Source organism: Oryzias latipes, chromosome 24 (assembly GCF_053564925.1).
Source record: "Oryzias latipes strain Hd-rR chromosome 24, Olatipes_Hd-rR_3.1".
Classification (NCBI taxonomy): domain Eukaryota; kingdom Metazoa; phylum Chordata; class Actinopteri; order Beloniformes; family Adrianichthyidae; genus Oryzias; species Oryzias latipes.
In genome coordinates this window covers 9991832-10062731 of record NC_136260.1, presented here as the reverse complement: position 1 = coordinate 10062731, position 70900 = coordinate 9991832, and the positions used below count along the sequence as shown (strand labels likewise).

The following is a 70900-nucleotide window of genomic DNA, read 5'->3' as shown; positions in this document are numbered from 1 at the left end:
ATTTGTTAATTTTACCTCAAACGTTTCAATTTAGCTTTTTTAGAAAGTAGCAAATGTATTTTAGATACGGGACTGAGCGACTAGACATGCATCAAGAATGTATCGAATGTGGTGGAGAATCCAGTAGTTTTCCAAAATAAAACTTCCTTTGAGGTCAGATTATTAATGAAATGGAAAAAAAAATTTGTTGTGTTTTTTTTTCTCTGTGGCCCGGTATCAACTGTCCCATGGACCGACACTAGTCCGCAGCCTGTAGGGGTTGATACCACTTCTATAGTGTATTAGACATGTCAAAAACTGTCACAAGACTGTAAAAAGGATTTATAAACTAAGGTTATGGCTGGAATCAGTGGAAAAAAAAGATCTGACTCAGTTGCAAGTTTCACATATGATCCTCAATAGCTTTGTTGCAAGATGAAGTAACGTTTCTGTTGTCTGGGCCACAGAGTTCATTCATTGGTTTCACAAAGCATCTCGACTTCATTTACTGCAACACACAACTTCTACAACTAACTTCTCCCAGATGTGTAAGTCAGCAAACGCTGGGTGTGAATCAAGTAGGTGCAGCAATGATCTGAGAGAGCTCTGACGGAGGAGGGCAGACCAATGGGAGATGTAGAAAATGGCTGGGTGAGAAAGGATGTGAGAGGGGTTGTGACTGTCTTAAGGGAGATCCAGAGGTTAAAAAAACGGGGGGTGTCTATAGTGGGTGGTGCAGGACCCCAGGGAATGTCAAAATTATTAGAGCCAGCATATGACAGGAAATAGATGCAGCGTGGGCAGGATAGCCACGAGGCAGCTGGCCAGACATTGTTAAAAACTACAATGAACTGTGTTGTATGTGGGTTAAAAAAAACTCTGTGTACTTCTCCAGAAAATGTACAGCCTTTACTGCTTCTACTAAGAGTTAAGCTGTCTTTTCCAGACAAAAATTCATTATATATTTTACTCGCATGTATTTTCAGAATTATAAAGATCTGAGGAAAAGAAATTCTTAGCCTATTCAAAACAGTCTAAATAACTAAACACATAGTTAATAACACTGATTGGATATCTTCTCTGTTTGATTTGGAATGCTTGAAATCCAGAATATTGCAAAGACTTTAGATTCCATCTTGTTGCGTTTGGACCACAGAGCTCACTGGATACTTCAGTCTGTGCTGGTCACCTGTTATCCATCCTTTCTGTTACTTTTCAGGAAATTTGAAAGGACAAGAAGGAAAAACACAGAGACCTCCAACCCCCCAAAATGGGAAAATACCCCTTTTTTGTTGTGAGATATAGAAAACAAAACTCTTGTAAATTTGGTATATTGGTTGTGGAAGGCATTTGAAACTAAAAGGAAGTCATCTGGAACACAAACAATAACAGAGTTGGAAGTCAAGCTAAGATGTCATATAGAGACATCCAGACCACCAGGGCGCACTATTGTGATTGATGCACTGCCAGAATTAGTCCTTTTGGAAGATTTATGAAGCAGTTTAGCCATTCTCAATACCACAGGAAAAACAGAGAATGTCACCAAGTTTTTGGGTGACTTGAAACTTAATAGTTGGGAATATATTCAATGAAATGTGTGCTTCAAGTACCAGCCGCTGTTTTGTTGTTGTTGTTTTGTGTTATTAGATATAAAGATGGATGAAAGTGCAAAATATCAATAGTGCCGAGGTTTGGAGAAGGAATGTCGCTACCCGACTCGGCTGTGATATCTAGTGGTTACAAGTGGGAATAACATTTATTAACCATTTGTGTAGGTGCGTTTGTTGGGCATAGAGCAGGGGTGCTCATTACGTCAAATCGCGATCGACCAGTCGATCTTTCTATCAACAAATTAAAATCCTCACCAAGAAGAACATGACTTGATTGACATGCAGAACGGCCAATCGAACATCCCCCTAATACATTTGTGTTTGCGTGTTTAGATACACTGATTGCAAATTCTGTCTGTCATCACAAAGTCGCTACTTGCCCCACGGCACGTCAAGTCCCCGGCAGAAGACCACTTCGGCCCACTGGAGTGTTTATTGTTTATTGATCGCCCCTTGTGCCTCCTCAATCTGGAGTCGCCGCTTCTGACCCAGCTATCCTGCTGCCGGCTAGCAGCTCCTGTAGCAAGCACTTCTCGAGCGCTGCCCAGGGAGCCAGCAGACAATTTCTCTCCCATCAATCTAAAAATTTGGCAGGAGACATTCATATAGTTATTTTGAATTTGATTTATGTCAGTTACTACTTTGGGCTTAAAAAACGTCTTTGTCCAAAATAGAATAGTTTATTACGGGCATCTTATTGTAAACTAGTATTCTGCTTAATATAGTTTTATTGAGGAACTTTTTTTTCCTGAAAACAAGTGAAATACAACTTTTTTCTTTTCTTAATGATCTTTTATCAAATCTAACTCTTTAAACCCAAGACTTGATGAGTCCCAGACATTTCACAAAGTGAAGCTGGAGTAAACTTGGCTGCAGAACTACTGCTTAAAAGATTGTCAAGCGTCAAAAAGTTTTGCATGTGTGAATGATCTTTGTAATTCCAGAAGGATTGATTTTAAATAGTTTAGAAATAGCCTTACAATCATTCTCATTTTTATAGGGTTTAACGACTGTTTCTCTTTGGCCATTGTTAATGTTTTCCCTTTTAGCAGTTTGCTAACACAAGGCTGAATGTTCCACATCAACAAACTGCCAATCCTTCTTTTTTTTAGAGTAAACTTGGATAGTCACGCAAAGCTTCTGCAGTGCATTTTCATTTTTCATTTGAGCTCTTTCGATTTCATATATATGTGTAGCTACAACGTGATGAACCACCTGAAAGTCTCTTTGAAACTGTGAACGAAGCATTGAGGGCAATTCCTACCACAACAATCACAGAAACCAATGAACTGGTTTACACTTCAGCAGCAGTGATCCTCAAGATGCTTGGATATAAGAGCAACCACGGGAGAAAACAAAACCCACCATGGAAGCAAAGGTTGGAGGCTAAAATCAAGGCAGCTCGCTGGGATGTGAGTCAGCTGACAGGCTCAAAGAGGAGCACTGAAAAAACAAGTACCTAAGAGATACAGACAAATCCCCATTACTGAAGCAAGGCTCCTGGCCGTGAGCAGCTACCTAAAGAGGTACACAAGAGACATTGAAGCAAGGCAGATAAAAAGGCTGTTTGCAACTAAACATGTGAAAGTGTACGCTCAGTGGCAGGGTCAAAACAGCAGAGCAGACTCACCAAGGCTGGAAACTGAATAGTACTGGAAAATTATAAGGGACAAAGAGACAGCATGTAACAGCAATGCCCAACAGCTGGTCTATCAGAGAAAAGAACATAGCAACCTCCCTGAATAGAATCCAGTAGCCATCACAGTGGCAGACATCCAAGAAAGAATCTCAGGTATGAAGAACTGGAGAAAGCATGGAATGTAAAGGTGACAGTGGTGCCTGTGGTAATTGAAGCACTCTTGGCGAGAGGGGCTTTTTTTATATACCGGGTATATATATATATATACTATTTCATTTATCAATAACTCTTTATAAAGTGTCTAAAATCCTTGGACAACTTGGACAGAACGTGCTACAGCATGACTCCTGTGGAAAACACAAACATGACTTAACAGTTTTCTGATTTATCAGACTCTTGTAGCTGATTCCTGCAGACATTACTTGCGTCTTTTCAATCAGCTCTCAATGTAACCATTGCCCACAAAAAACAAAGAAGAAAGAGGAGAATTATTGCCAACATGCACAGGAACAATAGCAAGAAATATTTGCAGATTCACCGTTTTGATGTGGTTAGACCATTCCTCCATGTCTCTTTCATGATGAGAGTAAATGAATGGGCAAATGACTCTGGGCTTGGCTCTGGATCATTGTATCACTCAGGAAATGTGTAATGCCTCTTAACTGCTGAACACAAACAGCAGAGTTCCGTAAATTAAGTCAATTACATAAACTGATCTAAAGAATAATTATTTTACACTCAAGGCACAATTAAATCCCAGCCAATATCATTAATTGCATTTATTAAATATATTAATTTTACTCTATTTTTTGGTTTGTCTTACAACATATTTTTTACACAAAAAGCTATATCTGCATCTGGTTTAAATGCCTGAAGAAACCTGAATATAAATCCCTGTGATATGGTGCCTCTGTCAGACTCCTCCCCCCTTCCTCTCCGCTTGGTTCCTGATTCAGCCCAGCTGCGACCACTTACCTCATCGTCTCTTCTGCCTTCATAAGGAACTCCAGGATCATCACTCCTCGCCAGTCCGTTGCCCCTGATGGAATCCATTGCCGCAAGTGGTCGCCTGAAGCTGTCTCAGCTGAAGAACCTTCCTCCTGACTTCACTCCTTGGTTACACCTCGAGCCTCTGCCGTTTCCTCTCTCCCCCCGGAACCTCCGCCGACGACAACTCACTCTGTAAGCCTGCGAAGGGATCCACCAGTGATGCCACCGAAGACTACCTTCCGTATTCTGGAAGCCACGTATCCTGCTCTCCCTCCATTGCAGACCTCCTTATCAAATCCTCTTACCTGCCACTCTCGTCCTCCTCTGTTTCTTCCGGGTTTCAGCGTTTGGGTCGAAAAGTGTTCTGTAGCCATGACACCCTGTTTGTAGATATGATTGAAGGGATTTAGATGTTTATTCAAAAGGAAGCAGACACTCACATTTATCCACAATATGTCTTTTTTCTCCTTGATTTTAACCCATTTTTTTCTTCACTCACTGGGCTTTGAAGCAAGTTTATAAAGAACATTATAAATGTTTTTGTTGAACAAGCCAACAAAATGAAGACTGGAATTGTTCTTGCTATACCACAAAACAGAAAAATGTATTTTTACATGGACCTTTCCTCTGCATAAAAACCAGGTTTAGAGCATTGTAGTTTTGAAAGGCACTTTGTGTGGTCAACAAGAATGAAGTTTATTCTCCCTTTTTGCATGGTTAAAAAGCACTTTTATACTTTCTAGATAGCCTCATCCAAGAAGAAAGCTGCAACAACACATCAGTAATGGCTGGTTTTCATAACCTCCTTGAAGAAGGCTGGACAGAAATGATCCACCACTTATTATTTATTTAGTTTCTGCCTAGAGGGAGCTAACACGGACCATTTCTTCACACCAGGATGACGAAAACGAAACAATGCCTAACAAACATGAAAGATATGTACAAAGGAAATATTTGACGGGTGAGAAAAAAATTCCACAGTGCTTGGGATGACTTCACAAAGCACAGCGAGGCCATTCTGAAAAGTCAGTGCTCCACCAAGTGTAAACACATTTTTAATAAAATATTTATACATTTTATGCAAGTTCATAAAATATTGACTTAGAGGAGACCTATTAAGCATTTTGTGTTTTTCAGTCAAATATTTTGTGTAATGTATTTATTATGAACATGGTTTAAAGGAATAAAGCAGAATAAAATCAGGCCTTTTTGGATTTTCAAGATATTTGTAAAGACAAGAATACCTTGTCTTTACGAAGAATACCTTAAAGGTATTCTTGTTTATATACATTTGACCAAAAAACAAGAATATTTTTAAGGGACATTTGTGTTTTTTGACAAAGCTAAATGCTGTGGTCAAAAAAAGGCTCATAAATTAAGTAAAAATATTTACCATTTTTTACTTACTTCACTTCTTTGAACTGAAAAACTGCTCCTCCACAGCCAGTGGCTACATATTTTCTTTTATAACACAAATGTCCTACAAAATAAATTCCCCCTATAGTTTGTGTTTATGTGCACATACTGTAGATGATGCCATATGAAGGTAAGCCAATTGAAAGACAGTCACACATTGATAAGTCGAAAGAAATTAAAACACACTGGGGGGGAAAGTGAAAAGATAAAAAAAAGATTGGCTCATGGTTAAGATGACTTTTTTTAAAGTAACACAGTATTAATGCTGATAGAAGTTATATTGTATTAACACCAGATTGCTTTAACAGCATGATATGGCTTTATTATTAGTTGTTTCCTAGGAGCAGTCAGGGTCACTCTATCATCCCAGAAAGAAAATTAAAGCCAGTCCAAGGAAATATTATTGAGCAAAAGTAAAAGCCTTTGCGTATTGATTATGTATTAAATCCCCGGTAAAACCCCTCAAATGGCAACAAAATCATTAACTAACGGTAATCTTTAACGTTTTCTCTGCCTCCAACAACAGTGAAACCACAAACCCGTCCATACATTTAGAACATTCCAGAGCAGCATAGTAGTTTTTGGCTTCCCCTCAGCCATCAGCTACACACAAAAGCCTCCAAATTAGTTTTGACAAAGCAAATTGTTGTAGAGAACACAAATTTGGCGCATGATTACACATTTATTATCCATTGCATGTTTTGTGGGAAACAAACAGACTTCTGTCATTTAAGAGAGCCAAATAGTCAATGGTGTGCTGTGAAATTTGAGCAGCACTGGTTAAATGCACATTTCCCTTCTGCTAAGGTATGTGTTTGTTGTGTTTCAACTATACCCTATAATGGAAACCAGTTTCAATGTCTATAGGGAACATGTATCTAATTATCAAGATTATCTCCAACTGTCAAACAAGTAATATTATTCTTAGTTTTTAAGTAACTACCATACCTCTTTAAAAGGATGTAATTTAATTTCCAGCAGGGCCCCATTCCTCTGAGGAACACTCTGTTCGGAGCGGATTCACCACAATCCCACCTCTGCACGAAGAGATAGACCATTTTCCCAACCCTAAATGCTACATGGGAAGCCCAGGGCCCCCAGACATGAAACTTTTACTATGTCCCAAACCCTCCGATTAATGCAGACTATATACAACATAAATATTCTTGAGTGCATTTTTTAAGCAGTCAGTTGGGATTTGGCTGAAAGCTGTCATGATTTTCATTAACCTTCAGGTTACTGTTGGGATTCAACCATATCATGAAAATGAAGTAAGAACTTTAAACCCCTGCATGGGACAAAAGATAACTGTGCTTTTAATTTCACATTACATGAGCTGGATCAACACAAAACAGGGGTTTTAGATTATGTAAAACTTAAACTGATAAAGAAAGAGGTTAAAATGTCATATTTCTGGAGAAAATCTATTTTACTTCATGATTATTGGTCAATTGGACACCTCCCAGAGGACAGCTCCTGGGGTCTTTGATTTGATCAGCACTCATGGTGATTGCAGTCTGGCAGAGGTCCCACGAAAATGTTTTCAGGACCAACTTCACGTTTGGTACATGCTCAGGTTCTGTGGTTTTAGTGGAATTAACACCTGGGCTGACACCTTTCTCTGGAGAATTGAACAAACTGCAGTTAGTTAGTTGTTGTCTCATCAGATCCATAGAAACTAAATGCAGTTGTTTTCTTTTACAGCTCTTTTTCAAAAACAATGTTGATTTTAGCAGGACGGCTTTAGCACGCTCTAGTACAGTCAGATTTTTCAAGACTTCATTTAATTTTATTTATTTCATATAGCAAAGTTGCTGATTTACTTTACTCTTTACTTTATCGTAAAAGCATTCCTGATGGTCTTTAATTATGGCCATTGAAACCTTCCAGAAAGTTTTTGCTGCTGTACAGCATTCACTTATTCAGCTAAAATTGGTTCTCAATGCTGACAAGACAAAACTAATGTTGTTTTCAAACTCAAAGAAGGTCCCTAAAACCATTCCAATGGTGTCCAACTTGGATGGAAATGTCATAGAGTTGGTTCATGAGTACAAGTACCTTGGTGTCTGGATTGATGACTCCCTCACCTTTAAACCTCACACAGAAAAACTTGTAAAAAAAAAAACAAAAAAAAACTCAAACTTAAACTTGGCTTTTTCTTCCTTAATAATTTGTGTTTTTCTTTTGAAGTACAAAAGAGTCTTGTTTTAATTTTAAGTTACTGTAAAATGTTGTGAAACATCAAGACTTTACATTTTTGTTTTTTCATGCTGCTGGCCATTAAAACAGTAAAAAACAAAAAAAAAGCTATTGTTTTGGATGCAAAGCTGGTTTGTGGCTAATCCGGAACCCTCTCTTTTTCTTCGGCAAAGCATGGCTCTTCAGCGAACATTGACAATCATTTTGTCAGTGAAGTCAGATGTGATTCAGGCTGTGCATGTTTCTAATTCTAACTTCTCAAAGAAGCAGCTCTGGGATTTGGATGTCTTTTTGTTTCACTGTCAAATTTAGACTACACAAATCAATAAAAAAAAGTCTCTGTTTTAACATTTGATGTTTTCTCTTATCTGTTTTCAAAAAAACACAAAGCTAAAATGATTTAAGGTTTTTTTGTTTGTTTAGTTCCCACCGAATTCAGTTTTTTCCACTGAGATTGTAGCCTTAGTATTGCTCATAAAAGCCGCCACACAGAAGTCTACAACCACCTCTTTGGTCTTTTTGATGTTTGGCATCAGGTTGTGGCTTCTCCATCAGACCGCCAGCCCTTTTGCTTCCTTCCTACGTGCCGAGTCATCGCTGTAAGAGATTAAGCCAAGCACTTTGGCGTCGCCTGCAAATTTAATGATGTGATTACCGGAGTAAGACGGGATGCAGTCATGTGTGTAAAGGTTGTACAGAAGTAGACGGAGTGCACATCCTTGAGGAGCACTGATGCAAAGAATTAAAATAGGTGAGATGCATTTGCAGAGTCTGACAAACTGTGCAGTTGTTCAGGAAGTTAGATCCAGTTGCATATGGTGAGACTAAGAGCTAAAGCCCCTGCATTCTCTGAATAGGTTCATTTGACAGGATTATGTAGTAATAAGCTTAAAACTGAAACTCTTTTTGTATTTTAAAAAAAGTGAAACAGTTTCATATGGAATAAAAAATCTCAATTACCTGTGAAAAACCTTCAAATTGTTCAGATCCTCACATGAACCTCCCATTTTCTTCTTTCCTTTTTAGTGTATCATCTCTGGACTTTCCCATTTCTTGGCATGCAAGCTGTCAGAAAGCCTTTCCATGCTTTTCTGTAAGTAGACATCACTGTAAAGGGAAGACAAGTGCAAACGTCTTCAGAACTGCAGCCTTTTCTAACTTCCTGCAGCATGTGAACTAACTCTTCTTCTGGATGATAGCAGAATGGACTCTTAAAAATGTGGCCCATTGTGTTTGAAATACCGTATATCTGTTTCACATTACACTGCACCTCCCAAGGTTTACCCTCGCAACTTGTTGAGGTTACAGATCCAATAATCCGAGCCAGATCTTTGCTGAGGAAGCTTCTTGAGAGGTAGGATTGAAAGATCAAGTTAGTGATAAAAAAAAACAATATTGCCGATTATTGACATGCAACAATGAACCAAGCTGTGTACTCTGAAATTACCTAAGAGTCCAAATGATTTGTTTTAATGTGTTTGATCCATAATTTTTTTATTATTTGGGTTTGATGCAGGAATTCTTCACTTTCAGCTTTAGAAGATCTACCACGAGGCCTCCCTTTGGTGGAACATCCCTGTAATACTCCACCAGGTAGATGTAGTCTTCCCAAAAGTTATCTCTGCTACCTCTGATTCCCCAAAGACCATGCAGGCTTTCATCTGAGTTCCTCCCTGATGACTAAACCTTGCACTGTGTTTCTAAAGGGACCCCCAGCTGTTCTGGGAAAAATGTACATTTTCTCTGCCTGTATCCCTGACCTGAACCGTTCTTTCACAGCCAATACCCCCCAAGGATGGTTTTGAAAGAGAAGCAAGTCCCATTCACTTTTTTTCCAACTTTCCTCAAAAATGAACTCATGTCAAAGACAAATTTAATCTTTATGTCGTGAGTTCCCATTCATGACAACTGAAAAAGAAGATTTTTTTTGTTTAAAAAGCTGTTCAGATTTTATTAGAGCCGTAACTTCTGCTTGATAGTGGGGTGTTTGCTGTTTTGATTGGCAGGTGGGTGGACCAGTGGGTAAACTTAAAATTTTTTTTTTTATTCTTTCCTATTTAGTCACTCATTTTCCAATCTGTGGGGAGATGGGTGGAGTAACCTCCAGTCCATCTGGTCACACCAGTTGGCACTTCACTTTTTAATCCATTTACAATCCTGTGGGCGACGTTAGAGTCCTTTTGTGCAATTATTATTTGTTCCTTGTTAATATAAAAGTAGGAATATAGACTGAAAGACAAATTGAGGATTTTTCTTTCTTTCAAATTCAGCACTTCTGAAGACACTGCACTGATCTATTGGCCATTCTCATGCAACAGATTTTTAAGCTCCTCCACCCAGGAAGGTGAGTTACTTCTGACCTGTCCTGTAATACCCAAAGTAAATTGATCAACCAACTTGAAAAAACAAGAACCAGGAAGTAATCTGAGTTTTGGTTTGGCTGTAACAAGCAGGATATCGTCTGCAAAAGAAACAACAGAACTAACCTTTACTTTATAATCAGTTGTGAATTTGAAAACGAAAGTTTATCTTCCTAAACTTCAAGATGACCCTTTTAGCAGGAGCAATAGAATTCTATGTCAAGGCACCAAGGCTGAGTGAGTGAAAAATCTCTCTGACAGGTAACCCTTTACACCCTTAACACTCTTTCTTTACACTCTTGAGTAACTCTTTAAGCTTTTACACAATTAACATAATTCCAGAGGATTCTAAAATGGAGAAAAGTAACCTTGCATTTCGATTTAACAATTTGTAGTAGTGATTCAAAGTAGTGTATTTATATATCAGTGTATATCAGTTGATTCTGTCATGAAGAAAAGCGACTGTGCTTCAGTACAAAGCCAATATGCAAAGCCGCTTTTTTAGAAATGGCTAATTTACAGTTGATCGCGTAAACAGTCGAAGAGCTACAGTATGTCAAAGGCCTGTGGTATTTAGGTGTAGCCAGCGACATCTCAGATTTTTAAGGGTTAACTAACTAAAACAGACAAGAAACGTCTGTGCAAAGCACTGCAATTGATTACTGCGAGAGAATCTGCCATAAAAAAAGAATCTGACCAACACAGATGGAAAAACAGAAGATGAAGGTGTCAACATGTATTTCCAGCACCAAACCACCCTCTGCCAACCTCACCTCAGAGCAGAAACATCTGTAAAAAACAGACCATTTTATCTCCATCCTACCTGCAGATATAGAAAGATGTACAGTTGTCTTGAACATTTCTTTGCTGCACAAAGATTTCCATAATTTTGCGCAACATAACCAAAACACTTAAAAAAGGGAGCCCGGGTACCCCAGGAGAAAACATCCCATGTTTGGATAAATTCTCAAAAATCCACAAGGGAGGAGCACTCCTAGGACCAATTGTGAGCAGCCTAAACTTGGTCCTCTACAATGAGGCCAAACACCACATGATCTTTTTATCTTTGTTGGTAAGAAACACAATAAACCACATCCACAACACCCGGGACACAGAAATGTAACTTTTTTTTGCCACCCCTCTGAGGCCGTCTGCACAATAATAATCTGAAGGAGAGGTTACTCGGATGAGCAGCGAGATGTCTTCCACATCAGTGTTTCCCAAACGGGGTCCTCGAGGCACAAACTCCTGCAATTTTTCAATGCAGCCTCCCTCAAACACACCTGCCTTTCATAACTATCATTGTCAGGATACTGTAGAACCTGACGATGAGCTATATCAGGGCACCTGTTCTTGATCAAACTTTAAAGTCCAGTTGACCTGAAGGACAGAATCCAGAGATGACACAACATGGGTGACTGTGTGTCTCCTTAGACATTCATTCGCTTTTTGTGAATACCTTTGCGTGACACAGATGTGCTAACTCTTTTCAAAGTTGCTATAAATTTGTGATTGATTGAAAATTGTCCCAATTTTGGGGATGAGTGGTAAAGGAGCTCTGTTGGTGACCAAGACACTAAAAGCCCATAAAAAAGGCAAGACAGCTCTCCTTAACGTATAGCAGATGGAGCAATCGCTGCAAATCGAATTCCTCACTCATCATGGAAAACTCACGATACACATAGCATTTAATCCAGACCATAATGATTTCCGCTGTGAATTGTTTTTCGCACTTTTTTAAGCAAACTTGAAACAGCATTTAAAACTACAGTTTCAAGTTACACAAAAATTGGCCTAAGATAGTTCTTTATACTGATAAAGCCCCTTGGATGAGTAGCAAACGGTTTTAGGAAGGTAGATTTTTAGACTCAACTTCAAGACAACTGGATGAATGAGAACCGTCACCGAGATAAAAGAGAATGCATGCAAAAATATGAACAGGTTACATTACATAAATCACAGTTTCTCCCATTTTTTTGCTTGGGGTCTTACGTTCACTAGAATGCTGTTTGGTGTAGTTTTGCTGAAAAGTCTGAAAAGCCTTACACAGGATTTTTGTTTATATGTATTTGACATATGCTATCGGTAAAACGTACAGAGAATTCTTGTGAAAAACCGTCAAGACTGAATCCCATCACTCAGCAGCTGTGGAGTCGAAACCATGAAATTGCACATGGGTAGGAAGCATGAGGGACTGAGCTCTTTTATGTTTTGTTTTTTTCTTTCGTGCGACCATGTAGGGACGCTCTTACAAGCGGGTGTTTATCGAACATAAAAAGGCTCCGATTAGCTGAGTGCTTGTGTTTGTTCTCATGGCCTGTCTCAGGTTTTTGTTGCTGTTCGCTCTCGTCTTTCATCTGGTTCTTTCTCTCCATCATCACACCCATAAAGGTCCCCCGTGAAGACATCATTGTGCTCACCACAACAGAGAAAACATCCCACATTTGTAAATGGGCTGCTGCCAGTTGGACAGGTTTTTCTTAAACTGGGAGTTCAGCAGGGAAGGGGGAGAAAGTCTTCCTTTTTGAGTTCAAAATGACAGCACATAGGGGATGAAGACAAAAATGACTGTGTTTATTTGTATGCTTCTTTCTAACTGATGTAGTCCCTAAACGCAAATTATGAAAGAGTTTACAGTTCACCACAGGATCATGCAGGGACAAACTAAAAGGAACATGTGCAATCTGCTTGCTACATCGTAATTTGATTTGTAAATTGCGCAAATATAAGATATGAAAACATCCCGACACCCTAAGGACCTCTGTTATCATCAACATGGCTCCCGTAAACCGTAAGGGATTTTTCTAAATCAAAACACTAATGTTTTCCAGGTATCTTTCTTGGATAGTACTCTGTGGTCAGATTTTTTGTTATGGTAGCCAACTCCTTTTTGTTTTTTTAACCAAACCTGTTTGAGATTAGGATTTACAAGGCTACAGATGCTTTCACACCTGTTTATTGAGAGTTTGTTTTCACAGATAATCTGTTGTATTTTGGGCAGAAAATAAAAGTCCACTGAACTGTGGACCAAAGGATGGTCCCTCTGGAGACAAGAGTATACTCTGGTACAGTTCAGCAAAAATGTAAATGTTGATTTGTTCTTTAACAGACTTAAGACAAGAAGAATGTGCATTTTTAGTACACAACAGAACGCCATTTATCTCTTCGTGTTTTCCTTCTTCCTGGTTGTTTTTGGCTAAAGCAATACCACCCTAAAGCAAGGTTCACACCAAACACCAGTTTTAACGATAAAACACAATCAGTGGTCATGTGGTGTGTTTTGGTGGTTTGGCAGCAGTGCATTTCAAGCATTGCGACGTAATGTTTCCAGAGTTCAAATATCTGAACTCTGTCAAAGAGTTTGTGTCATGTCAACCAAACGGCTTTTGCGGCATGTGTCGTGTTGGTGATGTCATCAGCTAGTGGAGTCCAAAACCAACATGGAGGAGAATCTGGTTATTGCTGTTTGTTCACCTCTTGAACGTAATGATATTTTTCTTATTTGCATGGAGACAATAATAAAAATGATCCTCTTCTTTTATTCAGATTTTGTGGAACTTCAAAATAAATAAATCTGATCTCTCAACATCATCCGTGTCTGCCATACTTTGACTGAGATACACAGACATTCAGTGCTTCCATGAGTGATGAGGCCACACACTTAGTTTAGACAGTTGCTCCTCGCACATCCATCAAGAACATCAAGTTTTTAATACATCTTTGGATAAGTGTCAAGCAGCAAATTTGTCTAAAGAGAGGCGACAGACATGAATTGTACATGTGAATCGTGTTTAGTGTGAACGCCGCACAAGACCGATACGACTGTAATCTAACCAAATCTTCAACTCTATTGTGAAAGCTTCCTAAATATTTTAAACTACTCTTACAAGGTTTGAACAAAAAATGTTTTCTGTCTAATTTTGCAGTTGGACTGCCCTGCACATGACTGAAAATGCTTCACACATTTTTTTTCTGTTCGGCTCACCCTTAAACAGATCAAACCGTGTGAAAACATCACACAGCTACAACAGCTTCTTTTTTAAGCGATTTTTCCTCAAACAAGACACTGTATCAAGACCAAGAAGAAAAAACAGCTACAGTCCTGCTGCTGGTCCCCTAACTATCATATGCAGGTAAGTGCCGTCATTCCATGAAATGTACCGACAACCTTTTTATTATTCCCATTTTCCAGAGCCTTGTTTTGTGTCACTTACCCCCGATTATCTTCACTTCCCCTCTTTGATCTGCTTACATGGTCTATTTGCATCTACACTGGAGCTGAACAACAGCAGAGTTAATATTGAACTGTACCAAGACCCCTTTTATGTCACACATAGTTCAAGTGAGTTATCTAACATGACAAAGAAAGCAGACAATCTTAGAAAATAAACTCTGGTGTAGAGCAAAGATGTTTGCAAATACATCATAAGCTGGTTAGTTGTGGTTTTGATTGCTTTCTCTCCAATGAGATCCAAACACTAGGGATCATCAATCATATTACGTAATATTTTCTTTAAAAGCAATTATTGTAAAACTCGTGTAAGAACCAGAACCCTTTGTTGTACCTTTCCAATTTTTCACACAGACTATCTTCTAATTTTGTTGGTGTGGAGGGCTCACTCGCCTTGCAGCAGGGAGGTCTTGGTTTGAGTCCTTTCTGTACATTTTCCCAGCCTCTTCTCTAAGTGAAAACTTAACAAGACTGGAGATACGAAATAGATCATTGGAAGTAAATCTGATGGATGGGTGGTGACAAAGAACCAATTGCACGCATGTCAATTTTGTCTTTTGAACCAGAAGTGGATCCCCGTGAACAATCCGACCCTTAAACATGTGGTATAAAAGCTTGATCCGTTTAATAAATCCAAACCATCTGGTGAACAGTTTGGAAATTTTCAATGTCTAGATGCCAAGCTTGTCCACAACATTTGGAAGTGTTATGATCAAAAGTAAAACATGAGCATACAAAGCTGGAGTTAGCAACAAACAATCCCCTAATGATCATCTATTGAAGGCTATCCAACGTATACAAGCTCTGTCTCCAATTTAGGCGAAAATTGAGCAATATGAGTTTACTCCACGCAGTGTTAGGGGAAAAACAGTTTGTTACATTTGGTTCATGGTTTGGCAGAAAAGTGCACATCCCAGCCCCCTCTTTTATAAACCATATTGCACTGTCATGCTAAACTGGGAGTCTGAAAAGGAGAAAACACACATAAACTTTGGATTTTATTTTTGTTCTCCAGATTTAAACGTTTTTTTTTTTTTTAAGAGATTGAGGTATGCCATAATAATAAACTTAACTTTTTTAATTGTCTGAGTGTTCCCCCCTCCGGCAGAACTGACTAGTCCCCACAATCTGGTCATGTAAACATCATAGGCACCTATGATTCACATTGAAAGTACAACAAATTCCAAAAGATTACAGGGTGGAAGAAATCTTGCAAACAGCAATGTAAGTTGAATCTCTGCTGTCCAGAAGCCACCTAAGATCTCATACAGCTGCAGCATAAACATTTATGCACCCATGCTGCTTTCAGTCAAAAATGATTCAATACATTACGGAAAAGCTACAAAAAATATTTTAAAAAAAAAGATAAGAGAGAGAAGAGATCAGATAAAAAGTTTGAAAAAATGAAGGAAACACTTAGCTTTTTGTACTGTCTTCCAAAAGCTCTTCCACAGAACCATCTGAAAGCAGCTCCACCTCCAATTATCTCATGGATACTTGTGATCAAATATATAATCATAACCTTCCCACATACATTGATTGGACATTCTGTAGAGTCCAAACACATACCTCTGAAATTTTACTTTGAAATAACTTGTTTTTTAATTTTTTTACTTACAGATGAATGAAGAATAAAACCAATCCCAATGTGTGCAAAGCAAAAAAGACTGCCCCCGAAATGGTAAGAAACTCCATTTTAAAAATTGGGATTCTTTTTTAAATTTACTTTTATGAGGAGGAAATTCCAATTGTGAACCTTTAGACGTGTAGAGCACTTCCATTCATTTACTTTTTTACACTTTTATCACTTGCATTATTTCTTCAACTGTCTTGCTGTCAGTCTTTTTGAAGAGTAATAGCTACATTGCAGTGAATTTTTTTAAAAATTGTATTCAACGTTGATTTATCATAATGTAAATATAAGTTGTGAGATGGCTGAGACTCAGGGTCTCTTTCCCACATGTGTTATTGTCACACCGTTTTACCACAGAACTGAATCATATCATTTTTTATATTACAAGACTAAAAAAAGAAGTTGCAAACGCCGCAACAGACAAAACTTGTTGCCCTTTTGCATCCGTCAGACTGCAGATTAGTGTTACCTGAATGCAGATAAATACAGACTCCAGATAATCATTTTTCTAGGGAAACTATCATGTGTTCAAAATCCAGCCAGACTATGATAAAACATATTAACGTGTGACAACGTTAAAACCAGGACTATTTCACCAGCTAAAAAAAACACAGATTCTCTTTTAAATGTGTTTATTTAATGTGAGCGGAAAGAATTAAACACGAGTGTCCTTCCACTCAATGACAAAACAGCACTTGGAAAGAGGAGCTCTTCCTCCCAACCGTTCCCCGTCCTGTGTTTGCCAGGCCTGGAATGTTACTGGAGAGTTTGTCTTGTGTTTGACTGCCCAGTCCTTACACATACAAGTGAATGGGATATGGAAGGACTTCAGATTTGCCTCCTTTCAGCGTCCAGTCTTTTGTAGGATCATGTCTCTTTGTTGGACTGAATGTTTCCTCATTAAGCCTTATGTAAAAAGACTGGAGAAACTCTTGAATGAACGCAGTTGAGGTAAACTGGATTCAGAAAGCTGCATTAAAAAAAGCCAATGTGAAGTTGTTTTCATAAAAGACCCCCAACTGGGATAGAGAGACAGAGTAAGGGTCTCAAGTCATGTTCCCTGACTTGTCTCTAAAAGAGGCTAAGGGAGTGAAATTAGAAAGTGCATGGAGCATTTGCTGTTCTCTTGTTGATCTTTTGTTGTTTTCCTCAGTGCTAAATGGTTTGCAGGTCAGCAGTGCAGAAAAGGTGAGAAAGCAGAGTGTCAGTAAACCACACCTTCACCTAATAATCACCAGTGCCCCCTGCTGGGCTTCTCCTGTCTACAGTTTATCCTAATTTTATGCATAAAAAAAAGAAAAAATGTATGCCAATGAAAGAGAAAAACTGGCCTGATCTAGTGTCACAGTGAGCTGCACCCCAGGTGTGTTTCATATCAATAAAAGAACAAACTTTTTTTTATTTAAAAAAATATATATATCAGCTCTTAAAATGCAACACGTGCCATTATGCGTTGCAGTTTCTAGTGCATCATCTGAGGTTTTCTTGAAATGAATTGTGATGTCACATGGTTTGATAGAGGCATGCTTTTTGATGATAAGAAACAGATCCTTACAATGTGCCGTCTGATTTCAAAATGGAGTTTGATCTGAATTTCGTGCCCATGCTAAGAGTGAAAGGCAGATGCTTAAAAACCCCACTGAGATAAGAATGCATGTGAGGAAATGTGCAGTGGTGAAAAAGGAGGCTGTGCACACCAGACTTTGTAGACTAGAGTTTTGCAAACCGTGAGCATTTAATAACTCACATGCACATGGTGGACAAAACGCTTGTCAGACAGGGAATAGGCCAAAAGCCAGGAAGTTTAGGCAAGAAATTTCAAGTTATGACAGGAAATGTACTCAGAAATCGGATGTTTTACAAGAGAAATAAAGAAGCCAGAATTGAGATAAGTTTTAGAGACCTATTTTTGTTGCTCCTTTGGGGTCTTCTGTCAGTTTTAAGACCTTCATTTTGGTTGTTTTGCAGTTTTGTTTCTCCTTTTGTTTTTTAGATGGGAAAACTCCACTTTGAAAAGCAAAATTCCGTTTTTGTTGAGAGAATAAAACTTAGTAACTCAATTTTATGAATGAGTAGAGTTCTTAAGTTTTTGCTGTAATTAATCTAATAACCCAAGATGTGAGGAGTAGTGAAAAGCATAAATTACTGCTGGACTTTTATACCCTTAAGAAAGTGTAAAAGGTTGACCCTCCATGACACACTAATTCGGGTCTCCCTGTGATGGAGAGGCACACCGTCCAGAGTGTGCTCCGCTTTTTCTACACCGTGGTTGGGATAGGCTCCAGTAACTCTGTTACTCCAAAAAGGGATTGAGCAGATATAGAAGATGGATGAATGGATGGATCAATTCAGGCTTGCCTTAGAATAACCAGGGCAGGGCTGCCTATCCCCCCTGCTTAGATTGATACATCATTTTCTATTATTGTCATTATTATTTCCACCATATGTGCCATGGATACAACATTCTATTAACATATTTGAATTAAACTTAATAACAATAAAAATTAGTTGTTCATAGCCTGCTATAAGTTAGAACCTGGGGAAAGTATGGTGCACTGGGGTTCTTTCATCTACTTCTCCTCTCTTGGTACAGTGCGATTCATGTGATGTCCCTCTTTTCCACTCCCCTCCAGGGGAGCGGGAGTAAGTCAAGATTCCATTTGGCTCGTCTGTGCTCCTGTACTTGACCGTGGACCTCACCTCTGGCTCGTCTCGTGCCCCAGCTGTCTCCAGGTTCCATCCGGAAGAAGCCCATTTGCTACACCATTCAAACATGTAGTTGTAGAGTTAGATGGGGTAAATCTTCTTTAACAGTCCTTGTACATCGCCTGTCCATCCTGGAAAATGATGCCTCCATCATGTGGACATACCTGAGGTTTCTTCTTTGTGTTTCCTTACCGAGAAGGAAGCTCTAAGGGCAGGGATGCCCAGTTTAGCTTAGTCTGTTTAGTTAAGCAATCAGCTGCTGTGCTTTATAACTGATTTTATGTTTTGTACAATTTGTTAAGCCAGTTGAGACAACTGTGTTGTAATATTAGGCTACATAAATGAAATAAAATTGAACTGTTTTGAAAAAAAACACAAAAAGGGAGATACAGTAGAAATGTCAGCAATGCTTTTCTTGAAACTGTCTTTACTAATCGTGTTATTTTTTTAAAGAGACACATTTGGTGTGAAACGAACCATGTTTGACCTACATGCCAATACTTTAAACATTAGACTTAAAAAGAAAGCTGAAGTATGAAAAAAATACAAGTTTTCTTTGCCTAAAAACTAAAATCTGATGTTTCCAAACAACCTCTTGCCAAAATGTCCCGGTAATCCAGTATTTTTTCTGTCTGTAGAGGGTTCAACTTCTTTGTCATATTCGACCATTCTTTATTGATTGTTTTTGTTTTGGTAACATTGGAAACAGAACTTAATTAGACAACAATCAAAAACCTGTAAATGTAACAATGCTGCTCAAGTGCATCTGAAGGATGTTAAACAGTAATATGAAAAATAGGGAGGTCTTTGAAGAGCACCTAGAAATCTAAACTAGTGGTTTAAAAACTGACATTTTTGGCCTTTTTAGGTTTGAATCATTTTTTTAAAAGGGGAGTTTTCTTCATGTCAAAAACTTTCACAATGTTGACTCTCCACAGTGAAAAATGATCCTAAAGGACTGCAAGTGTGTCAGAATCCCAGACCGAAGGGGCCTGGAGCATCTGCACATGTTTAGTGGCGGATCAAACCAAGCTGGTGAACGAAAGAAGCAGAGAACATACAGTGGCTTAACGCATCAGGTATTTATTTGGGTCAGTGGAGGCTATGAAGTGTAAAACAGTGTGATTTATGTTTGTCAGGTGAGCACCACCAACATAAGCAGACGGTACATAGCTTCATCTCTGTGTGATGGAAAGCATTTTTAGTACAGTTTTAGTTTGATTATGTGGTTGTTTTGTAAAATGAACAAGATGTGTTGTTTCTCATGACACGCAGTGGTCACCTGGAAAGTGTCTGCCCACTTGTAGATGGCCTCATGTAAAAAGCAACCTCGGTTAACTGGAAACCATCTGTTCCATGTGAAAATGCAATTAGAGGTTTCATGGCAACATGCACAAAGGAGAAGTTATGAGGCAGTGAGAAGACTCATCTGAGCAGAAATGGCATCAATAAAATCTGCTCAGTTTGAGACAGCTCAGAGTTTCTTTAAACAATGAGAAATTTGTTTTTATCTAGACTTTTTATGGTTTGCGTGGGTCTGATCATGCGGTAATATTGTGACATAATTTTAAACCTACACTATATAGAACTGCAGGCACATTGGATTATTATTATTTTTTTTAATTGGCCAGTTGTGTCTTCGTTTCCCTCTTGTCTTTCTTGTCTCAACCAATCTCTGTGCTGTTGGCTGCGGGGTCCCGCTCAGAAGGTCGGACAAACACAACCCCTTTTGTCAGGACCTGGGGGTGCAGCATCCCTTTCAAACTGAAAAGTAAAAAAGACAGAGAAAAAAAGACGAAGATTGTTTTCCAGCAAGAGTCAATGAGCTGTTGTGAAATCGGCAATGCAACTTGCATTAAAACTGTAACATATATTCATTTGTATGGGAAAGGCAGATGCAGAGCCGCATATGCGTGAGAGAGAAGATGGAAGCCAGCTCTCTCAGCAGGCTAAGAGGAGAAAAAAATGGGGGATAAGTCTCTTCAAACACTAGTGAATTTGCTGAAGAAGCCAGTGCTGTTAAGCACGTACGCTCCAGAGAAGTACGGAAAAGGTAGCGTGTGAAAAGGCTGAGTAACAGATGAAGCGAGAGGTCTGGGCAACTTGATACTTGGATGCATAAAGTTTCATATCAGTTGCAGAAACCAACATCTGTTGGAGAGTCCATTTAGACCTACATCCCCATTTCAAGGTCCCTTGGTTTCTGTTTTCAAACATTTCCTTTGACGTTTCTCTTTTTTTCTTGTCTCGTTTGTCAGTGAAAAAGTGTCTTAAACCCAACTCCTTGAAGCCGGATGATTGTGTTCAGTTGACTTCCTTGGATGGAACAGGCCTCACAAGTTAATCACCCAAGAAAAGCCTCTTAGTGACAGCTATGCCTTAATTGCATACCAGAAAGCACCCATCAGTTTGAATGCAGCAAATCCACAGATTGCTCCTACATGGGAATGAAGCTTCTTTCAAACTTTAGAATTTCTCTGAAAAACAAGAACACAACTAAACACGAGGCATATTTTCTTTGATACATTTGGCATTTGAGAAATTTTGATTCGAGGAACCGAGTTAAATTTTGCTGTTTTGATCCCACGGCCCTCTCACGGTCCCTCCAGGGGCCCTTCAGCACCCACCAAAACACTAAAAGCAAAACAAACGGACCAGTGTGACAGCATAAAGGGAATGCCGCAGGGTGGGTTTGATTTGTTTTTGTGTGATGTGACCATGCCCACTCATCTTCACCAGGCTCTCATCTCATCTGCTTGTTCCACGCTGCGTTTTAGCAGTTTATCCAGAAAAGTAGGGGTGAAAAACGCTAACCTTTTCCACACAGCAGTAACTTCCCACCATGACATCAAACCAACATTGCTTCAGGGTCCCTCATTGTGAAAATGTCAGACATGCTCTTTTCATCTGAGGGAAATCCTATCTGATTTACTCTCCCCCATCTTCCTCGGCTGAGGCGCCTGTTTGTACAAGGCCATGTTTCATTTGAATATCAAAGAGTGTGAGGAGGTGGCCAGACGCTTTAAGTGACATTTTTTGGGCTTCTTTTGAGGAATGTGACTGCTTAAGTGTCCTAGACTGACGAATCTGATCACTGCTTCAATACAGTCTTTGTGATGGCAGCCCAACAATAATCTCTATTTACCTATTCTGTGCTCTGCGGAAAGAGTGGACACAGATTTGCATCACAGCATGCTAGCCTTGGGTTCCGCAGCGTTGATGGCACTTTAGAAATTGCTCACATTTTTGGCCTATGAAACCAAAGAACTTAAATGAGCCTTCTGCTCGCAACAACCCCTAAAAAAAATCCAGCTTTAAACCAGCCTCAAATATGTTACTTTCAAGTAAAAGTTACTTTAATTTTCTTTGCTACTAATCAAAATGCACGATATCTTCTTCTGAAGCTTTACACACATGCTGAACACTTTAACTTCCTCATAAAAACTTTAAAGGCAGATTTTTTTGAAGTTTTGTTGGCACATTGTTGTTTGGCTTGGCACAACTTGGAATGACTGCACCTGCTAGCAATGTGCAAAAGAAAGGGGAAGCAATTTAAAAACATACACTCTTGAGAATTTTTGGCTCAAGCAGCATTTTCTTAAAGCCAATAGAAAATCGTGCCTCTGTATATTAAATAACATTTCCCCCATTGTTAACAAAAGCCAAAATTAATTCTGTTGTCACCAGAACAACTGGAGGATTTCATTCTTGTGTTCTTAAAGTTAGATGTCATTGTGAAAACTTTGCAGGTAAGCTTCTTTGAAAGGATTCAGGCATTGAGCAGTCTTATAGTGACATCATGAGATTCCTACATGGTCTAAATTTGCAAATGACTTTCTAACAATTCATAACAATGTTTTGGTTCTTACCCAATGAAAGCCTGGCGCCAACATTTGGACGTGAGATCCAATCAGACCTGTTTAGATGATGTGCAGTAAAACTCTGAATGTTTTATGTGAGTTTTAAAGACAATAGGTTTGGGAATTTTGGTTGTTTTTCATAATTATTGAATAAAGAAAAAAAAATATACACAGATACATGTGAAAAACAAAGAAAGACATTATCAAAAGGTGTAAAAACACAAAAATAAATATAAAAAAAGAGGTCAACCAAAAGTTTTCATTGCTGATGTGAAAGAACACATTTTTGTGTTGGGAGACTTCCTGTTCCCATCATTCATTATTACAATCACTGCTGGATTTAAAATTAGGTTAAGGTTAAGTTTCTTTTTTTCTTAAAATGAACTGAGCATAATTATATAAAGAGAAAGGGTCACTTTTGAGGTTTACTTTCAAATACCGATGTTTAAATGTAAGCAACTAATTTTTGAATTTCTTAGTTTCCAAAGTTACTTCAAGGAAGGTTTCAGGTTCAAATCCAGAATGGTGTATTTCTGCCTTGTTGTTATAGCATTCAGAACTATGCCACTAGGTTCAATATCTGAAAATATTAAAACAATTCGGAGTTGAAGTTGAAATGGTAAGTTAATTTAAATATTTTTTACTATAGATATACATTCTTACTGACTTAATACTGCTCTGTGTATAATTGGCTTCACACACACTTAAAGAACACAAGCTGTCTTGAACAGATACTTAGTTGGATGGTTTTGTACAGAGCTGCAGTGATTGAGTTCAGGATCATTACCTACGTCTGCCTCTTTTATTCTTCTCGCACTTTTTTACTGGATACACTTGAGAATAACAGAGAAAGTGGGGTTATTCATTGAAACTGTGCTGAGTCTTCCCGTCTGCAGAGACATGAGGACTTGAGTCGCCGTCTTAGATTTAAGTCACATACAATGTGACACAAGTACAGAATTGAAAATTGAGGTTTTGGGCTTTTGAATTTAAAAGTATCTTGCTGACCAAATTTTTGCAAATTTTAAAAGAAATTTACAAGTTTTGTGATCATGTGACTGAATAAGGAACTATGAGACTTAAATTTGACCCCTGATTATAAGACTTTGGACTTATTTTCAACTCTAGATCAGAGACTAAAAGTTAAGTTTCTTTTTTCTTTAACTTGAAAGTCCAGTTCACACACAGAATTGTTTGCATTAGCATTACTAATTGTTTTACATCTAAGTTGATACATTTTTTGACACAATAATTGTGTTTGTGCATTTGGTAAAAAAAGTCAATATCTGTTGTAACTCTTTGTTGTTTAACCTGACTTATTTAATCACAACCACAAAGTACATATCTGTAATTTAGGTTAAACTTTACTTATATTGATTATATTTGTAATCATTTTTTGTTGGACCAGACAGAAAAGAAGAGGAGGGAGGAAGAGAGAGGGATGTTATTGGGGGGGGGGGGGGGGGGGGGGGGGTAAAGGGCACAAAAGTAAGGGGTAGAATCATAAAGCAACAAGTTGCTGGAAGTTTATAATCAAGTGTAAATGTTAGTCAAAAGGGGCAGGGCCTGTCCACTCACACTCACATATGTTACCAACATGCCTGATGGCTCCAAAAACCTCCAGTTATATTGTGCACATGTTTTCACTTTCTACACAAATCCACTCAGAAAGTAAAAGCTATTTGTTTGAGTTTCTAGAAAAATATTTCAGTGATGGCTCGAAGCAAATATCAAGGGTTGAGAAAAAAATAAAAATGTCAAATTGTAGTAGGATGTTAGGGATATTTAAGGGGGTTGGCAATGCCACTGTTGCAACATCACACATAAATTATTTTTATTTTATTACCAAGCGAATAGATTTACTAAAAAGATATTAATCTCAAATAGATTTCTTTCAACCATGATAAAACCTATTCTGTGTGTCTTGTCTTTTTGAGACAAGAAACTGTTCAGTGAGCTTCTGTGGCAGATCCTGTAATTCAAAGATGTTCTACGCTAGGACATGTTTTAACTAAAGGTTCACTGAACTCATAATACTTTTATTCAGAAATTTGCAGCTGCAGGGACACCGAAAACAGAGCACCATTTCTGTAAAAAATACTCTAAATCTGTTACTGTTTCCACTTTATTCATAAAAAGACAGTTACATAGGACAGTTCTGAAAGCTGCCTTTTATGCACAGAGATGAAAGCCTAAGATAAATGACAAAACCCAACAAAGCAATACATCTTAACTAGACAATTGCATATTTTTCTCATGATAGTATTATCAAACATCAGACACTTAATCTTTCTTTTTATCAGTACATGAAAAGTGCGCCTGTATCTTTTACTCTTTAGGCATGTTTCTACAATAATCCTTTAGTTGATTCTCATCCTTTAATCTGTTGAACATTGTTACGAGAAGAGATGTGACACAGAGGGTATCTCTAAGGTTCTAAAGAGAAGCAACAGACGGTTGAAAGTATCCAGGATTTCAATGATAAATGCTCAAGATTGTTCTGCAAACAGCAGGAAATACAGTCCCACGCAAAAGAAAACCAGTTATAAACACTACAAACAAAAGCATTCATATATTTTGATTTTGTTTTATTTTATTTTATTTTTATTTTATTTTATTCCAAAAGAGGTTTTCTCTGAGCCTGGTGTGCAGTTGATTTATAGTTTACTTTTTGTCAGTCTTTTTAAAATATACTTTTAGTTAAATTATTTTTTTTTTTTTACTTTATTCTCCCATGATACCGATAATACATAAATGAATAAAATACTGTTCAGTTATCTATGTGTTGTTACATTATTGTCGCTAAAAAAAAAGGGGGGGGGGGGGAGAAAAGAAGAAAGAAACCTGTTGCTTTCGGACGTGACTACGTGGTTCTCGCGAGATAGAAATACAGGAAACGACTTCAGAGGAAGGTCACAAAGTAAACATGGCGGTCCATGCAGTGTGGAGGTCTTTTTGGACCTCGTTCTCGGGTTTAAAACTTGGTAACAACTGCATAACATCGAGTTTACATAAAAAAAATTCCCCTATAATGTCTACCCTGACCGTTCAGAGCAGAGGAATTCGGCAAGGTGAGTTTATCTGCAAACGTTACCATGTTAGCCAAACAGTCAGTGTGAAGCTAACATGCTAATATGTTTTAGCACTATTATTTTTATAAACATAACTGTTTGTGTAAAGAGAAAGGTCGGTACTGTATCAGATTTTATTTGGATCACATGATTAATAGATTCTGATGTTTTTAGTGACAGAATAATCTGCTGAAAAAAGGTTGTTTTTATTTTGTATCACCACGATGATGTCAAGCGTGCAGAATAATAAATTAGCTTATTACTAATGTTCAAGTGTGTTGCACAGGTTGTGTCAGCAGCATGCTGTTTAATTTAAAGAACTTCTGGTTACTACAGGCTTTAGTTAATTGAAGTAGCTGCATTTACGTTCTGTTACATTTAGTTTACAAAAGTAATTTTAAAGTTTACAGAATAATATGCACAGAAAGTTTTTCTTTTTTTTTAAATATTGATTTCAAGCATTCCCAAATGATTTTAAGTAATCCACCGCTAAACCATTTTATCTAATACAAATCTATGTAAACATTAAACATAGAAATTGTTATTCTTTTGAAAATATAGAAGCTGCCTACTCTTTGATATGTTCAAAGTCTCATTTTTTTCTAGATTTTAGAAGCAGATGTATGATGAAAAACGTTTTATTTATATTTATTTATTGCATTTTTAATAAAACCTTTAGATCTTTTCCCCTTTTTTAAAAAAACTCATACAGCATAATGACAAAAAGCAAAAAGGATTTTCAGATATTTCTCTTTATGGCTTAATCTTATACAGTGTTTGTTAAATTTGCAGTGGTGGAAACACAAGAAAACAAAACAACAACTGTAAGTTGGAATAATAAATTGCCTTGAACAAAACTTTGATTGCTTGTTTGCTTTGTGACATTAGGTTTATTCTTATGTCATTTAGTTCCTAATAATTAGTTTAGACATGTTATGACCTCAGTAGATTTTTGATATTTATTGTGGTTTATTTCTCTCTTAGATTGAAGGAAAAATTCTAGATGATCCTGCTGGACCACAACCTCCAAATCCCACTGCCAAGTGTCCCATCTATAGATGGAACCTTCAGAACAAATACAACTACACAGTGCGTGCCACACTGCAGTATGAGGAGTTTTTTTAAAACATTGTGTTTCAAATAGCTATTGTTCTTAGGTGGTTATTTGTTTTGTTCTTTTCCACTCGCAGGATGTCTTGTTATTGAGTCAGTTTATCAGGTCTGACGGAGGGATGTTGCCGAGGAGAATAACTAGTCTTTGTCCTGAGGAGCATCGCAAGATTGCCATCTGTGTACAGATGGCTCAGCGAGCAGGTCAGCGTTTGGTTGAGTTTAGTTTTTGTTAAGTATTGTTGGGTCTGAGTAAAGAGAAGGATTTAATAGCTTATAAATCAATCTTATCGTACATCCCTGGTAAAAAAAAGTTTTGGGGATTTCAAAATTCACAACAGGCTTTTGAATCAATAAGAACCCTCTTCTGCTGGAATGCCTTCCTTCAGCTTACATTTAGTGGAGTCATAAGCTGCAAATGATCTTCAAGGACAAATAATTAACTTAGAAAATGACATGTTTGGCTGTAGTTTATTAACATATGAACCACTTTTGTGATAAAACACCATTTTCCTTATATTCTTTTACATTTAAAAAAAACTAGATAATTTTCAAATATTTTGGCAATCAGCTCTATCAGTAAGATACAATTTGTTGGTGAATGGGACTGAAAAAGACAAAGAAACACCGGAGAAAAAATGGAAGAATCCACAATTTCTGTCATTTTCAACCATAACATGCTGAACAGACAGACATTTGATTGACAGCAGGTTTCTGTAATTATCTTGTTTTCTTAAAACATTGGAACTGAACGGGTTACATTAAGCTAAACAATTTTCAAATATTTATTTAAAAAACTGAACATTTCTTAGTACAAAGCAGAAGAATAAGACAAAAGTGTTTCCTTTAACAGAGAGAAGAGACTTCACTGGAGTTGCAAAACCTTTTTTTTTTTTGGCTATTAGAAGAACATTCATCTTTCTTGTAGTTCTCAGTTGTGCAACACTCAGCATGAAAATGATGCCAAATCCTACCTCAGAGTTTGAAATGCCAAAATTCACATGAAGCTGGAGTCTAGTTTGTGATGTTAGCTTGCATTTGGTTAGGGCTGCACGAAATGAGGAAAACTTGCGATATTAGTGATTATTATTGCGATGACGATATCTCTTGCGGCATATGAACTTATAGCAAGACAACCAAAAATGTAATTTCCATTTCACTGCAACAGTTTAAAAATTACATTCCAAAGGACTCACATCTACATAGAAGACGAACATTTAACATAAAAGGGCTCCATCCGATTGGTCTATGTAAAGGAGTCCATTCAATTGGTCAAATGCAAAAAAGAGATTTGTTTGTTTCGTGAAATTCTTCAAGCTTCCTTAATGCCATTTGTTTTAGCATATTTAAGATAACCATTTATTGCGATTTTCTCCGTCTTTTGCGATATGCATATTGCACAGCTTGATGTTGCGATAACGATAAATTTGCGATTTATTGTGCAGGCCTACATTTGGTTGAAACTACTTCAACAAGAAGATGCAGAGACCGTCTCCAGCCAACGTTTCTGGTGCCACCACCTGTGCCAGTGTTGGTTTAGATGTGAAAAATGCCAAACCCAAATGATAGTTAAGCCTAGATTAATAAAAAAAAAAAAGGTATAATGTACAGTGCGTCTTGCTACTTGTTCTATTGTTAAAAATTGTGCAGTTTAAACCGTCTGTCAGCCTTACAAGTTATGGTACATTTGAAGTGCACTAAAATGTATCATCAAATCTGAAATTATTAAAAGTATTTATTTATCTGTGTTGTAGGTCTTCTTCCTGACCACAAGCCTAAGCTTCCAGAAGGTCACGTACCTAAGAAGCCTAAGCAAAACCTTAACAGGTGACACATGTGTCTGTGAATGTGAATTTTAAGTTTGAATCATTTCTTTATCTATATTTTTAACCATCTTTTACTAATTTCCTTGGTGCTTTGCAGGTACCTGACACGGTGGTCTATTGACTCTGTAAAACCCATCTATAAAACTGGACTGAAGTGGTGTAAGAAGCGCATGGCTGTGGGTCATCCAGCTCTCAAGAACAATGTGCGCTATGGTGTAAAACCTCTGTACATAAAACACTGAAAGCTGGAGGAGGAAGTTTGGCTCATCACTCAAAACGTCAATGGAATTGGTTTTGGAGAAAACCCTAAACCTTTATCCATCATTATTTATTCCAACTCTGGTTTATAAAATTCTGTTAGCTGTGTTAAACTGAACCACAATAACAATCAGGACATTTAAAAAAAACTGGAGAATGCAAATGCTGACTGTAAACTCAAGGCATCACAAATGCTTTAATAAAATATTAGCTTTTCTGTCTGAGAATCGGTTTTTACATGAAAGACGTTTGCCATTAAACTGGAGAAAACAGCAACACTTTTCAAACAAAACAACTTCAAGGAAGTATAGGATGTCCGTCTCACAGCATGAATGGAAGATCGAGATTTTTCATTCCAAGGCCCACATAAATGTATCCGTGCTGTGGTGTCATTGGCACATGGTAGAATGTCAGACCGAGCCACAGGAGGCTGCGCAGCACACACACACGCCTGGCACACTCAAACTGGAGACTCCATGATCCTAAACACAGAAGACATGATGGTTGATGTCAGTTTTCTCTGCTATTTTCTTGTTTCACATCATTTCTAAGCCAAAAGATACACAAATAAATCATCCCTTTTTGATGTCTGCCATGAATCCTCCCCCTTTTTTTTAATGTAATACTTCTGGGTGTGCTCGTCAATACGAGGGTCATGAGAATTAAAGAAGAACTGGATTGGCTACAACGCAAAGCTTTGCTCGCAGAAAAGGGCGGTAGTTCTAGGAGAAAGGATGCCTGTTGCAAAACTGGTCTCAAAATGTGATGCAACCAGAAGCAAAGCAGTTGTTGTGCAAGATGCAGCATGCAGTGTCTGCAGCAGGAGGACAAACAAAGATGGAAATCAGGAGCTGGAAGCACTTTGTATGTTATAGGAGGGGAGCTCAACGAGTCTCACCTGTCGTCTTAGCGGAGACGTATTTCCAGAACGCCAAACTCTGTTTCAGCACGCAACGTGCCTCAAGAGAAAGCCGCGTCTAGAGTAGAACTGAACCAGCTGTGCTGTCTGCTGCAGTGACGACACAGCCCCAAATCCACAGTACGTTCAGAAAACACGCACATATGGATGCTCTCTAAAAACCAGACATCTGCTGCCTGTTTGCTCGTGGGTGCTAAACATTTTTTTTTTCTTGCCTTCAAAGTCTACAATGTTTTTGTACCCGGGACCCCATGTTGTGCGTTCCTGCTGAGTAGGACTGCAACCAGTAACAAATCTCACAGCCTTGTAGACATGACTGTGCATAACTAAACTCAGATGACTGGTTTCAAAGTATTCGTAGCTTAATGTTTCCCTCCTGGGTTTGAGTTTTGTCCAATACACGTATTGCTGTAAGTGTCTGAGCTTGCTACTGTAGCTCTTCCAACTTTGAGCATGAAATGACACCCGGACAACGATGGCTGACTAAATATTTAAACCGTTTAGAGTGTTGCAGAACCCCTTGTGGAGAATTAACCACATCAAGAACATTAGTCTTTTTTGGCCACTGCATTTTTTGACCAAGGGTCTAAAAAATCGTTTAATGCCTGCACATAAAAGCCCAATGAGGTTCATTAGTGGTTTCCTTTATAGCTCGATGACAGAACTTTCACATCTGTTGGTTTCCACAGGGCTCAGTTTAAGGCCCCAATTTATTATTGTAGGAAGTCGAACACAAATACTCAGGTAACCTTCTACTTTAATGATTGTTTCTTTTATAATTAAAATAAGTGCTGGTAGTCTTCCATTAAGGTTTGAATCAATAATACTTACCCAGTCTATTTTTATTAAAGAACATCTCAGTTATATGAGGTTTTCTTGTCTAGATCAGTGTTTTTTTTCAAATCAATTTTTGAGCCAAAGTACATATTTTCCTTTATAAAAATCACAAGGCACACCAACTGAAAATGTAAAATAAAAAAGAAAATCTGTTTTCTGTATTAACAATGTACAATCATTATTGTCAAACTGTCTTGAGTCAGAATCAAATTAACACACATCAAAAAGTATTTTTTGATATGTTATATTCCTAACTACTCAGTGTTAAACTTGGTTATGTTTGGATGATCACAGACCTGATATCCTATTTTTGACCAGTTAGGTGAAATGGAATAGTTTCCCACGACCCGCCTGATGGTTGAAAAACACTGATCTAGATGAGAATCGGTGCTGCATATGATCTGGATTCATTCAAGGTACTCTGCAGAAACGAAATCTGAAGAAAGTAAAAAATCTTTGTTTCAAGAAAAATGGTCTTATCTTATATTGCAAGAAAAATAATCTTATCCCAAACGTTTTTCGATACCAAAACAACTCTAGTTTAAGAAAACGTGTTTGTGACGAAAAACTTTTTTTCATAAATTCTCGGGGGGGAAAACATTTTTACTAACCCACTGGCAAATTTTCAAATGTTTATTTATTTTTAGCTTTTCTTTAGCAGGTGAAAAAAAACTTTAACACCTGGAGGAACATCTCAAAACTACAAAAAATGTTATCCATATGTTTATTTCTTTGTTATTGTATTTTTGAAAGGTGTCACATATTGAAAGACTGTTAAAACCACATTTACCCGTCTAAATTCCATAACTTTATCGAAGTGATTAATAGTTTCAAGGTATAAAATGCAGTTTTTAGTTTTGATTTTAAACATTTTGATGTCAAAACTCTTCCATTTTGCCTTGGGGCAGTTAAATCTCTGCTCCGGCATTCCTTCGAAATCCCACATCTATAGTTTATTAGGAGTTGGGACGTGTTAAGTAGGGAGAACCTGATGTACCACTGTGTGCTAATGTTCTGTGCTGTTTTCATTCACTCCATGTTCGTACGGGGACATCCTCCCCATTTTGAAGTTTCAGTTGGATCAAATGCAAGAATGACTGAAATGAGTTCTGTCTTAACCTTTTGGAATGTCCTCGCTCAGGACGTCCAGAAAATCAATAGCTGGGGCCCACTCCGCTTTCACGGGGATGGGTTTCTTTTGAAGAGTCTTGGGTTTTCTGAAATGCATGAAATTTTCCAGCCTCCTTGCTTCTGATTCAGAAAGTCCTAGAAACAAAATATTAGACATAAATGTAATCTGTGTCACTAAAGGCATAGTTTTGTTCTGAAATACATTGAGTCATCAAAATAGATTTTCCTATATTAAGGTAAAAATGTGAGTCAGAGATCCTGCACATCTGAGTCATTTACTAGCAGAGACACAAGTATACGCACACCAAACAGGAAACATCGTAAGTTTACCACCAAAGCTGCGGTTTGTCTGGACGAGACCCCTTAAACTCTGGATGAAAGCTCCTCGAGGAACCACAGATGCTTCTTCATCGATGTGGTGCACTGTCACAGCCAGCCTCTTCTCCTCAGTCACACTGAACTGTGGCAAAAAGAAAGATCCTCATCAACACAGTTTTTCAGATGCTGTGTTTAGATAAGATCATACATGTAGGAGCTTCCTCACCACTTTTTCCTGCTCCTTTCCCTCCTGTTGGCTGACCTTGTGCTCATACACAAAGGAAGGGTTTCCTTTGAAGCGGCCCTGTGCCGCTTTGGACACTTCCTCCACCATAGCATCTGTGACAGAAGGGAGCAGGAGCCAGTCCACGCAGTTCAGGCTGGTGAGGACAAAAGAGCAGAGCATGAGGACAAACCTTCTGCAGGGAAAACTGGATTATTTGGTGCTTTTTACCTGTACAGACTTTTTCTGTCTGTCATTTCATCCTCCCCTCTCCCCTGAGCGACAAAGTAGTCATGTTGTAGTCCCAGGATTTTGCCCCAAAACAAAATTCGCTGGAACTTGTAGTTCGTTTTGACAATGACCAAAGATGTCTGCAGAGCTGTTCTTTCCTCAAGGGTTAAAATGCATCCGCTGCCGGCAACGAATTCCAGAGAGTACGGCAGGGAGTTGAAGTCCATTTTTTCTTCTGCTTCTTTTACTATTTAAAAAAAGCTTTATGAGTTTCTAAATCTTTAAATATTGTTTTCGATCTCCCGCTGTAGCTAAAAAGTTAACCAAACGTGAGGGTAACCAAGCGTCTCTGGTTGCTAATGGCGACAAACTCTTAGCAACGGACTACAGGATTGAAGGCCCACCAGCGCCCCTATTGGCATCAATGTGGAATTGCAAGAACGAAAGGTCACATTTTATTCACTTAACGCTTAAAAAAAGAAACCCAATATCTATCATTTTTTTCTTCATTTTATCTTTGCTTTGTCATAGTAAGCTATAGGTGAGGTGCTTCTTTCTTTCTTTTTTTATTTTAAAGGTTTTTCTCTCATGTTTGGGCGTTGGATAAAATAATAAAACAGAATTAGTACGGAACCTACCGGTATATCATGCAAAAAAACATTTATTTCACAAATAATGTATTTATTAATCTTATTTGTAAGTTGAAGCTTTAGGTGAGTGAAGGGCAGGCCGATTGAATTAACTTATATTTTACCTCACCCCAATAAATCTGTTAAAAGGTTTGCTGAAGGCACAGTTTATTACTATAGGTTTTTTTTCATTATGTTTTGACACTAAAGACTAATATTTGGAATCAGATAAATAATTAGGCAGTTATTTTTTCTTTAGAGTAAAATAGACGTTCTCAATTTCCCTTCTCATCTTTTAGCTTTTCTCTCTTTCATTACAGATGAACCGATGAATAAACAAACCATATCATTTTACATCATGTTAAACCCTACTGCTATCAACCTGCTTGCAATTAGCAACATTTTCAACCGAGTTTCATCTCATTTATTTATTTAAGTGCAAAGTTGCATTTGTGATTCTTCCAAAGGCCTATAGAGCACCGGTGCAACATGTGTTTGCATCTTTCTTAAATCAGATTTCTTATTCAACCCATATGTGCCGCTGGCTCATTCAAACCCAAACTGTATTTTGAAAAGGAAAAAACTTCATTTTAAAGCTGTATTTGCCTTGAGAGGATGTTGGTGTTTACCTATATGTGGTAGAAATCTTCTGAACTGCTGTTCTCTTGCTCCTCAAACTGTGATTCACTTCCACCATCCCTGTCAAACTTTGCTGTCTCATTGTGGTCATTTGTTTTTTTCCTCTTCACTGTGGCGTGTTAGTCACAGTCGTGTCTCCCATTGGTCTATTTGTACACGCAAAAATACTTTCCTTGGCCAAAACAGGAGAGGCCAACGTCATTCCCGACTGGCTCACGTCTGAGTGTTCCTGATGCAGTCTGGAGCAGATCAGACAGAGAAAGTGAGTCTCAAGCATGACTCCATGCTTTCACCTCTTCCCAAAAGAGGAAATCTGATGATTGTGTTGACGTCACGTGGGTGACGAAACTTCAAGCTTTGAAGAGGAGTAAACACAAACAGCATGTGAGTGAAGAGCAGATAACCTGTGTGTGTCATCAGCTGAACTTTCCCAGGATTAGACAGTGTCTTTAGACGCAAAGAGCAGACGATCCAATCATGCTGATGTGTAGCTGCAAACTTTTTTTTTGGCCTTAAATGAAAGAAGACATCAGATGATATTGGTTTTTCCTGATATATTTTTGAAAAATTTCCAGTCACTTTTTCAATAACTTGTGGTTTTGTAATCATTAATTCAGGACGGCTTGTGTGTGGGCTTGTGACACTCCCTCAAATTTTGAGCAGCTTTGGGTCTGACAGTGTCCAAATGTTGGGAACATAAAATCGGGTAAGCCTAAGAAACATCTGGCAGGATACATGAGTAGATCCCTCTGACATGAATGCAGGCTCATGGGAATATGAATGAACCTTGCCAGGAAATCAACTTACGGTGCATTTCCTGCTCACAATCAGTCAGTGCATTTAAGTGTTTTCGTCCCTCCATTTGAGACTAAAATGATCGTTTTCATGAGTACTGTATGTGCTCGGTGTGGAGATTAAATTGACGTTTAAATCAGGACCACAGAAATATTTTTCCATATGTGTTATATTTTTCTCATTTTATCTTAAATATTTTCATCTGAATCCACGGTGACTTGCTTTGTTGATTTTCTTATAAGTCAGAAGCTTCTGGGAAGGTTGACAAATCTTTGGAAATTTCCAGTGGTCAGTTTGTCACAGTGAAAAAGTGTCTTTATCCCTTTTATCTGTATCAAAATTTCCAACACTCCCTCATTCATGTAGTTTTTTCCCCCTCCATTTTTTATTAATCTTCAAAGATTATTTTATTTTTTTTTTATTTTTTTTTAACATTTAGTCACTGAGTCATCTGCAACTGACAGGCATCTGCACTAGTGAAGAAATTGAGGAATTTTTGACCATATAACAAACTCAAAATGGCTAGTGTTACAAAAATACTAAATATTTTGAATAAAAAGTTAAAAAACCGATACCTTGAAAAGAGTAACAACTCTTTGTTGAGTCTGACAAATGTAAAGACTTTGTTATAATACTCTAAAATGGGAGGCAGTGGCTCAGGCAGTTGAGCAGGTCGGCCAGTGATCGAAGGGTCTCTGCTCCCCCAGCCAACTGCCACCGTGTCCTTAGGCAAGACACCTCACCCTTCCTGCCTCCAGCGTTGCCTCACTGATGTGTGAATACGTATGAAAGTCCTGGCGATGGTCAGAGTACACAAACTGGCAGCCACGCCTCTGTCACTCTGCCCCAGGGCAGCTGGGGTTACATCAGTAGCATCACCAAGTATGAATGAGGAGTGAATGAATAATGGAGACACATTGAAAGCACCTTGAGTGTCTGGAACACACATACAAATCCAATCCATTATTATTGTTATTAAAATAGAAAAACCTGAATGAACTCTATCTGAATTCGCTTTGGTCAATTTTACATTCAGCACTTGTTGTTCAGCAAATATTATGGTCTACAAGCTCAAAGTTTCTGTAAATCATGAGCATGGAGACGCTGGAGGAACATGCAAACCCCACTTTTCAGTTTTGAAATAAACATGACTTTGTGTAGATCTTCCACTCCTCTCACCCAAAGTTTGGAATCAAAAGAATGGCTTCACTTTGGGGGGGTCAACATTTCTCATATATTATTCTCAAATATTCCAAATAGATGACATTGGCCTCCAAGAAATGCAAAAAGCAGTTTTTTATGTGAAAAAAAACAAATGTTTGTGTGTGTTTTTATTCCAACTCAGCATGTCAAATATGTTTCATTTCTTGAAAACCCTCACAGACCTCATCAAGGGGAAGGGTAACATGAAGGCTGTCTTTGCTTGTCAGTTGTTGTCTTCTTTTGTTTTTATGTTTGCTCTTGAAGCTCCCGACTCAGAAACCCTCAAATACTTGGATTTCAGGGGCGTGAAAGTCATATGGCACAAATTAAAGTAATGGAAAGATTCTCCGTCAGGCAAGGTATAATAGGATTGTCATGCAAAAGATTAACTCAATACAAGCAGATTCTCCTAAATCGTTTGTTGGACAGAGGCCAGGTGTGGTTTTCAGAGTGCAACTCAAGCCAACTTCACACTGCTTCTTCTGCCTGAGGCGATGGATCCGAGCCAGACAAACCCAACAACCGATGTTCAGAGAGTGTCTCTGAAATGGGATTTGTTTCAGACACTGCAAAGAGAGGAAAAAATATTTTCCGTATTGTTTAGGTCTTTATATATAGATATATCAATATGTAAAGACTTGCTCAATAATTCTCCAGTATAGGATTTAACCCCCTTGATGCCTGCTTTACCTCTGGATATAAAAAAAATCACTTTGTTTTTGCTTTCAAGTAGATGCTAAAATAAGATACCGGTAATTTTAGAGTCGAAATGGTTTGATGCATAGTTGCATATGGGCATCAAGGGTTAATGACTGCTGCTGATTTTAATAAGAGATGAATAAATTAAATTTGGTTGAAAAGTATTATTTAGAGATGATTTAAATGAGAGATCACTCCTTATTTTGGCAATAATCTTACTAAAATGCATGTTAAAAACAAATAGGACAAGAGTTTTCTTGTTATTTCTTCTTTTTGACTTTAACGTTTTACTGTTTTCACACCATTAGTAACAGACAAATACATGGTTTTTGTTATAAAGCATATCCATATTGTTTTCTTCTCACAGGTTGATCAATTTGAAATAAAAGATAACCAGAAATTAAGAATTCAATACAAGTTTTTCTTCACTAAATAAAAAAATGCATTAGAGTTCAGTTTTACTATTGAATAAACTGACTCTTGGGAGTTCCTTTATGTTCCAAATGTGGAATAAAATCTTGATGTTTGAAAAAAGTCAGCAGTCACAGACGACACAGTAAGGTTCTAATTATTCTTGATGCCCATTCATCCCCACTCTTTTTTTATGTGCGTGTCACAAGACATTTCCAGGGCTCTGAGTGTTGGTTGTAATTGTCCAAACAAAGGGGCCTGGGTCTGGAGTCACATGCTTCATCATAGTGGTGATTTCAGCCGCCTGGCCCTCTGCCTTCCTGGCTAATATAGTCCACTAATAAGAAAAGGGAGAGGGAGTGGGGTGACTTTTCCACAGAGCACCCCACACAGAAGTGGGCACACAAGGACAGCCCTCTTCCAACCCACCTACTCACCCACACAGACAAACACACTTCTGAGCTTGTGGCTCAGGCTGGCATCAGCGTTGGCAGACTTGATGGAAGGTTTGGTCTTCCAGACTGACACACAAACACACACACACACAATTCCTGCCCTTGCACCCCCCTCGTTGGCCTGGAAAGGAAGTAAGACTTGGACTGAGACGTTCTTTTTCTGTCCCCTATGCTGTTGCTCTGGGAAATTCACCTCCCATGTGGCCAGCGTTGCCATGGCACTAATCCTGACAGACAAAAGATGGGAGCGCCACGGAGCATGATACTGCCAGAAGCTTGCTCATTGGCTGGTATAATCCCACGCGATGCAGTGATTGGTCAGGGCCATGTTTATATACAAATTGGAGCAGATTGGTCAGAGGTCACATCCATCGATCTTAGCAGTGACAAGGAGGAAATCTGACCCCAAAACTTCAGAATCCTAAATGGGTTTAATCCTTATTTGATACACAAATGCACACAAACAGAGATTTTTTGGGGGGGAGTTCACTGGTCTGGGAAGGCAGAATGAAGTGAATACTGAGAGAGGGAGTGAGGTGACTAAATAAAAGCATTTGTTGTACACAAAAGAACAGATGACAAAAATGTCAGGAATGTATACAGGGCACAAAGTTCAGCTGTTGTCACACCTATGGAAACTTTTGAGATTAACACCAACGAGGCAAACTAGCTATTCAAAATGATCACTATCAATACATTTTAACATTTGCACTTTAGTTTTTTTTAGTTTATTAAAAATTGAATGAAGACTTGAAAGAATTCTTTGCTAAATTGAGAAGTTTAAAAAAAAACCACACATTTCTTTTCAATGACAACTAGCTCAGTAAAACCTACATTTAAAATCAAACAATAACAATAAAAGGGGCATTGTGAGCCAAATGATTAAACAATCATTCAAAGAAACATTTGGACCTAACTAAAAAAATAGAAATAAAAACCTAATCTCAAGCAAATATAAATGGGAAATTTATAGAGCCTCCATACATGGAAAATCCTGTAAACGTAAAAAAGATTTATTTTTATGTATTAATCCTTCCAATTAAAAAAGAACATTTTTGTGCTTCTGATTGTTGCAAAGTTTGCATTTCTAATTCTTTTCTTTTTTGTTTATCCATTATTTACCATGTTTAGAAGATAAAATACAAAGAAATCTCAGTAACTAGTTAACATCTGTCCTGCACCTTCTGTGTCCTGTGTGTTCTGTGAAGGCAGGGTACACCTCAGATGGGTTGCCAGTTCATTGCAAGGCCAACACAGACCGCATCGCTAAAATTTGACCCTGGGGATCATTATGGAGAAATCAATCAACCTATGAAGCTGTTTTTTTGGACAGTGGGCAGAAGCTGGAGTATCCGGAAAACCTTTGTACGCACGGGGAGAACGTGCCTGAGAAATGATCCAGCTGGGATTCTAACCAGTGACATCTAGCGAGGAGGTGAGAGTTTTAACCACAAAACCACCATTCAGCTCCCATCTGATCACGATAAACACACAACTTAAAAGTATTTAAGACTTGTTTGTTACTTTCACTCCTAAATGTGTCAGTTCAATTGACCGGTTGCTTTTTTTAAAATCACTTTTACTCAATGTAATCTTTAATAAATATTTGTCCTATTTTAAAATTATTAAATCTAATGCTTTTTATAGCTGAATGTCTTAACGTTGTTGGACATTGGGGGAGATGTGATGGAGATCCTCAGAGTGTTCCTTCCACCTTTTGACAGCAAGTGAGGTCAACAGCTCCCCACCTGCTCCGCTGACAGTATTGCTGGAGAACTGCTTCACCTCCTGAGGCACTGGATACTTTGCCAGAATTGTATTTAACCCTTGTGCTATCCTAGGCACTTTAACATTGGGAGTTGGGTCATCTAGACCCACTAGACAGTGCTCTGAACCTTTTTTCTTCAATGATTTTTGATCTTCACTGGTGTCCATGGATTACACGAAATCTTTCCACCTTTATCCACCTTTGTCATGGTAGGGAGAACACGTCAATGTAAGGGTGGGGTCATCTAAGATAGCACAAGGGTTATAGCTAACCAACAGTCCTTCTGTATGGCCTCCCCAAACTCCTCCCAGAGTCCAGTTTTTGCCTCTGTCACCATCAGCACTGCATGAGGCTTTGACAGCTGATGCCTGCCAAGCGACATGGACTTGATAGCACTCCTCATTCAGCCTAACACACCACTGTATTTCTGGATTGTTTCTTTGGAACCTGGTTAAAGTTATAGACTCTTCTGACTGTGAATTTAGCCAGATGTTTCCAACTCTCAAAGTATGTTTAACCTGCTGGGTAAACCTGGCTTCCTCCTGTGCCAGTTGATGGCTGTTCAAATCGGATGACACATCTACAAAGTCAATCATTGACCCTCTGCCTACGGTGTCCTGGTGCTATGTGCACTTATGCTTGAACATGGTGTTCATAATGGACAGTCTGTGACAGGCACAGAAGTCCAACGACAGTGCACCGCTTGGGTTTTTTCTCTCTGTCCTGCCCCTCCAGTTATCAGTCATTACACGTCAGCGTTGAAGTATTCCATTAGAAGAGTAGGGATCCTTGTTGGAATACTTTCTGGTACTCCTTCTAAGACTCTAAGTAGGCTGAGTACTCTGCTCTGCAGGTCGGCCTGTGAGCCAATATCACAATAAGAGACCGCTTCCTGACCCAGATGCCTCTCGCCATGGACAATTTAAAGTTGAAGGGAGTACATAGCCTCCCAAGGAATTGGGTTTGAGGGCCCAAACTGTTTGTAGAAGAAAGCCCAACAATCACTAGGTGGTACCGCTCAGCCTTGTGGGTAAGCTCATGCTATTTCCCACTCTATGAGGTGACATTCCATCTCTCATTTGAGCGGTAAAGGCATCTAACCTTTGACTGCCACCTGGTTTACGTGGCACTGGGCTTTTGCTGTCCATCTTGCAAATCACGGGCTTATGGGAAGGCAATCCTACAGTTTTTTTGGGTTGACCACGGCAGGCTCAAATAAGAAGAGGCCTGGGCTAAGGTAATTGCCTGCAAGCCCAAAATTTGTGCTTGGCTTTAGAATGGGTTTGGATCTCCCCTGGTGATGGCGGTCTGGGCAACATAGCAAACCTTGCTTTTAAATTATATGCATATGGCCAATTAACACAAAATAAAGATGGAAGTGAGCTGCAAATAAAATCTGAGAGAGATATGAGACTAACTTGAACATGTGAATTTTAGTCACAAATAGAATCAATGTCAGGGGAAGTAAGTTCCAGAGTTTGGGAGCAGAGAAGATGAAGGCTTTGCTTCCCGTAGGTGGGCAGATGAAATATCAAAGTGAGGGAAAGAGGGACCATGAGGGTGTAGAAAATCCTATTAACATGGAGGAAATTCGACAAGTATGGAGGGGCAAGATCATGAATGGTCTTGAAGGTGAGAAATTGTCTGCCAGATCACGCTAAAGCATTGCTCCAGGTGGAGAACGGGGTGGAGGAGGGCCAACAACACTGTGTAGATTTTGGAGAGACAACCATTCATGAATTAGAAGGCAAAAATTTGATTGTGGTTGGCTGAGAAGAAAAGGTGGCCCATTTAGCCTTTGGTTGAAAGAGAAGGCCTAATCTATAAAGGAGAGTAACACAAAAACTCAATAGACGTGGAAGTGAGGTTAATCTTCCTTTTAAAAAATGTGCCAAAGCTTCACTTTTATCCAAATAATTAAATTACAGGAAGTGGGTGGAGTTGACAGTAAAAATGGTTAACATGATGAAAAGAAGACATTTTTGTTGTGATGTCTGTTGCTGAATTGTTGCCCAGCTGGAATTTATGAATAGATTTGGAAGACCAAAGAAGTGGAAGTAATTAGTAATCAAGGTGGGATGTAACAAGGCTGTCAACAAAGATGGATGGAGAGTTGGGAGTTGAGGCACAGAGTGGAAATACAAGGGAATATTAAGAATGAGACTCAGACTCTTTACCTGAGGGAAGAGTGACAACTGAAGAGCTTTAAATATTCAGAGGAAAACTGTCTGTTTTGGTGCCAATAAGCAGGAGCTCAGTTTTGTTACGATTTCATTTTGTGACGTTTGAAGTGAAACTGGATTTTATGGTGGAAAGGCACTTAGTTGAGGAGAAAAAATGTGGAATTAGGGTTGCTATACAGAGAGATCTGGAATTCATCAGCAAAACAATGAAACAAAAAAAAGAGTAGAGGCCCCAGGTAGGAACCCTGAGGCACCCTTGTAGTGACAGAAAGGTACTATGAATTTTTGGTTTTGAGCTGAATCGAATTTAAACCTTAGTTAATTATTTTAAAATATGATTGTAGGAACAACAGTCCATTTATTTGCAACTGATCCCAACTGACAAGTCAAGTCACAGAACCATCTGGGCCAAAGCAGGACCCAGGAGTCAGAATCTGATCATTTTAAAGTTCCAGTTACTGGACACAGCTGCTTCCTAGGCTCCTACAGTCCTCACATCTCTGTTACTCAAGCTCCACAGAGGAAGTTTTTCCAGCAGAGAGCTTGGACTAAACCTACACAGCAGAGACAGTATATTAGGTGTCTTTGACACCAAACTCTCATCCTTGGAGCCTCAAGAGAATATCTGCAAGTTATTAGTGACCCTGCACAGATCTCTCCTGTGAAGGTTCACCTGCTCAGATCCATTTCCAGACCCTTACACAGGAGGGTTTCTGCTCTGTTTGTCTATTATTAGATTTTCTTTAAAAACAGGCCACGTTATTAGATTTACTTGATCACGTAGCACCAAGCAGACTTTTTTGTTTAATCAAAAAAGAAATCCCTGAAGCTGGTAATCCAGAGGGAAAAAAAAGAGTCACAGTCAAATTTGCTGTACAAAGGTGCTTGCGCAACCACCTTTTTTGCAGGTAGTTTGTATGGAAGGCAATATGCACATTACTGTGTGCGTCAGGTTCTTGAGTTAAATGTTCTGAAGTAATTACTAACTCAATTCAGGAGTTATTGTTCCTCAACTGGCTTTTGTTGTGAAAGCACAACTGTGAGGCTCCAATAGAAATCCACTGAGCCTCATTCAAACTTCTCCTTTCACCAGAGCCACTAACCCACCACTTCATTACACATTTTTAACTACTCTGCTAATCACCACAGAACCCTCAGTGTCTTTTTATCTGAAGACAGTGTTGTTTCCTAGCTGAGGCAGGTACCGTGTTGAGAAAGGGGAAAAGGGCAAAAACGAGGAGGAAAAAAAGAAGAAAGAGCCTGGAAACTGCGAAACATCAGGTGAGGAGGTGGATCTGCAGGAACTCTCAACCAGTAAACTGGCTTCATACCAGTGTCATGACAAGTTAGAGATACTTAATGCAACATTGAGTGCTTGAGCTTCTTGTTACAGCTTCATTCATTGTACCTTCAAAGTCTCACAGCAGCGCAACACTGCCCTCTACTGAATAAAATAACCCTTAAAAAGTAGGATTAGATTTATTCTTTGCATTCAAAACTGTAAATTGACATCTTCATCAATCTGTACAAAGGTTAGTCCCACTTGATATTTCTGTTTTGCTTAAAAGAATCAATACCTAAATAAACAAAGATCCAGGTTTCAGACTGGATCCTTTAAAAACATAAAATTATAAACCATTATAACATTTAAAAAATACAGGTTGACCTATTTGAAACACTTCTTCAGCCACAGTACAATGTTCAATGTCATATCATTGTTTGACCCCAACATTAATTCCATTAATGGCTAAAAAACAAAACAATTATTTGGGTCATAAATCCAGTCATTTCTTCATATTTTGTTTTGATTATTTAACAAATACAAAAAAGCAAAGTGCATTTATCAGTTATTCCCTTGGCAGATCTTTGTTTTCATCAAAGGCACTTGTTAGAAATGTAAACTGGATGCCTTAGTAGAACAGAACAAGCTGTGCTTGAGCAGTTCTGTGCTGCTGGCTTGATTATAGTGTGCAAAACCCAAACTGCAAGGGCAGTTTCCTGGATACCTTCATATATCATATATTCCATATATCTGTGCTTTGCAGATATTAAACATATCCTGTTTGAGCTATTAGCATGCAATACATGATATTTGAACATAAAATATAATTATCAGTAAAAGGTAAAACAAAATAAACCGTTTTTTCTCCGTGCAGCAAGTAACAACACTAAACAGATGTTGCGAGAAAGTACAGTGACAGTCTCAGTTGACGTATCCATAATTGTGAAGAAAAGAAACTTCAAATCAGGATTCCGGCGCAACACGACTCAACAATTCAACAAAATGTTGAAGTCCTTGAAGTTAAGCACTGCTGTTCCTCACGGGACTATAACCATTTTCTGGGCTGTCTTCTGTGGAGCCATAACACTGTGGTGGTTTAGGGTCCTGTGATGTGCTGACAGGGGACTTTGGGTTGAGAACTCTGGGGAGGTAAACCTGAAAGAAAAGAAGAAAACATTTAACAGATGTTTTTGTTGATCCATTTTCATTAAATATAACAGGATGGAAAACAGACGAAGCTCTTTAAAATCTGCAAACTACAAATTCAAACTGCATAATAACTGCTTGGTCAGAGTGTCAGAATGTGATCCATCTGGATTTCAGTTTACTTTCCTATTCCTGCACAGTTCTGTAATCCCATCAAAGCAGAGGGAATCCATCACAATGCTACTTATTTCTTTGTTAATGACAGACATGAGACAGATGATCAATAGAGCCTTTAAACACATACAGAGGTTGACTAAATTCAGGACTGACACATGTTTAAAACACGCTTGAGCTTTGCTGAAGTGGTGGAATTTGTCTCACAAAATATGAGTCGATTACCCGAGTGTTTTCTTCCACTCCCTCCACTGTATCCTCATCTTGTGCACTGACCTGAAAAACAAACATACATTTTATAAGGGAGGACTGTAAAAGATTGTGGAAGTGCAACATCATATTTACACCAATCAAACACTCACCGTATAGTTATGTGGGCTGAGGTGCTTAAAATGGCCGAAACAGGTGAAGCCAACGCAGATGAAAACGGTGACACACAGGACCACCAACGTGAACAAGGAGGTGGAGGTCCAGAAACCTGAAAAGCACACGTGCACACACTTCAAAAACTATACATATGTCAAGAAATACTCATAACTTGTAAAAGAAAAACTCTGTTTTGCATAAGTGTATTTATGCTGTTTGTAAATGAGGCTGATTTGGATTTTCAAATTTGTATAATTTCTCCATCCCCATATATGTAGCAGAAAACCTAAAATAAAAATGTTTGTAGCAAGGGAACACTGACTAAAAATCATAAAAAACAAACAAATAAATAAATAAATGTTCGGCTTACTGATTAACAAAGAGAGTAAAATAGTTCAAAGTATAAAAAAATAATCAAAACGCCAACCCAAAAGTCTATCTTTAGCACATTCAGACACATTTCCCTTCTCCTATAATACATATGTTCTGCATGAATATGTAACTGTAATGAAATACTTTTCATTGGTGTTAAAAATTGTCATGCTAATAATTGTGATAAAAAATATATATATATATATTTTTTTTTTATATGAGTACACCAGTACTCACTTAAAGGTTAGTATGTATGTTTCTTAATGTTTTATTAGTCTAAGAAGTTGATGTTCTGCTTTTCTTAATCTACATACGCCATTTATTTTTGCAACTGAATAGAAAAAGTCCCGCTTTTTAAAAACAATAACAAAAAAGAAGGAACTAAATATAAATACAAAAGCCATAACCAGCTCCTTGTTGCGTCACTCTTTGCTTTTCAACATTTTAAAATGTGTTGTGCATGCAGCTGGAGTGTTATAGCAGTAAGATCTGGCCCTTTAACCTCAAAAAGACTCTAAATCCACTTAGGATGAGCTTCAGTGCCCACTTCTAATGAAAAAGAAACTTTTTTTTTTTTTTTTGCTGCTTTGTTATTAGTGTTAATGCATCTTGGGTATCCATGACCGTTTAAGGGCTTTAGCAGGTTCTGAAAATAGATGGATGCCATTTGGATGGTTTTGGAAATTGTGTAACTTTAGCAGGTGTTTGGAGTGCATATTGTGTAGTTCTGTCTGAAGCCCATTCGTGAAAGGAATAAAATAAATCAAATTTAAAAAATTCACAATGAAAAATACTGAAAAAAAGTCGTGCTGCATCAAACGTTACCCAGAGTTTACAAATCTGTGGCAGCTGGTAAGAAACCAAAAACATGTCAATGTGGGGCAAATGTGCTCCACAGTGGGTAGGTAGATGTTAAATCCTTAAAGAATAATTAGCAGTAATTGTTTCTAACCTGCTCTGAGGACAGAAAAGAAGTAAAGCCATATCAGGCAGATGATGGGTGCAGCCAGAGCTTGATCCACAGCTCCCATGTGAACCTGATGGTCGAGGCGCGTAGGCAGGTAAGCAAAGTACAGGTTGTGTCTGTCCACCAGGTGCTTCAGCAACATGTATAGAAGACCTGATGGAGTCAAGCACAGAGAAACGACACAGACAGTCTTAGACCTGACTGAGGATAGGCTTATCGTATGATGGAATGTGGTGAAATGAACTTACCAAAGGGGACAATTATAGGACATATGATGCTATAGGCCATGATGACAGTAAACACACAGAGAGTCCATCCATACATGGCTCCATATTCAAACTCATATGCCTGGTTCTGCAAACAGATTATGACAGAGTTTGAATTAACACCCAATAATCTCCTGACTTTGCTGTTTGAGGCTGGGGGGGTGTTTATGACAAACTAATATATGAAAAGGTGTCATTTCTCACTAAGCAGGATCAGGTGCAGCAGGTGCAACTGGTACAGACACACACACACCTGTTTCACATATTTTCTCTCAGCGGCGGAGCGGGCGAGCATCATGCGGATGAGGTAAAGTAGTAACCCGGGCAACCGCAACAAATCCATCCCAGAGCCAACCAGGCCGGCTGCAATCACGTAGTTCACAAAAAAGGCTCCTTGATCAGGTAAAAACACGCACCTGATTATGAAACAAAGAAAGCAGAACAAACAGAAAAGATGGTTTGAATGTAGCAACAACTGAGGGTAAAAAACAATTTAGGGATTTTAGAGAAATGTGCTTCTTTAAACCAACAAAAAGTGGCCTGACATAAACAATTAATCTAAATCAGTATGATGGGATGGCAGAAAAGAGAAAAACAAGTACTTACTCAAATCGGAGTTTCCCGAGATTGAGAAACTCTTTATCAAACAGCCATCGGAAAAACACAGCCAGACTGATGCAAACACAGAAAAAAAAAACACAAAATTAAGTTATCAAGAAATCAAAAAGTGAAAGTTCATCTGTTCCCTTTAGAAAAATACCTAACAGCTGGAAAAAATCTCATCTTTTGCATTACAGTGTTTTTAGATGCATGCTAACATGACTAAAAAATAACCCATCTTGGACCTTTCATTTTATTTTATCTCTTTATTCTAATATATTCTATTCCTGACTCTATCATTGCACTGTTTAAATTAGTCATGCATGTCTTTTCTTAAGCCGGTGTAAATCACCTGGTGAGACCCAGTGAGGGAAGAATCAGGACCATGAAGAGCAGGAAGAAGTACAGTTTCCGCATCATACTCAGCTGTTCGCTGGACCTGAGACCAGTAGAGGGATAAAATAACATTTAGATCTTGTGGCACAAACCCTTTGGTGCCTTCAGACAGCTGAGTGTGTTTGGATACCTGCTCCAGTGGGCTTCTCCCAGTGTGGAATAGTACACTATTGTAGGCAGCAATGCAGAGAAAGACCACAGAAGGAGAGTTGGGAAGAACTGAGTAATGATGGGACTCTATAAAGAGAACACAAAGGACGATTTAAAGCTCTGAGGAGGATCATGTTAAAGCTAATGTTTGCCACTCACATTGAGATAGTAGATGGGTTTGGTCACGTTGAACTTGTCGAAGGTGTTAATAATGATGGTGGGAGTGGTCAGGAAGGTAAGCAGCAGGAAGAGGAGTAGATTTATTAAAACATAGCGAACAGCCCAGGTAAAACCTCGCACTGACAGGTTTTCCCTTTGGAATAGAGAAGAAGTTAGAAACACACAACCAAAAAAAGAGAAAATAACACACAAGAAGTGTTTTTATATTTGGTTAGGAATTCAACTAAATTGAAAATAAATATCCAAACTGATACATGATAATTTTGACTAATAATATTGACATTTTCTTTAGAATAATTTCATTTTAGTATAATTAAAAATGATGGAAAACCATTTTTTTAAATAGAACTGGAATTTTTCCTTAGCAGACCACGGGAGTTTGCTATAAAAAGACTTCTTGACAATATTCAATTACTGGATAATTCCATGGCTTTAACAAATAAAAACTAAACTACAGGTGATGTCTGTGGAGTTTAAGAAGATGACTGACTGCCGTTTCTTACCAGTATACACTTTTGGGATGTGGTGCAAAGCTGACACGCCACTTGTTTACTTTCAGAGCTCTGCTTTGGGACGAGGGTTGGGGCTCCCTCCCGCAGCAGGTTGACCCCCGGCACTCGATGGCGTTGAAGTCCTTCAGAATGCTGCAGAAACAGTTGCCGTCAAGGTTACGCATTAACAGACTTTAGACACAAACGGCCGCACATTTTTCCCTCATAAAAAGGATCATACGATGGCTTTATAATTCAGGTCAACAAGCCCCACGTGATTCAGTTAAAGTCTAGGAAACAAAACGGGGACTTTGGCCATGGATGGCTTAAGAATTTCTGTGGATTCTCTCTGATGCAGTCATGAGAAAAGTTTGTAATAAAAAAGAAAAATTGACGCACTACTTAGCCATAGCCTCGTTTTTCAAGGTGACAAAAGCGATCCCTAAGGTGTGCTGCGGTACGATTTCAGCCTCCTGTCTCACTTCTTCCAGCAGGAACTTTTCTTTGCCGCAGTAATACTCAATTGCGTCAACCTGAAGGAAACCAAGCACAGAAAAAAAAATGAAAAATCTGTCTTCCACATAACGCTTATATTTTACCGCGACAGAACTGTCAGATCAGATCACTCCTCACCTTCACACAGCCGGAGCAGCAACATATGTGGCCACATAAGCGAGGGTTGATCAGCTCCCGCTGACCCGTTTTATCCAAGACGCGTTCGTAGTACCGGAGGTTTTTTCCAGCTCGCAACCTGAGTTCAAAAAAAGTGAGACAAAAAGAAATCCAAATATGATGCACATGTGCCTTAAATGAGGAAGAATGCATTCCTCTTCATGGGGGTAAAACTATTATAGCAGAAGATAAATGGATCAAATTGGCAACAGTTAGAGTTATAAAAACTAAATAGCAGATGAAATGTGTGGGTTATACCACTAAGATAGTCATACAACAAGGAGAGACGTTCAATATTCTTATTGTTGATTAGTAGGGATGTAATGATTATTGAATCCAACCAGATTGATCTGTCTGGGGACAGTTATTATTTAGCCTATACCATCATAGAATTGTTTCAAAATGAAATAAATTAATTATATCAATATTGAAAAATACCATTTGGATTGAGACATGCTAGGTTTATTTTACTATAACATAAAAAACACCAAGTGTCAACACAGCAGACAACAAGATCAGTCCCTGTGTGGAAACACTTAGAATTTAGCAAAGACATGTGACCTTTCAGTGTGCTAGAATGTTCTAATTATGTTCCCTTTGGATTATTTTGATGTAGAAAAACAACCGTGGGCTGAACTTTAGGAAACTAAATGGTGAATGCAATTAATTCTTGTTTTCTTGATTGCTTGAATCTGGAAAACTTTACCTGCAATCATATCGACTAGGAATCAGATCGCCAACCCCAAATTATGATATGAATCAAATCATTGTTAAAATGAATCTTTAAACCCCTATTTATTAGAATGTAATGGTGCTAACTGTGCAGAAAGTGGGACTTTGTAAGTCAAAGTGTTTCTCACATATTACCTTTCCTTATCAAGGTGCATGAGTCGGGCCACATCATAGCCCAAAGTTACAGCACATACTTCACAAGTGGGATACGCTTCTCTGTGAAAAAACAGAACAGCCAGTGAAAGATTGGTCACAGCTATGAATTATGAACACACACGAGAAAGAAACCTTCTCAAGAGATGCTGGTTTACTCACACAAAGTGAGCTTTCACGTCCTCCTCTGTTGCCGTTTTAGGAACTGGACTCACAAACAAGGTGTTCCTGGCCTTCAAAACCAAACAGTTTAAGGTGACTACATAATTCCAACTAACAGTCTTGGTTCAAGCAGACAGGAGACGCACTGTTTCCTTGCGAAGGCCTTTCATTTGGGATGTGTGGACTCTCAGCATCACCACCGTCAGGGCCAGGTAGATGACCGCAAACACCGTGTGCAGCCATAACAAGTTGTTTCTGTAGAACAGTCACGTTTTTTTTTAAGGCACAAACACCTCAAAAATTTCTACAGAACACATTTTCCATTAAAGTTACCCAGTTTTAAGATTCCCGATAGTCGTCCTTCCAAAATTTTGGGGGTCGTTTTCTAAAAAAGAGAGACATTTTTAGCATTTCTTAAGTTCTAACCCAAGACCTAACTAACTAAATCTGCACACATGACAGTTGCTAATGGTTAAAGAATGCAGTCTGCCGTGGTGACGGCTTGACTTACATGCATACATTACACTAAAATGATAACTTTGAAATCTTGACTGGAATTTTTAAGCACAAATAACTTCATGCAGTTGTCAGTAGCAGGACACGTGTGATCTTGAACTAGTTTTATAAAGCTTAAACTTATTTTCTAAAACACCCAATAAGAAGCCTAAAAATTGAATTCTTCTTTATTGGAAGCCTCAATGAGCGGCATATCTCATTAAAAATGTTGTGATCAAGCCAGGGTTTAACCTAAAAGTCAGTAGATAAACATTTCAAACATACAGAAAAATTAATTTTCCCCATAATTCTTCCTTTATTTACTTTGTGAAATGAAGTTTCATCATGAGTGTTTTGTAACGCAAGCTGTGCTTTGAAACAGGGTGTGTTATTTGTCAAACTCACTCAGCAGGTCTCCAGACATATTAACAGGCATTATGATTGCGAGGGAGGTGACGGTAATAACCACGAGCAGGATGATCAGATGACGCTGGAAGGACAGATAGTGGACGGCGTCTATGCCACATTTCTCCTTGATCTTTTCTTCACTGGAACACAAAAAGTCTTTGTTAAAGTTGTGAAATTCAAACCTTCAATTTTGCCTCGCATGACGAGGCAGATTTAGGAGGGGGAGAAAAAAGAAGGTGTCCAACGCAGCAAAACACTCACTCCATTCTGACGATATATGGCAGCCAGGAGCAGAAGCCCTTTAAAAGACAGAGAAAGCAGTTTAAAAAGCAGAAGATGACAAAAAAAAAAGAAGTTTAGCTCTTTTTATACACACCGACTCATATCCAAAGTCCTCTGTGTTAGAAGCTGCAGATGACATACGTCCATAGCGACGATGTGTTGATTCATTAAAACTGAAACAGAAAGGTTAATTAAGAAAAATCAAATTTTTTTTTCTGCTGATAAAAAGTTGAAACTATGAGTTTACCCATCACTGTCTGAAACCAACGCTAAACGACCATAGTCCCAGAATTTTTCCCGGATTATGGAAAAGAGAACCAGCAACACCTGTAGGAGACGAAAAAAAACTGTGACTGCTTTAAGGGTAGATTAAAACAAAGCCTTGTCAAAAACAATCAAAAAAAATATAAAAAAGCTTAAATTTCTGTCACTTGATTGGAGTTTTCTGAGAGACAAAAAACCTACAATAAAAACACAGAAGTCAAGCAGCAGGACGAGTGGAATTCCTCCAAAGTTGAGTCCAGAGAGGACGGTGCTCTGGTTGGTGCTGAAGCAGCCGTCCAGGAAACCAGAAGAATTGGCAAAATTTAGATCCAGCAGATCCCTTGGGTCCTGCCAGCGGAGAGCCATGACTGACCTCCAACAGATCTCCTGCAGAAAACCGATGAAAACAACATTAAGGTGAATTTTCAGCTAATTTTGTGGTGCTGAGTTTAGGAGAAAAAGAGCTTTTTTTTCAAAGTTACTGGTTAATGAAGCATACAAAATAAAAAAAAGCATTTTTCAAAGTCAGCAGTCTTAACTTTTTAACCTAAAGCAAACAGCTAAACAACTTATTCTTAAGAACATTTTTGATCAAAAACCTGTTTGTAATTTAATGTCTGCTGTCACTATTGCTAACATTAAGAAAATCAAACACTTTCTGACTTTGACAGTAAAGTTGTTTGACACTAAACTTTTCACAAATGTTAATTAATATCAGATATGTGGCCTAGTAACAACACTATGAATGTTTTGTGAAGTGTCTGATTTAACACAATATACAGATTAGCCAATGTGTCGTTACCTTATTTTTCAATGAGTACCATGAAACCCTTTGGCCTGCATCGCTACAGTAGTTGCTCAAAAATAGAATAAAAAAATAAAAAACAGAGTACCTAATAAATACACTTCCACTTTCTTACGACTGTAATTACTTAACTTCTTACGCTTCATTCTTTTTTAAATGCTCCATTGCTCATCAGTGCAATGATGCATTACTCTTGTGTTAAAAGTTTCCAAATTGAAGGTGTAGATAAGATAATCTCACTACTGTTTGAAGAACAAAAGTGAAAAATGTAAGGAATTGAGCCTTAAGCTCAACGGAGCACATTTTCAATCATTCCCAATTACAAAATAATAATAATAATAAAATTTAAAGCAACTTCTACATATATTTTTCTACATGAATTATTTTTTTTATTGAAAATTCATCCAATATATGCTTCTTTAATTTAATTTAAAAGACAAATAATAAGTTAGGTTATTTTTTAAATACGTTTTCAAGTTTAAAAAATAACAAAACATGTTTTACAGACCCACTTCAAAGAAAATTGTTTTTGGGTGTTTTTTTTAACATATTCTTTAAGCATTTTACTCATGTGGGAGACATATATAAGGAAAATCAATATTAAAATTGTATTTCTGATTATTTCTTTATTCAAGTCGAGGAGAATCAGTAGAAGATGAAAAGATGCCTTTTGAAAAAGCTTGATTTTTTGACACAGCAAGTGAAATGGGAGGGCTAAAGTCTCACTGCTTCATGCATCCACTTTCAGACAAATAAATCCATGTACGTCTTTGTTTTCCTCGTCCGAGTTGAGATCTTTCTTGACACTGTCTGGCTGGATAGCTCCAATATTGCTCACCATTTTTGTTGCATCACTAATGTTTGCTTGGGGTTGGCTGTAAGGGGCTGTGAGCTAGAGGGGGAGAGTGTAAACAAATAAATGATGGGATATCAGCAGAGGCTTACTTCCGCACCAACAATGTCGCCCACAACTCAGAGGTGAATGTCTGATGAACTCCAGCTGCTCTCCAAAAACTATATCCCAGAAAATGACACAGGTTTTTGGATTTTGGCAAAAAATGGCATAATCATATTTTAAAAAACACTGGGAACGCTTCTATAATAGATTAATAAATGATTGTAGAGAGACTTTAAATGTTCAAAAAACAAAACAAAAATACATGACCATGTCCATGTAAAAAATAAAAATTTATTAAAAAGAAGAGACAAAAAAATCGTAATTGATAAAATTACTAGTTTATGTTGTTTGTTTCAGACTGTGTTTTTAATTTGTAAAGAAAAGAAACGTTTGTCAGAACTAGGGCGGTTTTAGCCTGAGGGAAATGGTTGCTACTCGGTTCTAGTTTCAGGGAACACCTGTTTAGAATAGGCGTTGTCATTTAATTGTTGTTGTTGTTGTTTTAAGTTTAACGTAGACTTAATCTTTTATTCACCTATTTTTATTTACTGTTAATATTTCAAATTGTATTTTATTTGTTCTCCAGACAAAGACCGTCTGCGGCTGCGCGGTCGTTTTAATTAGTCACAAGTCAACACAGTAGCTTCTCCCGTAATAGTCAAGCACGCTCCAGGTCACGCGGAAGCGGACTAAAGTTATAAAGTTCGACATACCTTCACAGTCACCACTCATAAACACATTACTGAGTCGCGTTAACACAATGGGATATATGTATTGATTTATTTGATTCCTTTAAGTTTAACTAAACAGCAAGAGTTTGTCTTTAAACAGCTGTGTCGTTGGGAGTTCTGACAGATGGGGCAAACTTTGAAAACACAAAGGGGAACGAAAAAACACGGGCTGTTGGGTCTACTACTAAAAAAAATTCTGAAGTCTTTACACAATTGTACAGAAAGTTATTTTGGAGCAAAGAACCTTACCTTAAACTTTAAGTACCTGAAGTCAACCCGTTTAGGACATCCACTTTTTAAAACTGTAGTTTCCTTGTAGCAAAACGTTATAGATCAGATATCCAGATTGCTCTTAAAGTACCCAGACGGTCCTGTTTGGAGAACGATATTTTCTTTCAGTTCTGTCAATGCAAAAGAATCGGTTCTTTCTCATTCGTCACGCTGTTCCGCGTATGCACAGACGCGGCAGTTTACGACATCAAACTTTCTTCTGCAGTTCTCTGAAGGGGCGTCAACATGGGAGGCTTTGGCTGGGGAGGGACTGACATGACACTTTAAGCAGCACAATAAGTCACATGAACTTTTGATTTTTTCAGTCGGTCAGCAAAATAAGTAACAGCAAACCTTTGGTCGTGGCCTGCGTCTTGTTGACATTCTTCAATCATCTGATGGATGTTTGAAAAGCCCTTTCAGTATTGAACCCATTGCCTTTTGCGGGGTTTTAGTTACCGTAAGAAACAGTTCTATCTTTAAAAAAATAGTTTTTTGAAATAACCTAGCCTAAAACGAGGTTGAACTGCCACTGTACAATATTACCATATTGGTGAAATAAATAAAAACAGCAATACATGCATTTACTTTGAAAATTTACAGGTATTTCCGGTGGAACCCGCAAAAGCTATGTTGAATATTTGCTCGGCAGAAAGGTTTTTGTACAAAGCAGGGGGGAAAACACACGACTTTTTCGTGATACACAGCAATTTATAAATATATACATTTAGTAATAGCCATTCATCTATTTTTTAAACCTGGTGAGGGTTGCTGGAGCCTACCCTAGTAACTTTCAGGTAAAGGTGGGGTACATACAAGTCCACACAACCTTTATATAGGCTCACATTCACACCTGAGGGCCAATTTAGAATATATCCAAGTAATAGGGGTGTAACAATTAATCTACGTAATTGATTTATCAATTTAAAATCCTAGATTCATCAAGTTGTTTGAGGCAGATTATTAATTGAATTGACCTATGCAATTATAAAATCATCTTTAAACGAAATAAATCAAAAATATCAATATTGGAAAATACCATTTGGATTGAGGCATGGTAGATTCATTTTACTATAATATAAAAATGACCAAGAGCCATCACAGTGGACAGTCAAGAACATTTAAAAAGGTCTGAAAGACCACAAATGGAAATGAAATGATTTAGTGTCAACAGATATTTATTGATAGGGCAGAAATCCACTTTCCCTTTTTCCTACATATCTATCCAGCATAATGTTCAAATGTTTAAAGTCACCATAGACAAAATATATCTAAAAATGTAATTTGCCAAAGTAGACCAAAGCACATTTTAATAAAACACATGATGGCACTCATTTTCACCTATCTTTACAGTAAATAAGGTAAAGTTTGAGTAAAACTGGACTGAAGCAACTGATACACAGTTCATTTCATGGGTACTTGTTACATTTTTGCACATCAGCAGACAGCAAAGCAAATCTAAATTGTTCCAGTGCGCATAGATCACATGAGCTCTGTTCTTTGCAGGACAGAGCATTCCAAACCAATAGGCCCCAACAGAGTTCTTTTTAAAAAACACATGTAATTCACCTGATACTTTTCTGTTACTTCATTGATGTCAGTATGAATCCAACTCCATGTTTCCAATAGATTTCTGCAAGTTTTCCAGTCTAACTGTTGTGCTTTTCATTTCTGCCTTCTTATGTCCTGCTGTGTGTGTTTATGTGCTTCTTCTCAGCAGTGAACACACAGAAGAGGAAGTATTATTAGTGTGCTGACAAACATCCGTTTCCTTTTGCGAGTGTGTGCGTACATATCTGGCTCCATGCCTCACTGCAGGACGCGTTGATTAATGCTCACTGCAGCTCAGCTCTCAGCTGTCCTTGCAGCTGGCTTCTGATTAAAAACTAAATGACACCACCCCTCTCCCTGCCCTAATCACTTGCTGATAACTTGTGAAGGGTTCCAGAAGTTTTCATGTTGATATGGTTTTTGGAATGATGGTTGAAATAGGTCTTTGTGAAAGGGAGGAGTTTTGATTTTTGCTGCATATTGCGTGGAGCTGAAATGCCAAAGCCATACAAAGCAGCAGCTCCATACTGTACAAGTCAAGGGTGTAGTATTTCAAATATTCCAGATTTTGCCACTGAAGGTCAAAGAATCTTGGTGAGTCTCCAGCACACGTGATGTCCCACAGGGTTTAGTTTTTGGACAATTATCATTCATTCATCCATGTGTCCTCCATTGTTGAGGACATATGAGTTATGTGGACATTTAGAAATTGACAAAAGAGAATGTTAGGACTTACCCCCCTGTCATCCCTCAGTTTAGTTCAATTTGTTTGTTTTGCACGTTGTGTCTGATTAATCTCTTACATGTTAATGTGTGTCAGGACAGACAGGCAAATAGGTGCTGAGGGTAGAATGTATTTGGGTGAATCCTGACAATGTGTGTTGTCAAGGTTTGTTTTGATGTGTCTGATTTTGCAGATGATAAGTTAACTCATGCATGCTTGGTGTCCCTTTACTTGATTTGAGTGCAACATCATGCACAGTAACAATGTTTCAAATCACAGTTAATCAAACAACAATCAGCTGTGCTTTCCTCTTTCATCAAGTCAATATTTTCTACCAGACAGACATCATCACTGCCTGGAGAACTGAATTATTAAGTAATATAAATTAGAACAAATATGTGATGAATCTCTTTTAATAAAAAATGACTTACTGGTAAAAGTTACTTATAAGCTTTGCTTTGAAGAATGAAAAACATTTTTATAACTTGCACGAGCAGATACAGTTTCAATGAAGACAAAGGACTCACATTGCTCCACATGACATACATTCACTTGTACGTATTGTCCCATGTTATAACATCATTAGTTACATTGAAACACTCAGAAACATCAGCCAGGGACAATGAAATGACTAAGACAAGTTGTCTTGCACCATTTAAGGTTGTGGTTTGTAAATGACAAAAGAAATCCCCAGAGGGTGCTGTTAGAGTATTTTCTTTACCAGAGTTTCACTTCTGTCTCCAGAAGATAGATTACTGTAAGCCTTCATTGTATTAACCTGTGACAAAAGGAAAATCAAAATCTTAAAGACTCTTTTCGTCTCCTTTGGGTTCTTTGTGCTTTTTTTTATTTTTTAAAATAAGCCATACATCTTTGGAGGGTATATCACTAAAAATGATCAATAATAATCCTCAAAAAGAACATTATTCATCATTTTTGTACTTAATGACAAATAGTTTGTCAGCAACATTTGAGAAAACAAATTTAATACAGAAATATGAAGAAAAACGTCCCAAATCTGAAGTCAATTAAGTACTTTGGTCTGAAAGGGAGACTCACAAGTTCAATGAAAGCCTTTCAAATTTTTTATTTTTTTAAAAGGCGCAATTACATCTTTCCTCATCTTTATTTGCAGGTGTGTTTGTCTTATTTTTCTGGTCCAAAGCTGTCTTTCATGACAAATATACATGCATGCACGCAGACAGACGAAAAAGACTAAATAAGCTCGAGGCACACAAGATAGCGTGACAATAAGTGAAAGAAAACATCCCAAAAGGCTTGTTTTTAACTTGAATTTACTTATTGGTTTTTACACCAGCCGCTGTTCTGAAAAAGGCATTGCTGTCTAGGTCGAGCTACTTATTTATAACATGTTTGTTATAAATAATTACAATTGTTGTGCATTTGTTTTCTGATGGGGATTGTTGTGTTTGTCAAAGCTCTATTGTTCCACACGGTGGAGCCATGGAGCACAAATGCATCTCCAAATCCTTCATCAAGTAACATTCACTTCATTCTTATTGTCTTTTAGGAGAGGCCATATAAGACATACTGCATGCTTTGTCGCACAAACTCTACTATGCTTTTACACAAGTACTATTATAGTCCTGTAACACTATTAGGCTATAGAAGTTGGGTACTATCAAACCCCCAGGCAAATACTACCAAACTCTTGCATACAAGCTCAATCTCAGTATCCCACAAAAACAGGTTTTAAATTTCAAAATTGATAAAAATGAAAATAGAAATGTATTTGTATTTGTAGTTGTATGTAGAAACGTTTTTTTTCTTTGGCTCTTTGAAATGTCTAAATAGTTCAATAACCTTTCAAAAAATATAGAATTTCACTTTTTTGCTAAAATTTTTTTAAAGAACCTTTAGTAATCAATTTCAAAAGTTTAGAAAATGTGTTTTTTTTAATCCATCTTACATTATTTTTTAGTAGATAACTAATTCAATGTTTGATAGCACCATAGAAACCATCATTACCTCCATTACAAGAAATCTGTAATATTTTATTATCACATAATTTTAAATTAGAAGAGTTGTATTCAAAAGGGCATATATCATGGTCATACATGATTCCTCTATTATAACTAAGGCTGTCAAATGGTGTTAGGAAAAAGCCAAGTCATATATACATTTGAGTTTACCGGTATTTGGAAACTGTTGCTTTAAGAAAAAGAACAGAGGAAAGACTTGTCACCTTATTTTGATCAACTGTTATTTTCACTGATTTGCAGTTTTTGTGTTGTCAGCAGGTCTTCCCGACCTTTTTTTTTCTACTATGCTTAAATCAAAAAGTAAAATCCATTGCAGTTGCTAAACAGCTTTTTTTGTTTAAACTGATACATTTAAGAGGTACAAAACTAATATTTATAAAATTAAACGTATGTTTTATTAAAAAGTCACCTCTCCTGTGCAAAGATCAGTATCCTGCACATAAATGACTTAAGATGCACTTCTTTTTATCAAATGTAACCTTTTCCTCACAATGTGTACAACCAGGAGCTTAGTAGTTGATTTTGTTATTTGAATTCTGTCTTAAACAAATTTTAAGGAAGTTGCCTTTTGTGTAGTAATCTTATAGTTATTTTTTTCCCTTGTTTTCAACATATCTTGGATTTTTTGTTCTTTGAGGCCCTTCTTTGCTTCTATCTTCCTACCTCTGATCATCCTTGGTATGTTGCACCTGTTTTCTTCCTGCATGTTTCATTCTTTTAGTTGCTGCCTTCTTGGGTAATCTTTGTCCTCGGGCATACTTACAGCTTACTTTGTTTTTTAAGTTCTTCAATTTATTATTTCCATCTATCAGAACCCGGTGAATCCCCTTTGGGGTCATGGGGTTGCTGGAGCCTACCCATCTACTGTTAGGCGAAGGCGGGGAACACCCTGAACAAGTCGGCAGTCTGTTGCACGGCCCCATGCTTATTAATTCTTTTGTCTTTTGCAATTGAATCTTAGCTGTGAAATGAAAATATTTGTCAATGTAGGTAAACAATCGTTTGCAATTGAGAGTTTGGGGAAAGAGGAGAAGGAAAGTGTGCAAACACGTGGAGGAAGATTTCAGGTGTGATGTGGGACAAAAAAAGTCTGAAAGTAAGAATGAAAGGAAAAGTTTAGAAGACTCATGAAAGCAGCCATGTTGGTTGGGTGCCCAAATGCAAGCCTTGAAGACTGGTGTCCTACATGTTTTCCAACCAAGCTGCCATTAAAGTTCCTTATTGGCTAAACACACCTGATCCAGGTAATCAACAGCAGGGTTTCTGGAAAACCAGCAGGCCTGGATTTGGGCTCACCTGAGAGACTCTGAGAAAGAGACAGGAGGCAGAGCTGAAGGCAGCAAAGATGAAGATGTTGGGGTTCTCTTTGGGTGTGATGAGAATAGATAGGATGAAGGGTGAATTCATCAGAGAAACAGATCATGGTAGATGTTTTGAAAATAAATCCAGCAAAGCAGATTGTTGGGTTTGGACATGTTGAGAGGAGGAACAGTGCATATTGGTGAAAGTATGCTCAGATTGGAGCTATAGTACCATAAGAGGTCCAGAGGAAGAGGAAGTTCATGGATTTATTGAAGGAGGGCATGAGGGGGGTTGGTGTGAGCAAGGAAGATGTAGATGAGATAATTAGATGGAAGCGGATGACCTAAAAGGCTCTAAAAAAACCAAATGATTAAAAAACATACGGTAATTAAAAGAACCTAAGGTTTTACAAAAGACCCAAGCCTAAACTTTGAACTTGCGAGGACTTTCTTCAGAAAAATATGGAAAAAATGCTGTGTCTTTAAAAGGAATGTTTTACCATAAATACATTTTTGTTTGTTGAAAAAAAAACACATTCTTATATGTGGGATTTTTTAATTCTTTGCTGTACTTCACTGAAGTGTGCAGATCTTTCTTTCCGTGTCAATCTTCCATGAAGTCCCACAAACATTGTTCACACGCTAACCACACAAGTTTCTCGGTTTCTCTCACCCAAGCTTATCCAATCCTCAAGACAGGTCTCAATATTCCTCTGTTGGGCGTATCCCAAAGACTTTTCCCCTTCGGGGTGACGGGGCTGCCGGTGCCTATTCCCGCCACTTGTGGGCGAAGGCAGACAAACAACCGAAGGCAACCAATTCACCTATGAAGCATGTTTTTGGATGGTGGGAGGAAGCCGGAGACCCCGGAGAAAACCCACTCATGCATGGGGAGAACATGCACAGAAAGGTCCCCCATTGGTGTTTTGTTCAGGTCCCCCAGCCGGGACTTGATCCCCCCCGGATCTCTTCTTTCTGTGAGGCAAGAGCGCTAACCACTGCGCTACTGTGCAGTTTAACTTAAAAAACAAAAAACAAAAAAAAACATTGCAAATATTAAAAAAGAGGTGCTATAACAGCCCTAGGTTTTTGATTTGAAATGTTTTATTTCAAGCAATTAAATAAAAATAATACACAAAAGCAATACAATCATCAGTTATACATTCATACAGTAACTAATCAAACTTAGGATAATTAGACATATTAATAAATATTGCTTGAAAGGGAGTGGAGGGAAGCGAACTTATATAATCCCACCCAGTTATACTATAACCATTTTATAACATGATTTAACATTATCCGGTTCCTAGCTTTTATCAGACAGAATTAAGAATCTTAAAGTATCAAATATAAAGTCAAAGGATTTAAAAAAATGTTTTTGTTTGCCCTTTGAAGGCTTAAATTTAAAATTATTTATCTAAGAATAAATATTTTAAGCAATTTGTTTGCTGTAGGTTGCAGAAAAATATATTTTAGCAAACAGTGCAAATGTTCAACAAACAAAAGAAGTTCTGCTCTAAGTATAACCTGCAGCTGATAAAAGTGTGCAGAAATACTTCCTTCATCTTCTCTGGAATCTTTTGCAACTTTTTGGGGAAACCCATTATGTTTATGCATGTTCTAATCTTCCTGAAGTGTTGTGCAAAACAAGTCTGAACCAGATTTACAGTAAATTACTTGATCACAACAGAAGGTTTAATCTTTACGAGACGTCTGCAAAGTGTTGGACAAAAATAGCTCTTAACCAGGAAGAAAACATTTTTTACATTCCGTGACTTTGCCCAACAGTGCGAATGGCAGTTTTTATAAGAAGTGGAGAGATGATAGCTCTGTCATTTGCAAATGTACTGGGGACCTGGACACAGCTGGGACAGACACTGCTGTTGGTCATAAAAAAGATGACAACATTCCTACGATACAGCTTTTTTGTTGTTTTTTTGTTTCAATGTTTTTTCAGCACCTATTGGACAATGGAAGCCAAAGCGCCGGGTGATATAATAATTGGAGGAATATTTCCAATACATGAAAGTGTGCAGGAACATGGCAGTGACAGTAACACCACATGGACTTGTAACAGGTAACTTTTTGTTTTGTCAACTCCAGCACTTCATTAGACAGTCTACAGTCATGGGCAAAAGTTTTGAGAATTACATAAATATTGGAAATTGGAACAGTTGATGCTTAAGTTTTTATAATAGCAATTTGCATACACTCTAGAATGTTATGAAGAGTGATCAGATGACTTGCATAGTCCTTTTTTGCCATGAAACTTACCGGTAATTTTGAAGAAAGGAAATTCCGCTGCAATTAATTTCTGTCATTAAAAGACCAGCTGAGATCAGTTCAGTAATCGTCTTGTTAACTCGTGTGATAATGTTGACGAGCCCAAGGCTGGAGATTATCATGTCAGGCTGATTGGATTAGAATGGCAGACTTGAAAAGTTAAAAAGAGGGTGATGCTTGAAATCATTGTTCTTCCATTGTTAACTATGGTGACCTGCAAAGCCATCTTTGTGGTGCATAAAAATGCCTTCACAGGCAAGGATAGGGTGGCTACTAAGATTGCACCTAAATCGCGAATTTATAGGATCATCAAGAACTTCAAGGAAATAGGTTCAATTCTTGTTAAGAAGGCTTCAGGGCATCCAAGAAAGTCCATCAAGCGTCAGGGATCTCCTAAAGAGGATTCAGCTGCGGGATCGGAGTGCCTCCAGTGCAGAGATTCCTCAGGAATGACAGCAGACAGATGTGAGTGCATCTGCATTTTTGGAAGATGGCTTGGTGTCAAGAAGGGCAACAAAGAATCCACTTCTCTCCAAAAAAACCCATCAGGGACAGATTGATTTTCTGCAAAAAGTATGGCGAATGGACTGCTGAGGACTGGGGCAAAGTCATATTCTGCAAAGAAGCCTCTTTCCAATTGTTTGGGGCATCTGGAAAAATGCGTGTCTGGAGAAGAAAAGGTGAGCGTTATGCCAAAAGTAAAGCATCCTGAGACCATGTGTGGGATTGCTTCTCATCCAAGGGAGTGGGCTAGCTCACAATTTTGTCCCAAAACACTGCCATGAATAAAGAATGGTACCAAAACACCCTCCAACAGCAACTTCTTCCAAAGGTCCAACAACAGTTTGGTGACAAACAATGCATTTTCCAGCACGATGGAGCACAGTGCCATAAGGCAAAAGTGAGAACTAAGTGGCTCGAGGACCAAAACGTTGATATTTTGGGTCCATGGCCTTGAACCTTCCAGATCTTAGTCCCATTGGGACTTGTAGTCAATCATCAAGACCCACTAATTCTGACAAACTCGAAGAAGTGACTATGAAAGACTGGGTTGCTATCTGGATGCCCAGAAGTTGATTGAGAGCATTCCCAGTAGAATTGAAGAGGTCATAAAAAAAGAATGGCCAACACTGCAAATACGGACTCGTTGCATAAATGTCATGTAATTGTCGATGAAAGCCTTTTAAAGTGCTCGTAATTAGATTTCAGTACATCACAGAAACAACCAAAACAAAGATCTAAAAGCAGTTTAGCAGCAAACTTTTAAAAACTACTATTTGTGTCGTTCTTAAAACTTCTGGCCATGACTGTACATTTAAAAAAAGTTTTCTGTCCTCACCTTGAGTAACTGGTTTTACAGGTTAAGCATCGGGCGGCTGTCTCAGTCTATGATAATGGTTTATGCAATTGAGGAGGTAAACAAGAAACGTGAACTGGGGAACATCACTCTGGGGTATCACATAGTTGACTCCTGTGGTGAAGTTTCTGCAGCACTAGAAAATGTTCAAGTCTTCATGAGAAAAACCCGTGAGTATTCACAACGGTCTCCAAACATTTCCTCATTGGCTTCCTTACTGTCAGATTGGTATTTGTTTTTACAGCCTTAACGATGTTCACCGTACTTCCTTGTATTTAAAAGTAGTATTTTTGTATTTATGTTAGGTTAGTGGCCAACAAATTTCTTTGGGTAAAAATAGCCTCTCACCCGACAAAATGGGTAGGGCTATGATATATAGAAATGATATATAAAAATAGAAATGGTTGGCAAACTACGCTGATGAGAGCCGCTGATGTTTATTTTACCAAGCTATTCTTTCAGAGATTACAATTTTTTTTTACTTAGGTAGTTGAAAACTTTCAATATATATTAATGAACATCGTTGAGTTAACCACTGAAGTTGGCAAAAATTTGGTTTGAAACTTTTAAAACCATCCTCATCTTATGTAAAAGGACAGTCCAGTATAGACTAACAAAACACACTAAAAAACAAAAAAAACTCCTGTTAAAAGCTTTAAAGAAAGACTAACTGGACAATATCTTTTCAGAAATAAACTTTTTAAAGGAAAAATGTCCAACATCTAGTTTAAAATAAATAAGTATTAATAGTGCTTGATGTACCTGATGCTGCTACGTCAGTGATATTGTGAAAGTATATTTGTCCAAAGACGTCTTCCAGATGTGATTTTAGGTTGTCTTCCTTAAACGTTTTATGTTTTCGTGCAGGTGATATCAATGACCCGGCTCTCCCTCCTGTGCTGGCTGTTATAGGCGGCTACTATTCAGAGATCTGTGTGTCAGTTACAAGACAACTCAACCTGGACAACATCCCAGAGGTATGACTGAGATTCCGAGTTTCAAGAAGCTTTTTCTTTAAGTAAAAATAGAAAGTTACAAGTATAGAAATGCATTGATTGCTTGTGTACAGAGTGGCGTGATCATAAACTTAGCTTGAAGTCTTGAAGTTTTGCATAATTCTGCATAAAAAGTAATATCTGTTTGATCTGTTGCACAGATAAGTTATGGAGCAACCTCTGGTCTGCTAAGTGATAAAAACAAATTCCCAAGCTTCATGAGGACTGTACCTGAAGATGATTACCAAGTCCAGGTCATCATTCAGATTCTAAAGCACTACAACTGGAACTGGGTTGGTGTGTTGACAACCGACGGTGAATACGGCCGCTATGCTATTGAACGCCTTCAGGTCCATGCAGACAAAGCTGGCATCTGCCTTGCTTTTGTCTGCATTCTGCCAGAGTCTCTCAAGGCCAAAAGAATCATGCACACCATTGAGGGCGCTGCCAACAAAATCGCGCAAAGCAATGAAGTCTCTGTCATCATTTCCTTTGCAAAGCAAAACCACATGATGTATATTTTTGATCAGGTTCTCCAAAAACCTGGAGGCAAAGGAAAAGTTTGGGTGGCCAGTGATAACTGGTCACAATCAACCAATGTACTGAATACTTCAAGGTGGAAGCTGGACGATGTAGGAACAGTCATCGGAGTAACACTGAAGTCTTCCAAAAGCCCAGACTATACCAGGTTCCTTAAAAACCTAAAACCTGAAGAGTACAAGAACAACGGCTTCTTGACTGATTTCTTCAACTCAAGTGGCACTGAAGCTTTCAAGAAAGAGCAATTGATTGACATGACATACCCTTATGGTCTGTTCAGTATTCAGCTGGCTGTCAAAGCAATCACTCAGGCTCTCAAAGATGTCTGCATCAAAAAAGAGTGCAACCCAAAAATGCTGAAACCATCTGAGGTAATCACACACATGACTTCAACATGTGATCGCTGCCCTGGTTCATGGTTATTTTCCCACTAGGTTAATGACAAATCCTGGAATAATTTACTAATTCAAATTCACATTATGCCATGAAATTACACAATTTCAACTTTTTGTCATTTTTTTTTAGTGAGAATTTTACTACTTTTATTTTTTTTTGCACTTTGTTATAGTTCTTATTACTTTAGACCAGTGCTTCTCAATTATTTTTTGCCAGGCCCCCCCTAGGAAAAGAAAATGTTTCGCGCCCCCCCTGACCCCCCCCCCCCCCATAACCCCCCCCCCCCCACACACACACACACACACAGACACACTCGCGCGGTGACAATACATCAGGTCAGTATCTATAAAATTTGTATACCTAAAATTGTATCTTTTAACACTAACAAAAGAAAAAAGCAAAATAAATCCACTTTCAACAAATATTAACTTTATTTAGCCACAGAAACCCTGTTCTAGTCTAAAACAGAAAAGAAGCTGAAAGTACCTGAAATAAAAAAAATCTGTCATTCCTTATTTAAACTAGAAACATTTTGACCAACTGAACCATTTGATGCCGAAAAAAATAATTCAATCAATAAATAATATTAAATCTAAATTGATCTGAAACATTAACACAGCAGCACCAATATATTTAACGTTTTTAGTCTGAAGAAATAGGTAAAAACGTGCTGATTTTTTTTTTCTAAATGACGGATTGTTTATTTCTGATCTCATAAAAGTGCAGCTGTTTTCCTGCATTACCTGCTGTCTTTATGTCTGTCTGACACCAACTAAACCACAGGCAGACAAAGAAAACATGGATGGAAAATAAAGACACGTCATCAAAATGTCTACAATAGTTCATAAAGAAAGACATTGTTAGCATGAGCTTAGGAATCTAAGGGCAGCGGTGATCTTGGGCAACAGGCAGCGGTAGCAGTGGTCCGCGTGCCCCGATTCCCCTGGCAGACAGGGCCCACACCACCCCTCCCCTTTCGTTCTCACTCGCGCAGCCGCGGACAGACAGAACAGACAATAGGAACCGAATAGTGGACCAGATTATTTTCCAAGCACTGAGCCGCTGTCACCGCTGCCCCCACGTTAAATTTGCGCACCGGACAAACCTGTGCCTAAAACCGCCACCACCGCGCGCCCCCCCTGGCATCGCTTCGTGCCCCCCCCTGGGGGCGCGCCCCACTATTTGAGAAGCACTGCTTTAGACAGTCAACTTTCATTTAAATATAAAGTGGATGAAATGAATACTGAGCTTAGATGTACCTGAACTCATTAAAAACTTCAAGGAACTTCTAAAAACACATGGTTCTAGTAATAAACTCAAAAATCCTAATCTAATTACAGTTTGTCACATTTTGCCATTTCAGTTTAAGGATGCCTTAAGGGCAGCAAAGTTCTCCATGGATGGTAATGATTACTCATTTGATGAATATGGTGACATCAACTCTGGATATGAAGTGATTGTGTGGAGGGATCAGAGATCCTCTATGGACATGAACAACATCATTGGTTACTTTGACATACAAACTCAGAAGCTGATTTTTAACACACATGTAAAAGACATTCGCAGACACATGGTAAGTCTTTTTTATGAGTCACTTTTATTTTATTTTTTTATTTCTCATGCACATTGATTTGTAAAGATCACAGCATCAATGATTTTCCTTGTTTGACTTGTCTTCAATCATATTAGAAATTTAAAATGTTTAATTCCTTCAGTTAAAAGCTTTGACAAAAGTTGTTGGTTGTTTTAACACGGCCTAATATTGCAGGTTTATATTAATTGATTGAAATTAAGCAGCTCATGGCACAAAAACAAAGAATGAAAAAAAAAAAACGATTATTTGCTTTCATCATGAGGTTATGTTGGTCTTCACAGCAAGAAGTGACATCCAGGTGCTCAGAGCCCTGTTTTCATGGCACCAGGAGGAAGAGAGAGGACAGCCAGCCTGTTTGCTGCTATCAATGTGTCCCCTGTCCTGCCAATCACTTTTCTAACAAAACCGGTGAGTGATGACAGAAACTAAAATGTTACTATAAAATTAGTTCATGAATACATGGACAGGACTGTCTCCTGGTTGGACTAACTTTTGATGAACCTTTACGTTGCAGATTCTGATGACTGCTATAAGTGTAACAATGCTACTGAATACTCCATGGAGGGCAGTGACAAGTGCTTTCTCAAAAAAGTGATCTTCCTGAGGTGGGAGAACATGTATCACATTGTGCTGCTGTCTTTTGCTGCTCTTGGAGCTTTGCTCATCATTATTGTAGGAATAATCTTCCTTGCTCACTGGAACACCCCCATGGTGCGGTCATCTGTGGGCCCCATCTCCGTGCTGCTCCTCCTGTCTCTGTTTTGTACATTTGGTGCCATACCCTTCTTCGGGGGAAACCCCTCTGGTTGGCAGTGTCAAGCACGACAAGTGATTTTTGGCCTGAGTTTCACATTATGTGTCTCCTGCATCTTGGTCAAGTCGTTCAAAATCCTTATGGCCTTTGAATTTGACCCTGTCGTACAGAGTACCCTAGAGAAGCTCTACAAACCGTACCTAATTATTCCAATATGCATGTTGGGTCAGGTGGTGATCTGCACTGTGTGGCTTGCAGTAACGCCTCCCAAAGACACGTGGAATAATTATATAGCTGACGGGGAGCGTCTTAAATATTGTGACGAAAGGCTCTTTCCTGCATTTGGAGCCATGCTGGCTTACATTGGCCTTTTAGCCATAATTTGTTTTTGTGTTGCTTTCAAGGGTAGAAAGTTGCCTGGAAATTACAATGAGGCGAAGTTCATCACCTTTGCAATGCTCATTTACTTCATCTCTTGGATTATCTTTGGCCCTGTTTACGTTACTGTCACAGGCCAGTATCTTCCAGCAGTTGAGATGGTTGTTATTCTAATCTCAGCATATGGCATTTTATTCTGTCATTTCTTCACAAAGTGTTACATCATTCTGTTCAGGAAGGAGAAAAACACTAAAGAAAGCTTCAATGAAATGATCAGAAGGTACACCATGAAAGACGGCAAAGATTGGGATAGAGACATAAAGAAATCTATCTGCCGGAGTCTTCCCAATGATTCCATAAAACTCTATAATAGTCATAAAAAAGACATCAAAGCCTCAGATGATGGGGGAATTTCTAACCCTGCCTTGGAAACGCTGTCAAGTCCTGCATCAGATTCTGGGTTGGATGTGACGCCACGCATAAATCTAATTGTGACTCCATATTACCCCCAGCCAATGCCAAGACAAATAATCAGAGACTCCAAGGGAACAGAAAAGTGATTAAAAGTTACCTTTAAAAAGTTTAAATCAGAGGAATTAAACCTTGTCTTTTACTGTTACAAGTTAGTCCCACTCTTGTCCGTCCATCCATCCATCCATCCATCCATCCATCCATCCATCGATTTCCTTAACCCGCCATATCCCTGTTAGGGCCAAGGGGTTGGGCAAAGGTGGAGTACACCCTGGACAGGTCACCAGTCTGTCACATGGCCCCACTCTTGTTTTAATCTGTAATTTGATCAAGGGATTTTACCATATATAACAAACATGAAAATAAAAGTAATCATACTTTCACCTAGACTTTAGTGTGAACAACATCCATGTAAATTAAAAAAAATATACACTTTACAGATACACTTTAATTTGGTAAATGTTTTGTTAAAATATCTAATACTATTTGATACATTTACTTTTGTTCCTTATGGTTAAATGTCAGTGTGTGATATCTGTTAAAGTTTTTCTGTTTCTTGTTAGTTTAAAGGAAAGCTTCAATGTAAACTCAGCCCAGCAGTAGGAAACTAAATCCCAAAGAATAATGTGTTGTGATATATTTGTAAACTATTAAAAACAAAAAAAAATGATTACATTGCTCCTAATTCTTTGTTGTCATTTTTAAGTCTGCCATCGCTTATTTATTCTTTATTTTTTTAATCTTTAGGTGACATTTTTCTTTTCTTTCAATATTTTGGTTGGGAATAAGCACAAAAAACAAAAACAGATGTGATCCTATGAGCTGAGGATTCAATAAAGCATGTAATAGTTGCTTAATGTTTGCATCTAATTACATAAATCCAAAATAAAAGTGGGTAGACATGAACAGATCAGTGAAGCTGTTTTGAATTTTGCTTGTTTTCTGTTTCGTCTCCTCAGAGGCTCAGTTGTGGTTAACCCTACTGGTGTTCATCTATCAGTAATTTGCATATCATCAGACATAGCAAAGCAAATGTGGATTGTTCCACATCTGATTCATCACATGAGACGTGTTGATGTGTTCCTAACCAATGTCACGGGCGCCTAGCAGATCTATTGCTGGTCTAATTAACAAAACCAATGCAATTCGTCAGACAGTCTTCTGGTGGATTCTGTGGTTCCTCTGAGGACGACCCGCTCTGGTTTTTATGAGATTTTCTGTTATGCTGTTCTTTTTTTTTTTGCTTCACATATCTTGCTGTGTGTGTTTGTTTCTTTTCCTGAGTGAGTGTACATGCAGAGAAGGAAGTGTCGCCGGTGTGTGCATACAAACATCAATCTCCCGGTGTGTGTTTGTGTGTGTGTGTGGTGGGTGTTCATGCTTCACTGTGGGATGCGTTGATTAGCACTCGCTGCGGCTCAGCTCCCAGCTGTCCTTGCGGCCGGCCGCTGATTGAAACCAATCAGGCCTACGATGGCCCCATCACGGTGACCCCTCACCCCTCCCACCCCCGCCCTAATCACCTGCTGATTGGCCCACGCAGGGCCCCCTCCCATTGGAACGGAAGGTTAATTTGACCGGCGGATGAAGGTTCCAGGAGGGAATAGGAACGTGCACTGGGTGATATTGCATGGATATAGCCCAGCTGTCAATCACGGTCACTTAAAAAAGAGCAGCTCGAAAAGAGAAGAGGAAGAGAAGGACAGCAAGGAAACAACAACATGAAAAATAAAGACTGTTATGAATATTTTGACTTCAGTAACTTTTTTCTAAATGAAAAATCCCCATAAATGAAACCAAACTTTTTTCTGTCACAAAAAAGAATAGGAACATAAATGTTATTTCCACAAAAATGATACATTTATTAAAATTCCTTTTGGGGTGACAGGGTTGCTGGAGCCTATCCCAGCCTCTGTCGGGTAAAGGTGGAGCACACCCTGAACAGTCAGACAGTCTATCACATTGCCTCCGCCCAATTATGCACAGCACATATTTTGGCATTGCAACTGTGATTTTCCGTTTACTCCCATGTGGGAGATAAAATGACTGGAATCCCTCCTCAATCAGCAGCTCAATGTTAACAATGAAATACCTTTTTTACTAAAAATGCATTTACGTCAAGAGGTAAACACTCCCTCTTTAAATTCCAATGTTCTGTTCACCTATCGTTGAAATGGAATGCTATGTGCAAAGGATTACACTTATAACGCTTTCTTCCTGCTTCCAGAAGTGTTTCTTGTTCTTGACCGTCAAGTTATGACGACTTAGAGAAAAAAAACTGCTTTGACAGCAGATTTAGAATTCCTGTTTGTGTTATCAGTTTTTTACATCAAAGGGGAATCTTGCTTTAGTTGTCTTTATAGAATCCTGATGCTTTACCATCAGTACATGAACTTCCTTAATGAATAGTCAACACATTTTAGTTGGGTTGGCATAAACTATTTCATGTACAGACTCTGATGTAAATGTGTACAATGTAGGGACCCTCTCCAGCTCCTTCATTGCAAACTTAACCCCCCATCTCCGAAAAAAAAAAAAAAAGGTAGGAACACTAAATCCACACTTGTGTTTAATTAAAATAATTCAAATTTCCCCAAGTAGAGTGGGGAATTTGTTGTCTAAATATTGACTTGAGTAAATGCAAGTGTAGCAACTGTTAAAAAAGAGAGTTTGATTACAAGACCTGACTGACCGTTCAGGACTTATTCAATCAGACCGACAAAAATGATCTCAGAAAAATCACATAAACATTTTTTGTTAGTAATGGTGTGTGGAATAAATAGCAAACAGCAGCAACATCCAAAAAATAATAAAAACAAAATAAAATAAAAATAAAGAGTTTAATGAGGGTCATGGCTCATCATCACTATAATCAAAAACCATAAATGTACTTAAGTAATTGAAACTCGTTACATTGGTTCTAGTCTGCAACTATTACCATTAGTTGTCTTCCCTAAAAAAA

At 38.2% G+C, this 70900-nt stretch overlaps 4 protein-coding genes and 1 long non-coding RNA gene across 10 annotated transcripts in view; 3 read left to right on the top strand and 2 right to left on the bottom strand.

Moving 5' to 3' along the window:
- Positions 1-24044, top strand: part of LOC110017700 (uncharacterized) — a 64702-nt gene extending 40658 nt beyond the window's left edge. For 4 of the 5 annotated variants that reach the window (XR_013653945.1, XR_002293189.2, XR_002293187.2 and 1 more), the window contains 2 exons: positions 4230-16105; positions 18691-24044. This is a non-coding gene — a long non-coding RNA (uncharacterized LOC110017700). The remainder of the gene's footprint in view (positions 1-4229; positions 16106-18690) is intronic. The other variant, XR_013653944.1, reaches the window with a different exon arrangement.
- A 1460-nt stretch (positions 24045-25504) lies between these two features.
- Positions 25505-29115, top strand: mrps18a (mitochondrial ribosomal protein S18A). Its single transcript, XM_004083722.5, has 6 exons — positions 25505-25694; positions 26487-26518; positions 26679-26783; positions 26885-27008; positions 28559-28631; positions 28728-29115. Exons 1-6 carry the CDS (start codon positions 25550-25552, stop codon positions 28870-28872), a joined length of 624 nt encoding a protein of 207 aa, XP_004083770.2. The 5' UTR covers positions 25505-25549; the 3' UTR covers positions 28873-29115.
- Positions 29055-32935, bottom strand: rsph9 (radial spoke head component 9). The gene is made up of 5 exons (XM_004083720.5): positions 32548-32935; positions 32320-32473; positions 32106-32235; positions 31764-31910; positions 29055-29370 (listed from the first exon to the last, which is right to left on the bottom strand). Exons 1-5 carry the CDS (start codon positions 32772-32774, stop codon positions 29210-29212), a joined length of 819 nt encoding a protein of 272 aa, XP_004083768.1. The 5' UTR covers positions 32775-32935; the 3' UTR covers positions 29055-29209.
- A 9854-nt stretch (positions 32936-42789) lies between these two features.
- Positions 42790-54196, bottom strand: tmem63a (transmembrane protein 63A). 2 transcript variants are annotated; one of them, XM_078942402.1, is made up of 23 exons: positions 53946-54196; positions 51089-51274; positions 50871-50950; positions 50718-50796; positions 50603-50640; positions 50339-50481; positions 49772-49823; positions 49585-49693; positions 49439-49509; positions 49259-49339; positions 48353-48470; positions 48119-48252; positions 47732-47872; positions 47208-47361; positions 47029-47135; positions 46855-46941; positions 46509-46574; positions 46156-46318; positions 45885-45990; positions 45622-45789; positions 44294-44409; positions 44157-44207; positions 42790-43766 (listed from the first exon to the last, which is right to left on the bottom strand). In XM_078942402.1, the coding sequence occupies exons 1-23, from the start codon at positions 53973-53975 to the stop codon at positions 43632-43634; spliced, it is 2415 nt and encodes an 804-aa protein (XP_078798528.1). In that variant the 5' UTR covers positions 53976-54196; the 3' UTR covers positions 42790-43631. The 2 variants fall into 2 exon arrangements, with proteins under 2 accessions (XP_078798528.1, XP_004083891.1); XM_004083843.5 differs by lacking the exon at positions 53946-54196 and adding an exon at positions 53571-53873.
- Positions 54197-60857: 6661 nt separating this feature from the next.
- Positions 60858-68605, top strand: LOC105357196 (G-protein coupled receptor family C group 6 member A-like). Its single transcript, XM_023953257.2, has 7 exons — positions 60858-61247; positions 62814-62980; positions 63678-63787; positions 63967-64716; positions 66105-66314; positions 66617-66743; positions 66850-68605. Exons 1-7 carry the CDS (start codon positions 60964-60966, stop codon positions 68025-68027), a joined length of 2826 nt encoding a protein of 941 aa, XP_023809025.1. The 5' UTR covers positions 60858-60963; the 3' UTR covers positions 68028-68605.
- Positions 68606-70900: the final 2295 nt, after the last annotated feature.

Excerpts from the sequence above, each read along its gene's own strand:
- rsph9 (XM_004083720.5), bottom strand. The coding sequence starts at position 32,774 with ATGGACTTCAACTCCCTGCCGTACTCTCTGGAATTCGTTGCCGGCAGC. Across the intron at positions 32,236-32,319 it reads GAAAGGAGCAGGAAAAAGTG|TTCAGTGTGACTGAGGAGAA; the intron begins GTGAGGAAGCTC and ends TTTTTGCCACAG. Across the intron at positions 29,371-31,763 it reads GAGCGAGGACATTCCAAAAG|GATCATGGAGTCTCCAGTTT; the intron begins GTTAAGACAGAA and ends TTCTGTGTTTAG.
- tmem63a (XM_078942402.1), bottom strand. The coding sequence starts at position 53,975 with ATGTCAACAAGACGCAGGCCACGACCAAAG. Across the intron at positions 48,471-49,258 it reads ATGCACCTTGATAAGGAAAG|GTTGCGAGCTGGAAAAAACC; the intron begins GTAATATGTGAG and ends TTTTGAACTCAG. Across the intron at positions 46,575-46,854 it reads CCCTCACTGGGTCTCACCAG|TCTGGCTGTGTTTTTCCGAT; the intron begins GTGATTTACACC and ends TGTTTGCATCAG.
- LOC105357196 (XM_023953257.2), top strand. The coding sequence starts at position 60,964 with ATGGCAGTTTTTATAAGAAGTGGAGAGATGATAGCTCTGTCATTTGCA. Across the intron at positions 61,248-62,813 it reads ACCACATGGACTTGTAACAG|GTTAAGCATCGGGCGGCTGT; the intron begins GTAACTTTTTGT and ends CTGGTTTTACAG. Across the intron at positions 63,788-63,966 it reads ACCTGGACAACATCCCAGAG|ATAAGTTATGGAGCAACCTC; the intron begins GTATGACTGAGA and ends TCTGTTGCACAG.
- mrps18a (XM_004083722.5), top strand. The coding sequence starts at position 25,550 with ATGGCGGTCCATGCAGTGTGGAGGTCTTTTTGGACCTCGTTCTCGGGT. Across the intron at positions 25,695-26,486 it reads GAGCAGAGGAATTCGGCAAG|TGGTGGAAACACAAGAAAAC; the intron begins GTGAGTTTATCT and ends TTAAATTTGCAG. Across the intron at positions 26,519-26,678 it reads AAGAAAACAAAACAACAACT|ATTGAAGGAAAAATTCTAGA; the intron begins GTAAGTTGGAAT and ends TTTCTCTCTTAG.